The 72,089-nt window shown below is 38.1% G+C and overlaps 1 protein-coding gene and 1 pseudogene across 1 annotated transcript; both read left to right on the top strand.

Moving 5' to 3' along the window:
• Nucleotides 1-25,570: 25,570 nt before the first annotated feature.
• Nucleotides 25,571-54,312, top strand: LOC119514670 (annotated as a pseudogene).
• Nucleotides 54,313-62,240: 7,928 nt separating this feature from the next.
• On the top strand, nt 62,241-63,218 carry LOC119514669 (olfactory receptor 1D2-like). The gene has a single exon (XM_037810463.1). It carries the CDS (start codon nt 62,268-62,270, stop codon nt 63,216-63,218), a length of 951 nt encoding a protein of 316 aa, XP_037666391.1. The 5' UTR covers nt 62,241-62,267.
• The last annotated feature ends 8,871 nt before the right edge of the window (nt 63,219-72,089 follow it).

Here is a 72,089-nt window from a genome sequence, read left to right as displayed (position 1 = left end):
TGTTGATCCAGCAATTGTGCTTCTCAGTATATACCCAGAAGATCTGAAAACAGTGACATGAACAGATATCTGCATGCCAATATTCATAGCAGCATTATTCACAATTGCCAAGAGATGGAAACAACCCAAATGTCCTTCAGCAGATGAGTGGATAAACAAAACGTGGTATATATACAAGATGGAATACTATGCAGCAGCAAGAAGGAACAATGTTGTGAAACATATGACAACATGGATGAATCTTGAAGACATAATGCTGAGTGAAACAAGAAGAGAAATATTTGTATGTTACAAATATTTTTTGTATGAAACAACTATTTTGTATGAAACAAATATTTTTCGTATGAAACAAAAAGAGAAATATTTGTATGTTATCACAAATGTGAACACTGAAAAATGTAAAACAAATGGTCTACATTGTAGAATGTAGGGGACCTAGCGATAGACAACAAATAGTGAAGGGGGAATGATAATCTAATAATAACAGATAAGTTATTGTAGGTAAACTTAATGTTCTGAGAATGCTCAGGAATGACTGTGGTTTGTTAATTTTGGGGGGTATGGTAGGAACAAGTTAGCAGAAAGGTAGTTATTTTAGTTTATCTGTTTTCCTTATTCCTTTGTTGAGCTATAGTCTGTTTATTTTCTTGGGTTAGGTTAGGAACATGTTGGAAGTAATGCAGTTATTTTAGGTTATTTTTTCTTATTCCTTTGTTTTGGTTTTGTTTGAAATGTTTTTTTATTTTCCGGTTTTTCTTAATTCTTGATAAAGTTAAATTTAAAAAAATCAGTGAACTTAAAGACAAGACACTTAAATGAGTCAGAAGAAAGAAAAAAAAATATTAAAAGTGAAAATAGCCTAAGGCAGCCATGGGACACCATCAAGCCACCAATATGCACATTGAAGGAGTGCAAGAAGGATAAAACAGAATGGGGCAGAAGGAATAGTCAAAGAAATAATGAGAGTAGGTGCCTGGAACCGGACTCATTGCTGATTTCCCCTGAGCACCAGGTCTCTGGTGTACACTGCTGGGATGCTCTCTGGGCTTCCCCAGATTCACCCCTTCACCTGCATTGTGGGAGAGCCAGAGGGAGACTCAGAAGCCTGGCTCAGGGTGGGTGCCTAGACCCCTCTGCCCCCACTGTGGGCCCACACCACCAGAGCAGCAAGCTGGAAGTCCCCAGGAGGTGCACAGCAATCAGGACCCCTGGCACCCCACGATGTGATGCCCCATCAGGCAGTTCCTTCCATCAAATTGGGCTGCTGAGACATTAGATTCTTAAAGAGATCCAAAAGCTTCAGAAGAATGTAGATCTCCTGATAAGGAAGCTGCCCTTCAGCCTACTGGTAAGAGAATATGTGCTAAATTCTCTCATGGTGTGGACTTCAATTGGCAACCCAAGTCCTGTTGGCCCTACAAGAGGCAGCAGAAACATTTCTAGTTCATCTCCTTGAGGATGCCTACTGACTCTTTTTATCTGCTGGCTGCTCACTTTTCCCAGAGGATGTGCAACAGGCCAAGAGGATCCAAGGTCTTTGAGAGGGACTTGCTGAGTTCCTGCAACCAGGGTTTCTGTGTGCCTCTCCTGCTCACCCAGAGAGCAAGTGTATTTTGGAGAAAAAACACCTAGCTTCTCATCACTGGAGTTGGAGTATCTCTGTAGAAATTTCCTTTCTCCATCCTTAGTCCCTTGTTTTTGTCTTCCCTTTGTTCTTTAGAAAAAGCTGACCTGGTTTGTTTTTTAAACATTTTTTATTGTGAAATTTAATGTATATACATAATAGTGATAACTTCCAAAGTTAGCACTAGATTTAATATGTAGTTAGCAAATTTCAAAGAATATTATCAATTACAGTTCTACAATTTCAGTTATTTCCTAATTATAAAATATAAGATATATACAGAAAGGTGATAAGTTTCAAAGTACAGTTTAACAAGTAGTTATTTAGGTAATTTAAAGAATGTTATGAGTTACAGTTCCACAGTCTCAGTTCTTTTGTTATTGTGAAATATAAGATAATTACAGAAAGGTGATAACTTTCAAAATACAATCAAATAAGTAGCTATAGAGCAAATTTCAAAGAATGTTATGAGTTACAGTTCTGTCTTTTCAGTTATTTCCTTCTAGTTACTCTAATACCCTAGCAACAAAAAAAAGTTCATATAAAAATTCAGCATTCATAATCCTTTGTTAAATCCTATCTTGTTTGTTCTTACCCCTTCCTCTCATTTAATCACTTTCTTGATCTTCAGGGGTGTCTAGACAATGAGCACCCTAACTTGTTCATATTGAAAAGGGGTGTCAACATTATGGGGAAGCGGGCTGCATAGGTAATAGCCTAATAGCCTGAATCTCTGACACCAGATGATCTCATTTTGATTAAAAGTAATTTTTCTTACTTGTGAAAATTCCTTCTTAGTAAATGTATTAGTAAAATTTCAAGGATGATACCAGAGACTCTCACTAAAGCTGTGACCAGATCCATGGAGTATGAGTGCAGCCTGGAGTTGGCTGTCTCTGGGAAGTATCTGCCTCTTGCCATGCTGCTTTGCTCTTTTTTTTTTTCTTTTTTTAAGAAGAAGAAGATATTGAAGATTGCATGGCTTTCCTCTGCAACACAGGTAATATGTGAAACAATCAACAAAATTCCAAAGACCTCAGAACTATTTTCAGATAAAGAGACTCCCAGGTTGACTTAGTGTTTAAATTATTCTATGTCTGTTTTAATGATTTTAAAGACATCAGATTTGCTGGTTGATGGAGAAAAGGACATTAACTAGTTGTTTTAGACCTTTCTGTACTGCTTACAATTTTTATCATATATATAATTAATTTGATTTAAAACAGGGCAAAAAATTAAGAGATGACTACTTCAATCAATTGCATGGAAGGGTCCACATGCTTAGCAGGCAAATCTCCATCCACCAGATTAATCTTTTCTTTAGTGGTGACATCAAGTTATTGAGTGGACTGTATCTGTCAGCAAATTTATAGCTTTTCAAAAATGTTATTGAGGCTGAAATTGAAAATATTTAAGGTTTGATATTCTAGTTCCTTCCAGTAAATGCCTTTCAATGTTGTTCAGGAATTCTAACCTGCAGAATTTAACATTTTTTTCTTATTTGAAAAGCAAGATTTGTAATAATTTATCATTTGGAATTTTTGTAACTCTTTGTGGAGAGATAACAGAAATAAATTTTAATGAAAAAACTAGCTTAGAGCATACAGAGATGATATTTTTTCTGTGTGTGTTAACATTGTGTTAAGTTCAATATTGGTGTATTACATGTTTGCAAATTTAAACAAGAGAATTGAGGATGATTGTGCCTCTAAGGGAGTGAATTTGAGCAAATAAAAACCTTGCCTTATTGCAACTGGAGGCAGTTTAAAAGATTTCCAGAGAAATAAGAAGTGACTCCCAAAGATTTTAGTTTTGTACATGGTAAAAATGATTAGTGAGGAGAGACTACTAATAATAATTGTCAATCACTGAATTTGGAGACAAACTGAAGGGCAGGGGGTTCTATTGTTGAATAAACACATTATAATCGTTTAGAGAACATGTTATTTTTCCACATCAACTCATATTTATGCAGACATTGAAATAAAGCACATCTATCCATGGAATATTATTTTTAAAAAATAAATGATGACAGAGAACTTCCCAAACACAGCAAAAGATGTGAATATGTACATCCAAGAATATGTACATCAGAGAACATCAAACAGGATAAACATGAAGAAAAATACACCCTATCATATATTCATTACACTATCAAATGCAAAGGACAAAGAGAGAATTCTGAGGCTACAGAGAAAAGCAATGTGTTACATACAAGGGAGTCCCAATAAGATTGAGTTCCAGGGGTGGGGAAAGGTGACAGCATAGAGAGGTGTGGAATTTAGTTAGTCTTATAGAGCAATTAGTAAATGACCAGGAACAAGTAGTAAATAATCTGGAACAACTGTAGGGAGACATCCGTGAATGGACACACATTGTACACCAGCCTGGCATGGGTGGAGCAGCAGAAATTGTAGCATAGAATTGTAAGTAAAGCTCCACAAACCCAGAACCAGCACCACTTCCCTTGGGACAGGGAAGGCCAAGCTCAAACACTGCCATGTGAAAAAAAAAGAAACAAGTTGAAGGGAAAGTAACTCAACCAAGCTCCAATTGTGGTTTTAATTAACACATTTGGACTACTGAATACAAGCTACGAGCACAGAGCAGGAAGGGAAGCAGACTCCTTCCAGCAGGGCTGACATTAAAAAGTACATAAATAAATAAAAACAGAGACTTTTGGAGACAGCTGACCTCAGAATACTGGAAGACTGGGCTGTGTCTCAAGAAAACTGAGGGGTTGAGGACTGGCTCTGAAAAGGGGCTTTTTCTCTGCTTCCATTTTTTTTCTCTCATTCTAAGCAGCCCATTATCATCATCTATTCCATGCAGACCCAGAGCCAGAAAGACAAAAGAGGAATTCAAATGGAGAAGATAAGTCCTTTGGAGGTGTATCTTCCCTAAGTAAAGGGGGGTGGGACCAGCTCCAGTGGCTGCCCTCCCTCAAGGAACCCAGACTCTAGGGCCTGGGGGTAAACAAACCAGAAACAACTTAAGCTTGGCTTCTGATGCTCTCAGTCACTCTCAGGTCAGGGTCCACACCAAATTGAAGGGACCATGCCTCTCTACACTGGTGGGGAGCTGCAGGCTGATAAGCGCCACCTGCTTGGCTGGATAGGGAAAGCACAAAGTCTAGAGACCTCATGGGAAACTCTGTCAATCTATGACCCACCCTCAGGGAAACCTAATATTGAATACACAGCCTCCTCCTGAGACCTGAGCCCCTCTGATCTGGGAAAGTCTGAATGGGGCATTCAAAGAAACCAGTTGCCTAGAGAACAGAAAATGAAAAATCACACTAGGAAAAATGAAGATATGGCCCAGTCAAAGGAATAAATTTACACTTCAACTGAGATACAGGAATTGAAACAACTAATTATTAATCAAACAAATCTCCTAAATCAATTAAGAAAATGAATCCAAAAATCAATTCAATGAGTTGAGTGAAGATACGGCAAGAGAGATGAAAGATATAAAGAAGACATTGGGTGAACACAGGAAGAAAATGAAAGTTCGAAAAAACAATGCAGAACTTATGGGAATGAAAAACACAAGAGATGAAGGACACACTGGTGACATACAGCAGCAGACTTCAAGAGGCAGAAGAAAAGATTCATGAACTGGAGAACAGAACATCTGAAACACTACACACAAAGGAACAGATGGGGAAAAGAATGGAGAGATATGAGAGATGTCTCAGAGAACTGAGTGACAATATGAAGTGCATGAATGTATGTGTCATGGGTGTCCTGGAAGAGGAAGAGAAGGGAAAAGGGGCAGAGGTAATAACGGAGCAAATAGCCGCTGAAAATTTCCCATCTCTTATGAAACGCAAAATTACAGATCAAAGAAGCATGGCAAATTCCAAACAGAATAAATATGAATAGACTTATGCCAAGACACTTAATAATCAGATTATTAAATATCAAAGACAAAGAGAGAAGTCTGGAAGCAAAAAGAGAAAGGTAATCAATCACATACAAGGGAAGATCACTAAGATTATGTGCAGATTTCTCAGTAGAAACCATGGAGGCAAGAAGGCAGTGGTATATTTTTAAGATATTGAAAGAGGAAAAGCACAAACCAAGAATTTTATATCCAGAAAAACTGTCCTTTAAACATGACAGTGTGTTTAAAATATTCTCAGACAAACAGACAATGATACAGTTTGTGAACAAGATACCTTCTTGACAGGAAATACTAAAGGGAGCACTACAGACATATAGGAAAAGACAGGAGAGAGTGGTTTGGAACACAATGTTTGTAGATGGTAGCACAATAATGTAAGTACACTGTACAAGGATGACTACAACTATGGTTGAAAGAGAAAGGTTAGGGGCATGTAGGACACCAGAAGGAAAGATAGAAGATAAAGACTGGGACTGTGTGGCTTATTGAAACCTAGAGAGGTCAATGATTTTGATAAAATGTACAAATATGTTTTTGCATGAGGGAGAACAAACGAATGTCAACTTTGCAAGGTGTTAAAAAGGGGGTGGTATTGGGAGAAAAGCACAATCAATGTGGACTACAGTCTATAGTTAAACGTAACATTGCAATATGCTTTCTTTAATTGTAACAAGGGCAATACACCAAAGCTATCTGTAGGAGGGGGACATAAGGGAGGGTTATGGGATTCTTGGCATTAGTGTTGTCTGGCTTTTTCATGTATTTTATTTTAACTTTTCTTTTTGTCTTTTTAGTTGCCATTTTTTCTGTCTTTTACTTGTCTTTTTACTTTTTTCGCATCTTCCTCTTTCTTTGTGGCTATATTTTATCTTATATTTACTTTTGCTTTTAGATTTTATTATTCTTGTGTTTCATTTCTTTCTCTGAGAAATGAATATATGCAAGTGCTAATTATGGTGATGAATGCACAACTATGTGATGATACTGTAAACTGTGAATGATTGTATGGTACGTGAATATATCCTTATAAAATTTCAGGGAAAAAATAGAGGGAAACAAGTGCTGGAGGGAACTTGGAGAGGGAGATGTATGTATTCACTGTGGGTGAGGAAGTAGAATGGTATAGACTATCTGGAAGACAGTGTGGTGGTTCCACAAGAAGCTAGGTATGTGGATGTCACAAGGTCCTGCAACCCCAGTATGGAGTATGTGATTGGAAGATCTGAGAGCAGGGACACAAAGGGACATTTGTACACTGGTGTTTATGGCAGCAGTATTCATGATTTGTAATGGATGGAGGTCATCTAGGGGTACATTGATAAACAGAATGATGAACAGTGGTGTATGCATATGATAGAATATTGAGTGTCTACAAGAAGGAATGAAGCTGTGAGACATACAACTAGATGAATGGATCTTTGAGTACAGCATTTTGAGTGAAGCACACCAGAAATAAGAGGACAAACATAATAATGCCTCACTAATGTGGACTAACAACAATGTGTAAACTCTGAGAACTGAATTTTAGGGCACACCTTATCAGGGGAATGCTTCTTATAATGGTTCCTAGATTGTAACCTCTTGTAGCAGTCACATCTATTCCTGAGTGGTAATGGTTATCTCTAAATCCTGAGATGCTGAGCTTATTATGTATAACCTGGTTGATCTCTGGAACTTTGCGCATCGGTGTGACACATGAGGCTCAGAGCTAGAACTTGGCATCTATGAATGCCAATATTACCCCATAAGGCAACTTTTGAAAAAGCTGAACAAGATTTCAGACCTCAATTAGAGATATGAATGAAGCAGATATGGTTAGGACCAAGGCAAATCAGGCCCAAGAGTAAAGGACAATACTGATTGGGTTTTTTTGGCTTTTGGTTTTTGGTTTTTTGGGGGGTTTTTGGCTTTGTTTATTTTTTGCTTTTTTTAAATTCAATTTTATTGAGATTGTTCACATACCATACAATCATCCAAAGATCCAAAGTGCACAATCTATTGCCCACGGTACAACCATACACCTGTGCATCCATCACTGCAATTATTTTTTTTTCAATTTTTAGAACATTTTCATCATTCCAGAAAAGAAATAAAAACAAAAAATAAAAATCAAATATTCCCATACTCCTAACCAACCCCCCTCCATTATTGACTTATTGGTATAGCACATTCATTACTCTTTATGAAAGGGTGTTAAAATACTACTAACTGTAGTACGTAGTTTGCAATAGGTATATTTTCCCCATATATCCCTCTATTATTAACTTCTAGGTATAGTGTCATACATTTGTTCTAGTTCATGAAAGAGATTTCTAATGTTTGTACAATTAATCACGGACATTGTCCACTACAAGATTCATTGTTTTTAAATTCCCATCTTTTAACCTCCAGCTTTCCTTCTAGTGACCTATGTGACTCTAAACTTCCCCTTTCCACCAAATTCACACACCATTCAGAGTTGTTAGTTATTCTCACAATAATGTGCTACTGTCACCTCTGTCCATTCCCAAACACTTAAGTTCAATCTAAAACATTCCACTCATAATAAGTACTCACTCCCCATTCTTTAGCCTCATTCTATATCCTGGTAACTTATATTTCATGTGTATGAGTTTAAGTATTATACTTAGTTTCTATCAGTGAGACCATACAATATTTGTCCTTATGTGTCTGACTTATTTTACTCAATATAGTGCCCACAAGGTTTCTTCATCAACCTCGGTTTTTTTTTTTTGCTTTTTGTTAAGATGGTTTTGTTCACCCACCATACATTCTGTCCTAAGTAAGCAATCAATGGTTCCCTGTATAATCACGTTTATGCATTCACCACCATCTCCACTATCCATATAAGGACATCTCCATTTCTTCCTCAAGAAGGAGGAAGAGTCAAAGAAAGTAGAGAGACAAAAGAAAAAGAAAGAAAAAAATGACAGCTAAAAAGCAACAAAAAGAAAGATAGAAATAAATAAAATAGAGTAAAAGAGTCAGACAACATCACCAATGCCAAGAGTTCCATATCCCTCCCTTATGTCCCCCTCTTATTGGCATTTAGCTTTGGTATATTGCCTTTGTTACATTAAACGAAGCATAATACAATGTTTCTATTAACTATAGTCTCTGGTTTGCATTGATTGTATTTTCTCCCCATTACCACCCCATTTTTAACACCTTACAAGGTTGTCATTTATTTGTTCTCCCTCATATAAAAACATATCTGTAAATTTTATCACAATTGTTCAGCACTCTAGGTTTTGCTGAGTTCTACAATTCCAGTCTTTATCTTTCCTCTTTCCTTCTGGTGTCCCACATACTCCTAACCTTCCTCTTTCAACCATACTCACAATCATCTTTGTTCAGTGTACTTACATTGCTGTGCTACCATAACCTGAAATTGTGTTCCAAACCTCTAACTCCTGTGTTTTCCTATTTGTCTGCAGTGCTCCCTTTAGTATTGCCTGGAGAGCAGGTAGCTTGTTCACAAATTCTATCATTGATTGTCAGAGAATATTTTAAACTCTCCCTCATATTTGAAGGACAGTTTTGCTGGATATAAGATTCTTGGTTGGCTGTTTTTCTCTTTCATTATCTTAAATATATCACCCTACTTCCTTCTTGCCTCCATGGTTTCTACTGATAAATCCACATATAGACTTATCAAGCTTCCTCTGTATGTGATGGATCACTTTTCTCTTGCTGTTTCAAGGATTGTCTCTTTGTCTTTGATGTTTGATAATCTGACTATTAAGTGTTTTGGCATAGGTCTATTCATATCTATTCTGTTTGAGGTATGCTCCACTTCTTGGATCTGTAACTTTATGTCTTTCATAAGAGATGGGACATTTTTATTGATTATTTCCTCTTTTATTAATTCTGCCCTTTCCCTTCTCTTCTCCTTCTGGGACACCCATGACATGTATACTCATGTACTTCATGTTATCTTTCAAGTCCCTGAGATATTGCTCATATTTTTCATTCTTTTCCCTATTTGTTCTTTTGTGTGTAGGATTTCATGTGTCTTCTCCAGTTCCACTTCTGCCTCTCAAAGTCTGCTGTTGTAAGTCTCCACTGTGTTTTTCATCTCTTGTGCCTTTCATTTTCATAGATTCTGCCATTAGTTTTTTCAAACTTTCAATTTCTACCTTATGGTCACCCAGTGTTTTCTTTATATCCTTCATCTATTTTGCCATATCTTCCCTGAACTCATTGATTTGGCTTCTGAATTGATTTAGCATATTTCTTTGAAAATCTTTAATTGGTTCTTTCATTAAAGTGAAACAATATCTCAACTGTATCTTAATTGAGGTGTAAGTTTTCTACTTTGACTGGGCCATATCTTTGTTTTTCCTAGTGTAATTTGTAGTTTTCTGTTGTCTAGGTATCTGGTTTCCTCGGTTACCCTAATCAGATTTTCCCATACCAGAATGGGTTCAAGTCTCAGAATTGGGTTATATTCAGTGTCAAGTTTCCCTGAGGGTGTATCATAGAAGATTGACAGACTTCCCTTTGATGACTCTAGCCACTGTGCTTTTCCTAACCTGCCCAGCAGGTGGTGCCTGTCAGCTTGTCACTCCCAACTGGTGTAAAGAGCTGTGGCCCCTTCAGTTTTAGCTTAGGTTTTTCTGTTTTGACTGTTTTCCCCCAGCCCCTGGGGTCTGGGTTCTGAATGGAGGGCGGGCACTAGAGCTGGGCCCCACTGCCTTCCTCTTAGGGAAGATACACCTCCTAGGGAGTTATCTTCTGCATTTGAATTACTCCTTTGTCTTTCTGACCCTGTTAACTCCACCCCTGTCTGGGTCAGAGACCTGCAAACTAAAAATGGCTGAGGCTTTCTCCACTGAGCCACTCAGGTTGAGAGAGAGAAAAAGGGAAAGAAAACCCCCTTTCAGAGCCAGTCCATGGACCCCCAATTTTGCCCATTGGTCAGAGAGAGCACCTAGTCTTCTAGGCTCCCTTTCCTGGGATGCAGGCATTTTCTGGCTCTTTAAGGTCAGTCATCTCTAAAAGCCTCTGTATTTTTCCTTCTTTTTTTAATTAAACTTTTTTTTCCATCAGCCCCACCTGCACTCCATTGAGAGGAACCTCAGGGTACTTTGCTGCTTGTTAGAGATTTGTCTATCTTTGTAGCTTGTATTCAACAGTCCACATTTGTTAATTAAAACCCCAGTAGGAGCTAGGTTGAGTTATATTTGCTTGCTCTGGGAATGCTGCTTTCTCCTACAGCAAGGTCTTGCAGCTCAGCCTGCTGTGGGGAGAAGAGGTTCCCAGTGTGGTTCTGCAGTTTTTACTTACAGATTTTATGCTATGATCTCAGCCATTCCACCCAATCCAGGTTGGTGTATGATGTGTGCACCATCACAGTTGTCCCCCAGCAGTTGCTCCAGATTACTTCCTACTTGTTCCTGGATGTTTATTAGTTGCTCCAGGGGACTAAATAGATTCTACACCTCTCTATGCCACAATCTTGCCCCTCTTCTACCTGTTTTTTTTTTTTAATAATTTATTGACGCTTGTTTTATGTCCCAGCTTATGGTCCCTTCTGGAGAAAGATCCGTGATCACTAGAGAAAAATGAGTGTCCTGGTGATTTGGGATGTAAGGTTCTATATATGTCTGCTAAAATTCTCTATATCTCTTCCTCCTTTCTTTGTTTCTCTGTTGGTAGGGCTCTCTTTAGTATCTGAAGTAGGGCAGGTCTTTTATTGGCATTTGTTTGTGAAAAAATTTAAGCTCTCCCTCAAATTTGAAGAAGAGTTTTGCTGGATAAAGTATTCTTGGTTGGAAATTTTTCTCTCTCAGAATTTTAAATATGTCATGCCACTGCCTTCTCACCTCCATGGTGGCCGCTGAGTAGTCACAACTTAGTCTTATGTTGTTTCCTTTGTATGTGGTGAATTGCTTTTCTCTTGCTGCTTTCAGAACTTGCTCCTTCTCTTCAGTATTTGACAGTCTGATCAGAATATGTCTCAGAGTGGGTTTATTTGGATTTATTCTATTTGGAGTTCGCTGGGCATTTATGCTTTGTGTATTTATATTGTGTAGAATGTTTAGGTAGTTTTCCCCAACAATTTTCTGGAATACTCTTTCTAGACCTTTACCCTTCTCTTCCCCTTCTGGGACACCAATGAGTCTTAAGTTTGGATGTTTTATTTTATCTATCATATCCCTGAGATCCATTTCAATTTTTTTGATTTTTTTCACCATTCTTTCTTTTGTTCTTTCATTTTCTGTTCTGTGGAATTTTAGGACACTGAGATGTTGTTCAACTTCCTCTAATCTTGTACTGTGAATATCCATAGTCTTTTTAATTTGGCCAATAGTTACTTTTATTTCCATAAGATCTTCTTTTTTTTTATTTACACTTGCAATGTCTTCTTTATACTCTTTTAGGGTCTTCTTTATTATTGCTTATATCCTGGGCCATGGTCTTCTTGATGTCCTTTAAATCCTTTGCCATGTTTTCATTCCTCAATTGTAGTTCTTTGATTTAGTTGTGCCAGGTACTGTTTCTCTTCTGATATTTTATTTGGGTGTTTGGAGTTGGATTCTCCATATCATCTGGTTTTGTCATATGCATTAAGATTTTCTGCTGTTTTTGGCCTCTTGGCATTTGCTTTGCTTAATAGGTTTCTTTCAAGTTGTAAAAAATATATACCAATCTGATTTTTCAGAAACACAGTTTGGTGGTGTACACTTTCTCTAACTAACCAGCAGATGGCGTCTGTGAGTCACCTATACCCCTCAAATCAGTTATCAACCTTGTCCCCATGGTGTGTGGAGAAATGATTCTTGTGGGGTTCAGTTGGAGAACTCAGTTTGGGTGTGTTGCCGGAGCTGTCCGCTCTGAATGTGGGGCATGTGAATGGGTGGCCAAGAAGGAAGGGCAGCTTTAATATTTAAATACCCCAGATTCCCAGAGATTCAAGGCTGCTGCAAGAATCTAAGCCTTCATTTCAGTTCAGCCCCAGACCCTCTCTCTCACTGTCCCACAAACCACTGGACTTGGCAGAGCATCTCTGGGTTCTCCAAGCAGGTCCCCCCTCCCAGCCATGATCCTCCAGGACCTCTGCTGAGGGAATGCCATGCTACATCACCAGTCTGCACTGTCCCTCAAGGGAAGCCCTGGGCTGCTGGGCCATGCAGGGGCATTCTCAGCCTGATGCAAAGATGGCAGAACAGGGTGTCTCAACCTCCCTCCTTGTACAGTTCCTCCTTCCCAGCTCTGGGACAACTGGTGGGGCTCTGGGATGTGGGCATGGCCCCAGGCAGTTTCTCCAGCCCTCCATGGAGCCCACTGCTAGCCACGGGGCTTCTTTCTGCTTCTGTCTCTCTCCTCCGCTCACCTGGCCCCAAGGGTATCTGTAGCAGGCTATCCTCCAGGCCAGACACCAAGAGGCCAGCCCAGCCCCCTCTTGCTGTGTTTTACTGCATGGTTCCCACTATCACAACTGCAGCTGCTCCTGGGCTTTTCCCTTTTAAAAAAAAAAAAGAACCAGTCGGTCTCCAAACACCAACCCCTGTCTTCCCCACACTGCCACATGGCTGTGGGTCTTCCAGCCAGCTTACTCACTCATTTCAGAATGCAGACTCCCAGTTTCACCAAGTATACAGCCCCTGTGGTACTAGCAGACCTCGTCCAGCTGGTGCATCACTGTACCCAGTATTCTGGTTCACCTTCTGGTTTTTATCTAGTGTTTTTCATGGAGGTGATTTTTGCCCTGTCTCACCTAGCCACCATCTTAGTTTGTCTCTCTGACTGGGTTTTAAAACTACAATGTTTGTGTGAGGCCAAGGGAAGAGTTGTTTATTTTGTGCAAGACCTATATTGTCTGCAGCATACTAGACAATTTAACCTGTATGATCAGTTTGAACACCATAGATGCACAGAGCTGTGAAAGGAAAGTGGGACTTGATGAGTTTGTACAGGCTGGAGTAAAATCCCAATACATCCCAAAGTGATATGGGCAGAGAATAAAAATGTATTTTGGGGGCCCTCTGAGGAACAGGGGTGAAATACAGAGGTATTGGACTTCTCCTCCTGGGTTATTGCTGATTTTACCACAAATATTGAGGACTGCCAACTTAGTGGGCTGAGCCCTCAATCTGGGGGCTCTCTCCCATGTGAGGCTAGTTGCTGCAAGGGAGAGGCTAAGCCTACTCATAATTGTGCCTAGGAGTCCTACCCCCCCACCCCAAGAGCCTCTTTGTTGCTCAGATGTGGCCCCCTCTCTCTCTAAGCCCACTTATCAGGTGAACTCACAACCCTCCCTCTACATGACACCCAGGGGTGTAAATCCCCCTGGCAATGCAGGAAATGACTCCTAGTGACAAGCTTGGACCCAGCACTGTGGGTTTGATAGGATCTTCTTGACCAAAAAGGGGAAGAGAGATAAAACAAAATAAGGTTCCAGTGACTGAGAGATCTTAAATGGAGCTTAGAGGTCACTCTGGAAGGTATTCTTATGCATGATATCACCTTTTAGTTTTTAGTGTATTGGAATGGCTAGAGGGAAATACCTGAAGCTGTTGACCTGAAACCCAGTGACCTTGATTCTTGAAAATGATTATATAACTTTGTAGTTTGCACAGTGTGACTGTGTGATTGTGAAAACCTTGTGGCTCACACTCCCTTTATCCAGTGTATGGACAGATGAGTGGAAAAATGGGGACAAAAATTAGATGAAGAATAGGGAGGGATGGAGGAGATGGAAAGATCTAGGTGTTCATTTTTGCTTTTATTTTTATTTTGGAGTAAGGAAAAGGTTCAAAAATGATTCTGGTGATGAACACACAAATGTATGATGGTGCTGTGAATTATTGATTGTACACTGTGGATGACTTGGGGTCTGTGAATATTTCTCCATAAAACTGTATTTTTTAAGAAAAGATTGAGTTCTAGTTTCTCATCAGAAACCATGGGGTCAAGAAGGCAGTGGGTTGAGACACTTAAAGTGCTGAAGAAAAATAGCTGCCAGCCAAGAATTTTATATCCAGAAAGACTGTCTTTCAAAAATGAGGGAGAGATTAAGACATTCTTAAATAAACAAAAGCTAAGAGAGTACATCAACTCTAGACCTGCCCTATGAGCAATGCTAAAGGGAGTTCTTCAGACTGAAACAAAAGCACAATAGACACTGGTTCAAATCAGCATAAAGAAATAAACACATGCGGTAAAGGTAATCACTTGGGTAATTATAAATACCAGAATTGTATTGTTTGGTATGTAACTCCATTTCTTACTTCCTACAGGTGCTAAAATGCAAATGTATAAAAAGTAATGATAACTCTTTTTTTGGGCATGCAATGACATGTGGTGTTCTAGTTTGCTAATGCTGCCAGAATGCGAAACACCAAAGACAGATTGGCTTTTATAAAAGGGGGTTTATTTAGTTACACAGTTAGAGTGTTAAGGCCATAAAGTGTCCAAGGTAACATATCAGCAATCTGGTACCTTCACTGGAGGATGGCCAATGGTGTCTGGAAAACCTCTGTTAGCTGGGAAGGCATGTGGCTGACATCTGCTCCAAAGTTCAGCTTTCAAAATGGCTTTCTCTCAGTACATTCCTTTCTAGGCTGCAGATCCTCAAAAATGTCAATCTTAGTCGCACTTGGGATATCTGCCCTCTCTCAGCTTCTCTGAAGGAAGAGTCTGCTTTCAATGGCTGTCTTCAAACTGCCTCTCATCTACAGCTCCTGTGCTTTCTTCTCTTGGCTGTAGTTCTTCTTCAAAATGTCCCTCACAGCTGCACTGAGTTCCTTCTGTTTGCCAGCTCATTTATATGGCTCCACTGATCAAGGTCCAGCCTGAATGGGTGGGGCCATGCCTCCATGGAAATACCTCATCAGAGTTATCACCTACAGTTGGGTGGTGCACATTTCCATGCAAACAACCTAATCCAAAGTTCCAACTTAATCCCCACTAATATGTCTGCTCCACAAGATTGCAACAAAGAATATGGCTTATTCTGGGGGACATAATACATTCAAACCAGCATATGTGGTAACAAGGACAAAAAAGGGTAGGGCAAAGTATATATGCATGCTATTGAAGGTAAGTTGGTATCAAACCAAATATAATTGTTATATATTTAGGATGTTAAATTTTAACCTTATGATAACCACAAGGAAAACAGATGAAAAGCATATCCAGATAAAACTGAAAAGGCACTCAAAATGGTACAATACAAGAAAGAAAATAAATATAAATGTAGATTTTAATGGAAGTGAGGGACATAAAATGTACAAGAGTTACAAAGTCTAAATAGCATAATGGCTGAAGAAAGTGCTGTATTATCAGTAAAGACATTAAATGTAAATGGATTAAAATCACCAGTCAAAAGGCAGAGATTTGCAGAATGGATTTAAAAACATGACCCAACTCTATGTGATCTGCAAGAGACTCACCTTAAAGTCAATGACACAAGTAGGATGATGGTGAAAGGATTGAAAAAAATTATATATATATATATATATATATAATGAAAGTAGTAACTAAAAAAGAGCTGGGGTGGCTATACTAATATTGAGTACAATAGACTTTTAGTCAAAAACAGTTACAAGGGACAAAGATGGCCTTTACATACTGATAAAGTGGACAATTCAACAGGAAGATGAAATGATTATAAATATACATGCATCTAACAGCAGAGCCCCCAAAATATACAAAACAAATACTCACAGATTTGAAGGGAGAAAAGTTCTACATTAATAGTAGGAGACTATCAGGGTGGGCCTTGATCAGTGGAGCCATATAAATGAGCTGACAAACAGAAGAAACTCAGTGCAGCTGTGAGTGACATTTTGAAGAGGATCTGTTTAGAACACTAAATGCAAGAAAAACAGAACACACATTCTTCTCGAGTGCACATGGATCATTCTCCAGGATAAACCATAGGCTGGTTCACAAAACAATTGTCAATAAATTGAAAAATATTGAAATCATACAATGTATATTCTCCAACCACAACAGAATGAAGCTAGAAATCAATTACAGAGGAAGAAAGGGAAAATTCACAAATATGTGAAAATTAAACAACATACTCTTTAAAAACCAATGGAATAAAGAGGAAATCAAAAGCAAAATTAGGAAATACCTTAATGTGAATGAAAATTAAAATACAACACATGAAAACTTATGGGATGCAGTGAAGGCAGTGCTAACAGGGAAATTTATAGCTCTAAATGCTTACATTAAAAAGAAAAACTTCAAATCAGACACCTAACCCCAAACCTGGAAGAACTGGAAAAAGAAGAGCAAAGTAAACTAAAAGTGAGCAGAAGGAAGAAAATAAAGATTAGAGCAAGTTAAATGAAATAGAGAAAGGAAAAAAACAATAGAATTCACAAAACCAAAAGTTGGTTCTTTAAAAAGATCAATGAAATTGACAAAGCTTTAGCTAGACTGACAAAGAGAAAGGATACAGATAATGAAAATCATAAGTGAAAAGGGGGATATTAATACCAACGCTGCTGAAATAAAAACAACTACAAGTGGATGCAATGAACAACTCTTTGCCAATAAATTAGATAAACCAGAAGAAGAATTGACTCAAGAAGAAATACAAGATCTCAACAAACCAATTACTGGTAAAGAGATTGAGAATCAGTCATCAAAAACCTCCCAACAAAAAAAAGCCCAGGACCAGACAGCTTCAAAGGGGAATTCTATCAAACATTCCAAGAAGACTAAACTCCAATTCTGCACAAACTCTTCCAAAAAAAATTGAAGAGGAGGGAACACTCCTTAACTCATTCTGCAACATCAACATCACCTTCATATCAAAGCTAGAAAAGATACTATAAGAAAAGAAAACTACAGACCAACATCTCTAATGAATATAGATGCAAAAATCCTCCACAGAAACCAAATCTAATGGCATATTAAAAGGATTATACACTATGATCAATGGGATTTATCCCTGATGTATGCAAGGTTGGTTCAACATAAGAAAATCAATTAATGTAATACACTGCATTAACAGAATGAAGGGAAAAAAAAACATATGATCATCCCAATTGATGCAGAAAAGGCATTTGACAAAATATAGCACCCTTTCTTGATAAAAACTCTTAGAACACTTGGAATAGAAGGAAACTTCCTCAACATGATAAAGGGCATATATGAAAAGCCACAGCTAATGTCCTACTTAATAATGAAAGACTGAAAGCCTTCCCTGTAAGATCAGGAACAAGACAAGGATGCCCACTGCCACCACTATTATTCAACATTGTACTGTAATTCTTGCCAGATCAATTAGGCAAGGAAAATATCCTGTAAATCTTTTATCTTTCTTTATGCTATATCTATTCATTTTACCAGGTTGTTTATCTTTTTATTATTGAGTTGTAAGAGTTTATATTCTGTATACCAGTCCTGTGTCAAGTATATGTTTTCTAAATACTTTCTCTCAAACACTGGCTTGCCTGCTCATTAACTTGCTGTCTTTTGATGAGTCAAGGGATATCAATCTCCAGAAATTAAGAGAGATGTTAAAATCTCCAACTCCAATTGTGGATTTGTCTATTTCTTCCTTTAATTTGTCAACTTTTGCTTCATAGTCTATGAAACTGTTATTAAACTTAGACATATCAATGATTTTTATGATAAATTTACCATTTTATCATGTGAAATCCTCCCCCCTTTATCTCTGTCTTGGCATCTACTTTATCTGATATTACTATTGTCACCCCAGCCTTCTTATGTTTTCTTTGCATAAGATATATGGGACACCTTATCCATACCTTTTTATTGTGAAGTTATCCATGTCCTTACATTCAAAATGTTTTTCTTGTAGACAGCATAGTTAGGTGCTGCTTTTTTAAATCACTTCTGACATTCTCATTTTAAGAGAAGTGTTTAGTCCACCTACATTAGCAATAACTATTTTTTCCAAATTTTATTATGAAAAATTACAAACCTAAACCAATGTTGGAAGAATTTTACTGTAAGATCCCATATATTCACCACTTATATTCTACCACTAACATTTTACTATCCACCTATCATCTCTCCATTCAGTGATATTCTTTACACATTTCAAAGGACATTGCAGTATAAGTATACTTCTTCCTAAATATTTTAATATATTAACTAGAGCTTAATATTTCTTTAAAGTTTTCTTACTTTAATGTAAGATGTACATACAATAAAATGCATAAATCATAAGTGTATATTTACCAAGTTTTGACTAATGTATACACCTGTGTAAACAAAATCCTTATCAAGATATAGAATTTTACTATCACCCCAGAGAGTTTCCTTATGCCCCCTCCTAAACAATCTCCCCCACCCTCCTAGAGGCATCTACTCTGATTTTTCCACAATGGATTAGTTCTGCCTATTCTAGAATTTCATATACATATACTCCTGTGTGTAAGGTTTCTTTCATACAACCCAATGTTTGTGTGACCCATCCATTTGTTTCATGGATGAGTAGTTCATTCCTTTTTATTTTGGAATCATCCCAATGTGTAATGGAATGCTGATACTATTCCATTCCAGACAAATACCATAATTAGATGGTCCATTCTCCCACTGATGCTCATTTCGGTTGTTTTTAGTTTGGGGCTTTTATAAATAAAGCTACTTTCTTATACAACTCTTTTTGTGTACATAATTTCATTTCTTGTGGATAAATATTTAGGATTGGTTTTGCTGCATCATAGACTATGTTTAGTTTCATTAAAAACTACCAGAATTTTAAATACAGTGATTCTATCAATTTACACTGCCACCAATAATGTATGAAAGCTCCAGATGCCCATCACTGCCAACATTTGATGTTGTCAGTCATTTTAATCATATCCATTCTTATGAGTAAGTAGTGATAAGTTATTGTAGTTTCAATTTGCATTTCCTTAATGACAATTATGTTGAGCACATTTTTATATGCTTATTGAATATTCATATATCTTCTTTTATGAAGTGTCTGGTCAAATATTTTGCCAATTTTTAATTGAGTTTGTATTTGTATTAAATTGAAGGGTTTCTTTATATATTTTGGGTAATAACACTTTGTCAGTACTACAATATGAATATATGAATATTTTCTCCAAGTCTGGAGCATGTGTCTTAATTTTCTTGAAGGTATCTTTTGACCAGCAAAATCTTGATTAATTTTAATTTATCAATTATTTCTTTTACGGTTATTTGTCTGAGACCTATTTATAGGTTCAGTCACATTTATATTTGTTATGTGATCCCTGTGAATTGTCTCTTTTATCATTGTGAAATGTCCCTATTTATATCTGTTAATATTTTTGTCTTGAAGTCTATCTGATATTAATTGGGCCATTCCTGACTTCTTATGCTTACTGTTCACATAGTATTTTATTATTCATTCATTTATTTTCAGTCAGCTTCTTTTCATTTAAAGTATGTCTCTTGTAGATAGCATAATAATTGGGTCCTACTTCTTATCCATTCTAGAAATCTCTGTTATTTAATTGGATTGTTTAATCCATTGTCATTTATTGGCAATTATTAATATGGTTGGATTTTGGTCCACATCCAAAATCTGCCTTTTGGTCTACCTTTTAATTACTTGTTTTCTTTTTGTCACTTTTGTTTTTAGTTACCCTGTTCCTTCTTTCCTAAATTCTTTTAGATTATTTAAATTTTTTTTATAATCCAGTTTAATTTATATATTGTCTTTTTAGTTATTCCTCTTGGCTTTATATCTCTTTTTGTTGCCCTATGCATTCTTAATTTTTCACAGTGAACTTATATTGAATATTGTACCACTTCATGTAAAATGTACAATTCTTTCATTTATTTAGGTTTTGTTACTTATCCCTCCCACCCACCTTTGTGCTGCAGCTGTCAAAAAAATATGTATATCTATTATAAGCCACTGAAATCAATATTTTAATTTTTCTTTAAATTGACATATGTATTTGAAATAAATTAAGATAAAATAGAGCTTTTTGTATTTATCCAGATATCTACCATCTGATACTCTTCATTCCTTCCTGAAGATCCAAGTTTCTATATGGTGTTATTTCACTTCAACCTGAAGAAGTAGGTTTAGCATTTTTTATAGCATAGGCCTGGTGAAAAACAATCCTTTACTTTCCTTCTATCTGAAAATATTTTTATTTCCCCTTTATTCTTTTTTTGAATACTTAATAAGACAACCAACATTTTGCTTTAAACTTAATTTGCACTTGCTTATAATGAATTTATTCCCCAGCTGTAAGTTTCTGTTTCTTCAGTTTCTTCTGGGATATCTTTTTCTTCTGTGCAACTTCCTCTTCTGGTGTAGGAACAATTTGTTCTTTTTCAGTAAGGATCATCTCAATGTGTCAGGGGGAACTCACATATGGGTTCATCGAACCATGAGCTCTGTAAGTACATGTGGCGCATCTTGGGGGTTTTGTTCACCTGGATGTGCTCAATGACCAGAGAATCTACATCTAAACACTTAAGTTCAGCATTACTTTCTGCATTTCTAAGCATGTGCAACAAAAATTCAGCACTCTTTTTGAGCCACTGACCCTGCATCCAGCCCCACTGTTTGGCCTGGGCACACCAACCAACACTACCATTGTAATGACAGAATGGCACACACTGCTTCTGTAAAGTGACATCTTTCAGATACTTGGTGGCTTTTTGAATATGCATACCCTTGATGGCCTGAGCAGTTTCTTGGGAGTTCTCAAAGTGAACATGAAGATTTGAACCTCTTTATTTGCATGATTTTGTGGGGTCAAGTGAATATTGAACCATTTTCAGAGATCACCTCAGGCTGTATATGAGAAGTCCCCCTTATTCTTGAAGGATATCTTTACTGGATGTAGAATACCACATGTTCTAAGCATTGTTCATGTCTGGCAGACAGAATTTGACTGACACATACCTTCACTTTCTTCTTAAAAGGACCAGGTCATGTTTTTCCTTTTAAGCATTGTAGAAAAAAAATAAACTGGAGGTTTTAAACATGGAGTTATGTAGTGGCTCAATCAAAGGGAATAATGTATTTAAACAAGTGTGTTCTTGATTTTAAATATTTTTAGAATGCCCAAAAAATTGGCCACTGTTCCAAGAGACTCCAAGAATAACCCATATTTCTAGCTCACTTATATTCTGAGCTTTTTTATTTTCTGTGTACCCTAATTATATGGCCTGGGGAAGGGGAAATTATTAAGTGGCCAGTTCTACAAGAGAGAGAAGAGACTTCATTTGATGAATGCATTTCAGCTGCCTCCTCGCCCGTGGATATGTTCATGCTACATCTGCAAGGATGGGATTCAGGATGCTGACACCTGCCCTGATATGGAATTCCCAGCTTCTTTTCTCTGCTCTTCCCAGATGAAAGGATGTAAAAATAGCACTGGCATAGCCTTAACCTGGCTGAGGATTATCATCTCTAAAAGAAGAAGAGATAGCAGAGTGATTCACCCCAATGGGCCTTTTCCATGATGCTGAAGTCTTCTCTCTGCATCTCACTGAAAAGGCCCAGAAAAATCACAAGACTAAATGATGCAACCAAAACTCACTTAGCTGCTTTGCTGGTGAATGGAACTCTGAGACTCTTCTGGGACCATAGCAGAATTGTGGGCAGGTCCCTATCACCTCTGCCTCTCTCTATCACCAGTTCACAACAGGGACACAACACTGAATTCTCAATCCTCTTGGGTTTTGGGTATCTCAAATAATTAATTATATTCAATTTAATAGATCTTGAGATTGTTCCAGCCTGAAGCTCAGAATAACAGAACCCTCATTCCAAGGGTGATGATGAAATTACAAGAACACATCTCTCATGGGTTCTGATGAGGCAGGGAAAGGGCATATATTAGCAGCAAGTTCTGAAGTAAGTAGGAAAGGGATGAGATGTGGTTGCAATTAGGCTCCATCTGGTGTTCTGTTCATTCAGCTTCCAAGGATAACATGTACTGGCATGATCCTGGTCCTGGTCTGGAGCTCTTGTTTCCTTATTCTCAGGGTGACAAAAATAAGAGATTTCTCTTATACAGTGAGACAAAAGAAGAAATTGGAGCAGATGCTACAATGACAAACATCATAATCCACACATCCAGAGCATGAAGCAATTTTCCTTTTGGTTCCTTTAACAGATGTTCTTGTTACCTTTTTTCCAACCTTCTCCAGTGAGAAAGATGTATGTGAAACAGACAGAGGCCTGCCAGTGAGAGCTTCAGCTACTGGTAAGAACAGCCAGGTAAGGACCAGGAAAGGGAGATGCATGGCTCCTTTTGCTTCTTTTTTCTGCCCATCCCAACCTGTAGTCAGTTGGGAGCTCATCTCTCACACAGACTTTCTGAAAACAGTCCTGTAACAACAATGACCATACTGTGCTGCTTTGCAGCCAAAAAGGGTCAGAGACCCAGGTCCTTAGGCTTGTAGAGACAGTGAGAGCTATTGTGATAGAAAGAGAGTGGAGTACAGGAATAAACAGGGACATCTTTCCAAGTAATTCCATGATGGGCCCTGTCACCCAGCCCCCAGCCTCTGCAGGGGACACAAACATATGCCCACACATGGCATTAAGGCTTTAAACGGTTATGGCTTCAACCATACAAGCATCTCTACTATTTATGGAATCTCTATAATATAAAGAAAGGCTGCATTATATGCATTGTCTTCCATTATACATATGCTGTGAACCCACAGTTTGTTTTGGGGGGTAAGGTTTCCTTAATTAATTTTTAAAATAAGGAGTATGTTCACATGGTTCAAACTTCAACATGTGCCAAAGTTACAAATGACAATCTCTCTCTCATTCCTGTTTCTCACCACCCCCCCAATTCCCATTTCTCTAACAAGTATTGGCTTCCTGTTCACTCTCCCAGAGATTTTTAATGAACATACTCACCAATACAAATACATATTATTGGAGGGGTGGCACAATAAATGTTTATATGGGGATAGGGGGATGAGATATGTCCTCACCACTCAAGTCACCTCCACCACTTATTCCCTCTATTTTTTAACCTTATAACCTTCACATATTTCCTTCACGGATGCTTCTCTCTTCATCAGTGGAGAACATGATTTCTCTAAATTCCATTTCTGTTTTCAAACCTGAACCTGAGCCCAGAGTTAAATTCACCAAAAATTTAAAATCAATTAGCCACAGGAAATTTGTATCTTCCAGAAGAGCACTCAGCTGTATTTTTTTAAGTCATAGGAGTTAGACTTCATAACAAGTCTGGACAAAACTGACCCTATGTAAGACAAAGGATAATACATTGAAAGGGTTTTAGATGAGGTGCTGGGTATTCTTGGAGCAAGAAATGACCAAGTAACTGGGAAAGAAAGAAGGAAGGAAGGACCCTGGCCTGTGACTGGGAGAGCTAAGAAAAAGTATGGAGGGGATTAGGACTGCTGTTTCTGACCAGTGAGAGCTGTGCAAGAGACAAGATCAAGGAGAACTTCAGTGGGTGCAACTAAGGCTGTTGATTCACAGGACATGCTTAACTTTAGAGGAAAAAAAATGTAGTACCAAGGAATACTGAGTCTGTGGGTAAATTCTTCAGCCAAATTACCACTCCATTGCCAGAATTTTGCCTAGAAAAAGTTCATTTGTTTGGTCTGGCCTTTTCATGCCTCCATAACCACAATGTTTCTTACATATTCCATTAACTCAAAACTACATGGGAGATGACTAACAAAAAGGCTCATGCTGTTCCCTATGGCTGGCACTAGCTCTATCTAATCTTCCCTTCTGGTCACATGGCAGTTACTTACTGAGCACCTAGGTTGTACCAGCTCAGTGCTGTTGAAAGATTTCAAAGGTGAATAAGATAGGTGCCATTTCTGCCTGCTTTCAAGAGTGCCCACAGCACAATAGAGGAAAAAGACAAGTCCACAGGTGGTTACAATCCAGGGTGATGTATGCTGGGTTGGGTGGAGGTGTGGGAGTACAGGAACATGCAGCAGGGGCATGAACCTGTGAGTGTTGTGAGGAGGTGGCTTGGGGAAGGCTTCCTGGAAGAAGTGACATTTAAAGTAAGATTTGATGTGTAGTGTAGACTGATGAATGGGAGAATGAAGATTATTCCAGGCAGAGAAAATGGCATGGCTAAACCCCAGAGATGAGAGAGAATCTAGATCTTTTATGTAATTGAAAGTGGTTCAGCTGATTTGGAGCAGAGAGTGCCAAGAGGAGGAGGGAGGACCATGGGGGTTGGGGAAACAAGGAGGCCTCATCTGTAATAAGTGCCAGTGGTGGTCAAGGACTTTTGGGCCATGTAGAGAAGTTTAAAGTTTATCCTGAAAGTAATGGGGAACACTTGGAGGCTTTTTCAAGTGGAAGGAAAATCAGATTTGATTTTTAGGAAGCTCAATTTGCTGCTGAATGGGACTAGATAGTGGGTGAGCATGCCTGGAGGCAGGGAGAATAATTGCCAAAATCTTAGTGAGAAATCATAGTGTCCTGAATGATGAGATGCAGCTGGGATAGAGAGAAGCAGGGAAATTTGAACTATATTGAAAAAGTAAAATTCCAGAATTTGGACATCATGTGGATACAATCATTGGATGGAGAAGAGGAAGAGAAAGATGCTCAGATTTCTGACAAGACCAACTGTGTAGAGGTAGTGATATTATTTCAGTATTTAGTATGCTTTTTACCAATTCCAAATCCCCTTTTCCAGTAGCCTTGGCCTTTTGAAGTATTGGAAAACTATGCTAAAGACTTATATGACCTGTGAAATCTTAGATTTTATTAATATCACAGTTTTCCATGTGAACACCACAAGAGCCAGGCCAGCAAACAACCCCAAGCTACCCTCCAAATACAGGTACTGGATTAAAACTTACTATTATAAGTGAAAACCCTCATCTCTCTTTGCAAACAAATCTTTGATTTCCCATGGCACCAAGCACAGACCTTTGCAGATATTCAGCTGAACCAGATGAAGTTGCCATTTTTGTAGGTCCAAAACAGATATATATTGGAAATGTCATATGATCCAACCTAACACTAGATCTACATTGCGACACTGCTTTATTTTCAGAATTCACAAGTGAAGGCTTAGTAACCTCACTCAGTTAACCCAACTTTCTTCTTCCAGACAAATGGGATGGGAAAACCTGTCCAGTGCCTCAGAATACATCCTCCTTGGGTTCTCCAAGCAGCTGGATCAGCAGCATGTCCTCTTTGGGCTGTTCCTGTCCATGTACCTGGTCACGGTGGCAGGCAACCTCCTCATCATTCTGGCCATCATCTCTGATGTTCAACTCCACACCCCCATGTACTTTTTCCCGGCCAATCTCTCCCTCACTGATGCCTGCTTTGTATCCACCACTGTCCCCAAGATGCTGGCAAACATATGGATCCAGAATTAGGTCATCTCTTATGCAGGTTGTCTATCACAACTGTACTTTTTCATGTTGTTTGTGATGCTGGAGGCATTCCTCTTGGCTGTCATGGCTTATGACCGCTACGTGGCCATATGCCACCCACTCCATTACATTATGGTCATGAGCCCTGGGCTCTGCATCCTCCTCTGTCTGTCTCCTGGGTCACGAATGCCCTCCACTCCCTCCTACACACACTCCTGATGAACAGCCTGTCTTTCTGTGCAGACCACAAGATCCCTTACTTCTGTGACATCAACACCCTCCTGAGTCTATCTTGCTCAGACCCTTTCACCACTGAGATGGCAGTCTTTACCATTGGGGGGTTCACAGGCCTAGTTTGTGTGCTCAGTGTGATTATCTCTTACACATACATTTTCTCAACCATCCTGAAGAGCCCCTCAGCTCAGGGAATGTGGAAAGCCTTTTCCACCTGTAGCTCTCATCTCTCTGTTGTCTCTCTCTTCTTTGGGACTCCCTTTTGTGTTTATTTCAGTCCCCCCACCTCGATCCACTCAGCACAGAAGGGTACAGTTGCATCAGTGATGTACACAGTGGTAACCCTGATGCTGAACCCCTTTATCTATAGTTTGAGGACCCAAGATATCCAGTCTTCCCTTAAAAAGTTAATTTGGGTTAGGAAAATACATTCCCTTCAGTGGTAGTGACTTGACACCCAATGTGGGGGTCTCCACCTTTCTGCATTCACCACATTAAGCAATGAAGTACAGAAAAGGGAGAGAAATGGAAGACCTCACTTCCAGTCCCTGTGATCTGAACCTGAAAGATTTCATGTCTAAGCTATGGAACAGAATCAGAACAAGCCCATTATCAGGTCAATTTCATTAGTTTAAATTCTTATCATCATAATTTCTAAAGACATGGCCATCTAGATTTATAATATGGTAAATACTGTGCTTGAATACTTCTGAAACAACACGAAACAGTTCATGACCAAAATAAAGGAGTATTATGACCAAAATAAGGAGCTGGGCTGTTGTATGCAGCCAGAAGTAAACTCTAAGAAAGACAACCCTCCTTCCAAGATAACAGTGACCTTGATGACCTGAACTCCTGTTTCTATGACTGTAAAGCCCCATGCTGAATGACTAAGAACTGGGGCTGGGAAGATTTGGTAAATCTAGGGTCCTTAGGTAGACTCACTGCAGTGTTTTACCAGGCATCCAAGACCCAAAGGCCTCCTCCCATCTTAAATTTCACATGAAAACTCACTTTTCTCCTTGAAGCAACTTTTTCCAAGTCTTTTTCATCTTTGTAGCACCCATGCTTACCAGCTGGCACAATACCAAGCACCAGTTAACATGGGCTAAACCCCACTGGATGGTTGCAATCATAAAGTTAGGGCCAGGAAAGGATGGTTTTTATATACAGTTCATAATCTCTTGCCTGAATGACTGAAACCCCCTCCTCATTGGTCTTGGGTTCCCAGTCTTTCCCCATTCCATCCAACTCGCATACCACAATCAGATTAATCTTCAAAGAATATGGTGATGTCACCATCACCACTCTCCAGTGGCTTTATACTGCCTGCAGAATGAACTTCAAACTGTTTATCCATGTATTAAGACCCAAAATAACCAATCCATACCTTATATGGTCCACAGCTCAGACTATTCTGTATTTCCCCAAAATCAACTATTTCATAAAACATTGATTATTATTAATGGACACAAAGAAGGATTTGGGAAGCTATATCAGTAAAAATTGTGGCAAAAATCTGTACAAGGTACAGCCATAACCAGTAACTTTCTATAAGAAAATAAAATACTACTGCATGGCATTTTTCATTCTTGATGTCTTTGCTTCCTATTAGGTATTTGATTGTATGCTACAGTAACATAGGCTGTGATTGAGGCAGTGTCCATTGGAGATCAACTGTGGATAGCCAATTCACCCCCTTCCAATTTACCTTATAGTAAACCTGCACACTATCTTCTAACAATAAAATGTAGCATAGCAAAGTGGTAGGTGACATGGGCTATAGAGTTAACTGGAGCAAGTTGAAATCTTGGACTTGTCATTGTAAGATGTATGACCTTGGAAAACTACTCAATCTTTCAAAGCAAGTATAACCTACCTCATTGTGCTATTGTGAAGTTTAATTAAAATCATGTGTGCAAAGCATTGATTGTGCTCATTAAATGAGATAAACATGTAAGTATGTAAAGGGTTATTTCCTAATATATAGCATAATTTCAATAAATGTTAGCTGTTATGGTGGTAATTCTTATTAAAATGAAAGCTGAACAGCAGCAGTTAATGTTATTTCAGTCCCAGGAACTTCCAGTAAGGAATTGCCCATAGCTTACTCTATGAAACTAGAAGAGACCTTATGCTTAAAATCACTCATTTGGAGAACATTGTAGGGTTTAATGTGAGATTGTCTACTTACTAGTGAGATTCTTATGAAGAAAACATTTCAGTCTGCTTTTGAAACCACACTGCACACTTAACTTACAGTAAAAATTTACCTAAACTACAAAGGTTTACACCATTCTAAATTCCCTCCTAATTCATTGACAGACATGCATCTTTCATTGTTTAGATTAAGATGCACCAATATTTTTACTTCTACTTTTAAATTTAAATTATTTTTCACCCTTTCACATATGAATTTCCAGATACCAGCACAGTTTATGTGCTTACCATAATGGTTCTTTTTCAGGGGTGCAATATAACTTTACACCATAGTTGGCTCAAAAATTCCCATCCTGTTCTATTTGTAGAGGAATTCAAATTTTTCAACATTAAATATATCATTTCCATAACACTGCTTTTTCATGTGATTTTTTTCTCCTATGCTTAAACATTAATATATCCACTTATTATGGATAAATTAAAGTTCATATTATATATTGCCAAATTGCTATCAAAATGTAGCTCTTTCTCTGTAGCCTCACCAATACTGACTTTCACTATTTTTAACTGGCTGAATAAACATACAAAAACATAATTTCATTATTGATAAGGATGATAATTTTTCAATACGTATTGAAAACTGTAAATTATTCCTATCATCCAGAGTCCCAGAAAATTTCCTATATTACTACCCTCCAATCTAAAAACATAGAAATGTATATTTCTATATCAATTTAAAAATACAGAAGTATGTAAATGGAGCACTATGGTGACCTCATCACACATTTGAAGAAGCATTCTTAAACAATGGAAATAAGTTATTTTATCAATCACTTAAGTCATTTCCTGCTAGATAAACATGCCCACTAAAAACACTATAATTTAACATTGTATTGAAGATATTAAACCAAGCAATTAGAGGGAATGAAATTCAATATATAAAAAATGTCTAGTCATGAGGAAGTAACAGGACTTACCCTACCAATGTAAACAACTGGAAAACTGGACACAATATAAGAAACAACTATTTTCAAATACAGGGCAATAGACAGCAAGGATTGTGATACTGGGGAGAAGGGAAACAAATGAGGTGAGCTTTACCATTGCACACATTTTCTACCTGGAAGCAATTTCCAGACTGTGGCACAGGGAGGGGGAACCCAAACAGAGCCAAGAAAATTTCTTTGAGTCAAAAAGACAGCTATCAATATTCAGGAAGTTTCAGGTGGCTAGAATTTGTGGGACAGAGTTATGGAGAGGAGGGAATTATACTAAAAAAGAGTAACATTTATCAGCCTAGGGATCTCCTTGAGTTTTTGTTGAATACCAATCTGTGCATTCATCAAATGAAAATCCCATGAGGAAAGAGCAACTTCTAAAGGAAAGAAATGCTGGAGACCTGAGAGCAAGTTATTTTCAGCATTCATTCTGTATTGGGAATTGTTTGCGCTCTCCCCAGCCAAAGTGAAAAGATCTGGAATAAACAGGTCATTCAGTAGAGAAACAATTGGGCCAGGTGCCAGATTTTATACAGTGCTAAATTGGCCCTAAAATGAAGGCTATTCTATATAATAACTAAAAGAATTTTTAAAGCAGCTCCAATTCTAGAGATATATATTTTAAAAGATTTCTGAGATTCGAAACTAAGAAGACTGGTTAAACAACTGATTAATCACAACTAAAGTGAAAATCAGAGAAGTGGAAAACACAGGTGAAGACACCCAGCACACTCAAACAGAAAAAGTAAAAAATGAAGAGTTGGTAAAGAAAGATCTATTTTATCTCTATAGAATGGCAGAGGGAAAAAAAAGAGAATGAAAGGAGATATACTCCAAGATAATAGCTGTGAATCTTCTACAACAGATGAAACTATTATCCTTAGAGTTACACAGCACAACAAATCTCAAGCACAAATAAAAAGAAATGTTTATCATTAAATATCATAGGCAAAGTGCAGAACATCAAAAATAGAATATCTTTAAAATATCCAAAGAATAGAAACTAATTACTCATAGCACAGGGACATCAGGTTGATCATAGCAATAACAGTCAGAAAAAGGTGAGGAATCTATTCAAAAGCAGAAACAAAATAGCAGAATTGTATGTCAAATGAAAACTCTCTTTCAAGAATGAGTTTAAGGGAAAACACAGTGTACAATGAAGGGGAAAGGCTGACAGCACCTTAATCAATCAATCTTAGTGGCAGTACTGGTAGGTCTATTAGGTATTGTGTGGGACCTGGAATGAAGAATGATAAAGGACACAATATCAATGATGACGTGTTCTGACTGGAGTTTATCAAGCCTTTACTACATATATAAACACATAGGAAATACAGGGGTGTAAGAAACAAACCAAATGATGTCCCAAGAGGTAATCAGAAAAATCCAGAATATGGAACATTCCCCAGGAGAATTAGTAGAGTCTCTTCAACAAGTCCATGTTAATTGAAAACATAAATGAAAAAAAAAAGAAAGAAAAAAATGACTTCAAAAAGACCAAACTAATTCACTTATAATTCAACTGTCAACAATGTAAGTCCCACATTCCTTAAAGAAATACAAGAAAATCCAACATTCAGCAATGTAAAACTCACAATGTCTGGCATACAATGAAATATTATTAGACATGCAAAGAAGCAGAATGTTTAACCCATAATTAGAAGAAATACTAGTTAATAGGAACAGACCCATAAATGATATAGATGATGGAACTATTAGACAAAGGTGTTAAAATACCCTCTTATAAATATTCCTTAAGAAGAAGAATGTAGAGGGGTGGGCAAGATGGTGGCATACAGAGGTGTGGAACTTAGTCCCCTAGAGCAACTAACAAACAACCAGGAACAACTAATAAATAATATGGAACAACTGCTGGGGGACAACCGTGACTATCCACGCATCATACACCAATGTGGAAGGGGTGGAATGGCTGAGATCACAGCATAAAAGCTGAAAGTAAAAATGGCAGAACCATGCCAGGAGACCGCTCTCCCCATGGTAGGCTGAGCTGCAAGACCTCAATGTGGGAGAAAGCAACATTACTGGAGCAAGCAAATATAGCTCCAGCTAGCTCCAACTTGCGTTTTAAAAAATGTGGATTGCTGAATACAAGGTACAAGCATAGACAAACCCCTCACCAGCAGCAAAGTACCCTGAGGTCACTCCCAATGGAGAGGAGGTGGGGCTGGTGGAAAAATGTTTTTTTTTTTGAAAATACAGAGGCTTTTAGAGATGGCTGACCTGAGAGAGCCAAAAAATGCCTGCATCCCAGGAAAGGGAGCCCAGAAGACAGGGTGCTATCTCTGGCTGATGGGAGAAACTGGGGAGCCATGGACTAGCTCAGAAAAGGGGATTTCTTTCTCTTTTTCTCTCTCTCAACCTGAGTGGCTCAGCCATTTTCAGTTCACTATGCTCTGACCCAGACAGGGGTGGAGTTAACACAGTCAGAGAGACAAAGAAGCAATGCAAGTGCAGAAGATAACTACCTAGGAAGTGTACCTTCTCTAAGAGGAAAGCTGTGGGGCCCCAGCTCTAGTGCCTGCCCTCCCTTCAGAACTCAGACCCCAGGGTCTGGGGGAAAACAACTTAAGCTGAGAGTTAAGGGACCACACTTCTTTACACCACAGGGGAGCAACAAGCAGAAAGAACTCACCTGCTGGGCAGGTTACAAAATGTACAGTGGCTAGAGGCTTCTCAGGAAAGTCTGTCAATTTTCTAGGACACACCCTCAGGGAAACCTGACACAACATATAGCCCAATTCTAAGACCTGAGCCCATTCTGGTCTGGGAAAATCTGATTGGGGTAATCAAGGAAACAAGATGTCTAAACAACAGAAAACTACAAATATCACTAGAAAAAATGAAGATATGGCCCAGTCAAAGGAACAAACTTACACCTCAACTAAGATACAGTTGAGATATTGTTTCACTCTAATGAAATAATTAATTAAAAATTTTGAAACAAATATGCTAAATCAATTAAAAAACCAAGCCAAGGAGTTTAGGGAAGATATCACAGAAGAGATGAAGGATATACAGGAAAACATAAGGTACAAATCAAAAGTTTGAAAAAACAACTGGCAGAATTATGGAAATGAAAGGCACAACACAAGAATGAAAAACATAATGGAGACATACAACATCAGACTCCAAGAACGAGAAGAAAGGATTACTGAACTAGAGAACAGGACATCTGAAATGCTACACACAATAGAACAGATAGAAAAAAAATGGAAAAATATGAGCAACATCTCAGGAATTTGAAGAACAACATGAAGCACATGAATGTATGTGTCATGGGTGTCCCAGAAGGAGAAGAGAAGGGAAAAGGGACAAAAGCAAAAATAGAGGAAATAAGCAATGAAAATTTCCCACCTCTTATGAAAGACATAAAATTACAGATCCAAGAAATGCAGCATACCCCAAACAGAATATATCTGAATAGACCTATGCCAAGACACTTAATAATCAGATTATCAAACTTCAAAGACAAAGAGAGAATTCTGAAAGCAGCAAGAGAAAAGCAATCCATCACATACAAGGGAAGGCTGATAAGACTATGTGTGCATTTCTCAGTCGAAACCATAGAGGCAAGATATCTGCATGCCAATGTTCATAGCAGCAATATTCACAATTGCCAAGAGATGGAAACAACCAAAATATCCTTCAACATATGAGTGGATAAACAAAATGTGGTATGTCCACAAGACGGAATACTATGCAGCAGCAAGAAGGAACAATGTTGTGAAACATATGACAACATGGATGAATCTTGAAGACCTAATGCTGAGAGAAATAAACCAGGCACAAAAAGAGAAATATTGTATGTTACCACAAATGTGAACACTGAAATATGTAAAATAAATGGTTGATATTGTAGAATGTAGGGGATCTAGCAATAGACAGCAAATAGTGAAGGGGGAATGATAATCTGATAAGAACAGGTAAGTTATTGTAGGTAAACTTAATGTTCTGGGAATGCTCAGGAATGACTATGGTTTGTTAATTCCTGGAGGGTATTGTAGGAACAAGTAAACAGAAATGTAGTTATTTTAGGTTATTTGTTTTTCTTATTCCTTTGTTGAGTTACAGTCTATTTTCTTTGGATAGGGTAGGAACACGTTGGAAGCAATGTAGCTATTTTAGTTATTTTTTTTCTTATTCCTATGTTTTGGTTTTGTTTGAAGTGTTGCTTTTTTCAATTTTTTGATAAAGTTAAAATAACATCAAATGAGCGTGAAAAAAAGTGAACAATGGGGGAAGAGAGGAATGGAATGTTTTGGATGTTCCTTTTTATTCTAATTTTTATCTTATTTTTTGGAGTAATGAGAATGTTCAATGATTATGTTGATCAATGCACAACTATGAACAACTGATTGTACAACTTGAATGATTGCATGTTATGCATATATATCTTGATAAAAATGCAATAAAAAATAAATAAATAAAAATTCTACATCCAAAAAATACCCTCCCAGGCCATCTTAGGTGCCCAGCAAGGCTCCAATTCTTGGGTACATACTAAGATCTCTTTTCTCTACCACTATACTCATGCTGATAAGGACCATAAGAGAAAAGCCCATAGTTAAAGAGATGAGTATATGCCACAAAAAATTCATCATCCTCCACCTCACCAAAGCTCCCCAGAAAAGCTCAAGAATCCTTTTATGCATCCCTTGGCCAGTTCCCCCTTCCATTTTCAACTTCAACCTTTGCACACTTTCATTATGCAGGTAGGACACTCATATACCCCAAACTCAGATGATTACATCATCTCATGTTTCACAAGTTCTCCAATTATTTCTACAATTTTACATTTGGACATGATTATTCTTTTTCTTTAATCAATTTTGGCCACCTGGGTTTTTATATGATTGAAGGTTGGCAAAGTAAAAGAGACTGAAAGTTAATTACTTTACATGTGTTGTGCTCTGTTAATGGGTCAGCAATGTTAGGATAATTAAAAGCATATATTACACATAATTCATGGATAACATACATTTTTACTTCATAGTTTTATTTTTCCAGTTTTCACTTCCAGCAAAATTACTAATTATGTTGCTATAACTCTATGTTTACAAATTTACATGTTCCATTGATAATGATCTAAATGATTAAAAATTACATTATTATATTCAAATATGCATTTCATTAAAATATAAATTAAAGTAAATGGAAAAATTTGAGAAATTAGCATTATTTCTCATGTTTTCAAAAGTTTTTTTCTTCTAAAACATTGAAATTATGTATTAAAAGAAAATGCAAATTTTAACCATCAAATATTGATTGAAATTAAAGCTGACATTTTTTAATTTTTTAAAACTTTAATTAAATTGTATTAAATATTTTTACAAAAATTAATTAGTTTCAGTTTTATCATTCAAGGTTCATCTAGTTGCCAATACAAAGAATCAAAATCATATCCTATACATGATACATTGGTTTACATGTATAAAAATGCAAAGTAATGCAAATTACTTAATATACATGTTCTTCAGTGGCCAGGTGAACTTTTGATTTCTTTTGTTTTGTTTTTAATTCAATTTCATTAAGATATATTCACACACCATACAATCACCCACAGTGTACAATCAGTTGTTCACAGTACCATTAAATAGTTGTGCATTCATCACCACAATTTTTGAAAATTTTATTACCACATGAAAAAAGAATAAGAATAAAAATTAAAGTAAAAAAGAATACCCAAAACATCCCATACCCCTCCTTCTCTCCCTATTATTCATTTACTTTTTGTTCTCACTTGTCTACTCATCTGTCCATACACTGGATAAAGGAAGTGGGAGCCACAAGTTTTTCACAATCACATGTTTGCATAGTGTAAGCTACATAGTTATACAACCATCTTCAAGAATCAAGGCTACTGGTTTGCAGTTCAACAGTTTCTGGTATTTCCTTATAGCTATTCCAATACAGTAAAAACCAAAAACTAATATCTATATAATGCATAAGAATAACCTCCATGACTCTATTTGAAATGTCTCAGCCACTGAAACTTTATTTTGTTTAATTTCTCTTCTCTCTTTTGGTCCAAGAAGACTTTCCCCATCCCAGAATGCCAGGGCCAAGCTTATCCCTGTGAGTGGCATCCCAGGTTGCCAGAGAGATTTACACCCCTAGGAGTCATGTCCCACATAGATGGGAGGGCAGTGAGTTTACCTGAAGAGTTGGCTTAGAGAGAGAGGCCATATCTGAGGAACAAAAGAGGTTCTCTGGGGGTGATTCTTGGGCACAGATATAAGTACTCTTAGCCTCTCCTTTGCTGTAAAAAAACTTCATAAGGGCAAGCCCCAAGATTGAGGGCTTGGCCTTCTAAATTGGTAGTCCCCAATTCTTGTGAGAATATCACCTATTCTCCAGGTTGGGAAGTTTGATATTTCCACATTTTCTCCCAGTCCATTCTTATTCTCTGCCCACATTTCTCTGGGATGTAACAGGGCTTCAAGCTAACCTGTACAAACTGACCAGATCTCAATCCCTATTCAAAGTTCCATGTAATTATGGTGTTTGAATAAACTCACCACACAAGTTAAATTATATAGTGTGCTACAAAAAAATCGATTTTGCACCTAATAAACATCTCTTCCTTTGATCTCAAACAGAAGTTGAAGATTTAAAACACCGTCCATATCATCCTTTACCCTTTAGTCTGATTTACCTTAGTCCTAACCAAGTCTTTTTCATTCATATCTCTAATTGAAGTCTGATCTTTTTGTCATATTCTTTAACATTTGATGTATGGGATAATGCTGACATTCATAGTTGCTGGACTTTGGCTCAGAGTCTCAGGTGTCACACAGATACCCAAAATTCCAGTGACTGACCAGGTTATACACAAAAGAGCTCAGCACCTCAGAATTTAGAAATAGCCATTACAACTCAGGAATAGATGTAACTGTTGTAAAACCTTACAATCTAGGACCTTTACAATAAGCCTTTCTCTGATAACCTATGTTCTCAGACTCAATTCTCAGAGTCTGCACATTATAGTTAGTCCATATTAGTGAGGCATTATAATGTTTTCTTTTCATTTCTGATTTATTTCACTCAACAAACTGTCCTCAATGTCCATTCACCTAGTTGCATGCATCACGACTTCATTCCTTCTTGTAGCAGCTCAATATTCCATTGTATGTATACCACAGTTAACCATTCCATTCATCAGTCAATGTACCCTAAGTCCATCTCCATCCACTGTGAATCATGAATACTGCCACCATAAACCCCACTGTGCAAATTTCCATTTGTGTCCCTCTTTTATGTTCTTCCAAGTATATACCATGAAACAGAGTTCCAGGACCATATGGCAACCCCATAGTTAGCTTCCTGTGGAACCACCACACTGCCCTCCAGATGGGCTGCACCATTCTATTTGTGCACCAATGGTGATTAGGTACATCTATCTCTTTCTCCACATTTTCTCAAGCACTTGCATCTCTGTTTATTTTTAGAAAGTTTTAATCATACTCCATACATTCCCTCCAAAGTAAACAATCAATGGTTCCCTGTATAATTACATAGTTATGCATTCACCGCCACTATTGATATGAGGTCCTTTCCATTTCTCCCACAAAGAAAGAGGAAGAGGTGAAAAAATCAAAAAGAAAGACAGAAAAAATGAGAACTAAAAGCAACAAATGAAAATACAAAATCAAAATAAAATACAATAAAAAGGTCAGAAAACACTACCACCAAGGTTCCCATACCTCTCCCTTAAATCCCTCTCTAATAGACATTCAGCTTTGTTATATTGCCTTTGTTACAATCAATGGGAGCATATTACAATGTTACTGTTAACTATAAATTCTAGTTTGCATTGATTGTATTTTTCACCAATATCATCCCATTTTCAACACCTTGTAAAGTTGACATTTGTTTGCTCTCATTCATGTAAAAACATACTTCTATTTGTACATTTAATCACAATCATTGACCACTCTAGGTTTCACTAAGTTATATCATTCCAGTCTTTATCTGTCTTTCTCTCTGGAGTCCTACATGCCCCTAAACTTCCTCTTTCAACCATTCTCAGTCATCTTTGTTCAGTGTACTTAAAATATTGTGAGTACACTAGTATTGTGCTATCCATTTCTGGATCTATGCAATCAATCCTGTTGAACATTCCGTACTCCTTCAGGATCAATTGGCTGATATTTACCGTCTTTCTATCTCCTGGTATCTTCATTTCTACACTCTTCTCCAAACCTCTCCTGTCTTATCCTATCTGTCTGTAACACTCCCTTTAGTATTTCTTGTACAGAAGTCTCCTGTTCTGAGTGCTCTCAGTGTCTGTTTATCTGTAAATATTTTAAATTCTCCCTCATTTTTGAAGGAGACAGTTAGAACATTTTTCTAGATATAGTATTCTTGGATGGCAGTTTTTCTTTCAGTATCTTGAATATATCATACCACTGACTTCTCACCTCCATGGTTTCTACTGAGAAATCCACATTTAATCTTATTAAACTCCCCTTGTATGTGATGGATTGATTTTCTCTTGCTGCTTTCAGAATTATCTTTTTGTCTTTGACATTTGACAATCTGATTAGTAGGTGTCTTGGACTAGGTCTATTTGGATCAATTCTGTTTGGGGTATGCTACACTTCTTGGACTTGTAATTTTCTGTCTTTCAAAAGAATTGGGAAATTTTCATTGATTATTTCCTCTGTTATTCTTTCTGCCTATTTTCCCTTTTCTTCGCCTTCTGGAACACCTATACCATGAATATTCATGTGCTTTATATTGTCATTCAGTTCCCCGAGCCCCTGCTCACATTTTTCCATTCTTTTTCCTATCGGTTCTTTTGCATGTAGGATTTCAGATGCCTTGTCCTCTAGTTCAGTAATCCTTTCTTCTACCTCTTGAAGTCTGCTGTTGTATGTCTCCATTGGGTTTTTCATCTCTTCCATTGTGCCTTTCATTCATAAGTTCTGCCATTTGTTTTTCAAAGTTACAAATTCTTCCTTATGGTCACCCAGTGTCTTCTTTATATCCTTCATCTCTTTTTGTCACATTTTCTTTCAACTCATTGATTGAATTTAGAAGATTTGTTTGAATATCAACCTACAAATCTTCAGAGCATTTAGATGTAGTGGCCTTTTGTTTCAAAGACCTTGGGCAAGAGAAAAGAATTCTCCTGGGACCTGAACAACAGAAGATACAAGAGTGGTGTTTCCCATCATTTATCACACAGCATGCTTGTGATCTGTGGCGCTCTCAGAAGCAATGGTTCTCATCTGGGGGTGATTTTTCACTGCTACCTCCTCCCCCACAGCAAAGGACAATTTGAAATGTCTGGAGAAATTTCTAATTTGTCACAACTGGTGTGTTTTTTGTGGAGTGCTGTTGTCATCTGGTGGATAGAAGTCAGGGATGCTGCTAAAAATCCCACAATGCACAGAACAGCAACCACAGCAAAGAATTACCCAGGCCAAAATGTTGACAAAGCCAGAATGGAGCATGTGGCCCCAGGCAAGGGCCCTTCTGGCCCAGGTGCAAAGACAGTTCTGGCAAAGGCTGTGTCCAGTTTGCAGACCTGCTTCATTTGACCAGAACAGTGTTAACTTATTTTCATTAGTTATCCATATTCTGAATTTGGAAGACTGCCATAAAAACCCAGACATGCAGTTTATGTTGACAATCTGAGAGATATCACGATCCTGAGCCCACATTCCTATATGGCAACGGCCCCACCCCTAGCTGAGTAGCCACTGGTCCCTTCAGACATGGCACAAACCTCCAGCTCACCACAGTCCCCAGCATTTATCATCGCATGTTAGTTACTGATTTTTTCAGACTAAAGAGGAAATTAAACATTTTGTGGATTTGTGTGGATATCAAAAATGGAAAAATAAACAAAACTTTCCAAAAAGAACTGACACCAATCTTACTTAAACTCTTTCAAGACACTGAAGAACCTGGAACACTACCTAATACATTTTACAAAGCTAACATCAATCTAATACCAAAATTAGGCAAAGATGCTACAAAAAAGGAAAACTACCAGCCAATATAATGAATATAGATGCAAAAATTCTCAACAAAATACCTGCAAATCAAATCCAAAACACATTAAAAAATCAAACACCATGACCAAGTGGGGTTCATTCCAGCCATTCAAGGATGGTTCAACACAGGAAAATCAATCAATCTATTACAGCATATTAACAAATTGAAAGAGAAAAATCAAATGATCATCTCAATAGATGAAAAAAAAAGGATTTGACAAAATCCAATATCTCTTTTTGATAAAAACACTTCAAAAGGTAGGAATTGAAGGAAACTTCCTCAAGTTGATAAAAAGCATATGTGAAAAACCCACAGCCAGCATACCACTCAGTGGTGAGAGACTGTAAGCCTTCCCTCTAAGAACAAGAATGAGACAAGGATGTCCGCTGTCACCACTGTTATTCAGCTTTGTGCTAGAAGTGCTAGCCAGGGCAATCCAGCCAGAAAAAAAGAAATAAAAGGCATCCAAATTGGAAAGGAAGAAGTAAAACTGTCATTATTTGCAGATGGTATGAACTCATATCTGGAAAACTCTGAGAAATAGATCATACAGCTACTAGAGCTAATAAACAAATTTAGCAAAGTAGCAGGATACAAGATTAATGCACGTCAGTAATGTTTCACTATGCTAGAAATGAACAAAATGAAGAGATACTCAAGGAAAAGATATCATTTTCAATATCAACTAAAAAATCAAGTACCTAGGAATAAGGTTAACCAAAGATGTAAAAGACCTATACAAAGAAAACTACATAACTACTAAAAGAAATAGAAAGGGACCTTAAAAGATGCAAAAATATTCCATGTTCATGGATAGGAAGGCCAAATTTCATTAAGATGTCAATTCTACCCAAACTCATCTACAGACTCAATGCAATCCCAATCAAAATTCCAACAACCTACTTTGCAGACTTGGAAAGGCTAGTTATCAAATTTATTTGGAAAGGGAAGATGCCTCGAATTGATAAAACCACTCCAAAAAAGAAAAATGAAGTGGGAGGACTGACACTCCCTGACTTTGTAGCTTATTATAAAGCCACAGTAGTCAAAACAGCATGGTACTGGCACAAAGACAGACAAATTGATCAATGAAATTGAATTGAGAATTCAAAGATAGACTCCCAGATCTATGGCTGACTGATCTTTGATTAGGCCCCCAAAACCACTGAACTGCAACATAACAGTCTTTTCAACAAATGGGGCTGGGACAATTGGATATCCATATACAAAACAATGAAAGAGGATCCCTACCTCACACCCTACACAAAAATTGACTCAAAGATCACAATATAAAAGACAGTACCATAAAACTCCTAGAAGATAATGTGGGGAAACATCTTCAAAACCTTGTATTAGGTGGCCACTTCCTAGACCTTACACCCAAAGCACAAGCAGCAAAGCTAAAAATAGATAAATGGGAACTCCTCAAGCTTAGAAGTTTCTGTACCTCAAAGGAATTTGTCAAAAAGGTGAAGAGGCAGCCAACTCAATGGGAAAATTTTTTGGAAACCAGGTATCTGACAAAAGACTGATATCTTGCATATATAAAGAAATCCTACAACTCAATGACAACAATAAAGACAGCCAATTATAAAATAAGCAAAAGATATCAAAAGACAGCTCTCTGAAGAGGAAATACAAATGGCAAAGAAACACATAAAAAAAAGTTCAGCTTCGCTAGCTATTAGAGAGATGCAAATTAAGACCACAATGAGACACCATCTCACATCAATTAGAATGGCTGCCATTAAACAAACAGGAAACTAAAAATGCTGGAGAGGATGTGGAGAAATTGGAACTCTTATTCATTGTTGGTGGGACTGTATAATGGTTCAGCCACTCTGGAAGTCAGTGTGGCAGTTCCTTAGAAAACTAGATATAGAGTTACCCTTCGATCCAGCAATTGCATGTCTCAGTATATACCTAGAAGATCTGAAAGCAGTGACACGAACAGATATCTGCATGCCAATGTTCATAGCAGCATTATTCACAATTGCCAAGAGATGAAAACAACCCAAATGTCCTTCAACAGATGAGTGGATAAATAAAATGTGCTATATACACATGATGGAATACTACCTGGCAGTAAGAAGGAATGATGTCATGAAACATATGAGAACATGGATGAACCTCAAAGACACAATGCTGAGTGAAATAAGCCAGGCACAAAAAGAGAAATATTATATGCTACCACTAATGTGAACTTTGAAAAATGTAAAATAAATGCTTTATAATGTAGGGGAACTAGCAGTAGAGAGCAATTAATGATGGCGGAACGATAACCCAATGAGAACAGATATGCTATCGTGGGTAAATTTAACATTCTGGGAATGCCCAGGAATGACTATGATTTGTTAATTTCTGATGGGTATGGTAGGAACAAGTTCACAGAAATGTTGCTATATTAGGTTATTTTCTTGGGGTAGAGTAGGAGCATGTTGGAAGTAAAGTAGTTATCTTAGGTTAGCTGTCTTTTTCTTACTCACTTGCTATGGTGTGTTTGCAACGTTTTTTTATTGTATGTTTTTTTAAATTTTTTTGATATAGTTAATTTTTTTAAAAAAGAGTTAGCAGCAAATGCTCCTGCTGCAACAATTAGGAGAAACAACATAAAAAGTTTAAAATTCATATTTTAAAGGCACCAGAGAGCTGCAGAAGCAACAAGGACTATATAAACTAAAATTTCAGAAAGAAAAGAAATGTTCTGAGTAGAGGTGTCTTCCAACAGCTATTTTTCCCCTCGATGCTATTTGCTGAATCTAAGCATTTCTGCAAAGAAAGGGAAAGCATCAAAACTTGCAACGGTTATGTAGGGCTAGAGAGACAAACTGGAAATGTGAAGGGATTCAAACGCATGAATGGTTTTCCCTATGAGACATTTGCTGAATCTGATGGAAGTGTGGGGAGTGTGGGGAGCTAGGCTTAAGGCTTCTAAAAGGCAGAGGAAAACCTCCTGCAATCTTTCAGGACTATGAGCAAAGACTCATCAGGGGAGGAGGACTTCCTCAAACATGTGGCTGGTCTTTCCCTCAATATATTTGTCAAATTTTGAAGTTGCATGGAACAGGAGGCTAAAGAGCTTAGCTAGAAACCTCTGGAGAGAATCTCCCATTATCCTTCAGGACTGGCAAGACCAAGACTCATCAGGCTCTCAATCTAAAGCCTAGGGGAAACACACCCTAGGAACAGTGATAAACCAGGGTAAAACTAGTCTTCCTGAAACAGCAATACAACCCTAAACCTAAATCAATCTCTGATTAGACTGAGGTAGTAAATTGTTATGCACTCACCATAGATACATAAGAGAAAAAAGGAAGAACTCTCTCTGGTAGATGATGACATCATCTGGAACCTCCATAATTCTAGCACTCAGAATGTCCTAATAACAATAAAAAATTACTAGACATATTCAAAAGGAAAAATTATATGACCAATAATGAAGAGTAAAATACATATTAGCGGAATACTCAAAGATGATTCTGATGTTGGAGATGGCAAACAAGGAATTTAAAATAAAAATGATCAAAATATGAAAGACAATAGAGTAAAACATGGACAGAATGAGTGTTTTTAGAAATGAAAAACACAGTATCTGAAGTTAAGAACTCAATGAATAAGCTTAGAAGCAGATTGGACACAGCAGGATACAGGATTAATAAACTAGAAGACAGATCAATATAAAATATTCAAACTGAAGCAAAGATGGAAAAAACGGAAGAAATAAAAACAGATGAGGTCTTAAGAAATGTATTGGACATGCACAGAAATATAGCAATCATTGGAGTCTCAGAAGGAGAGGAAGAAGGAAACAGAATAGGAACAATATTTGAGAAAATAATGACCAAGGATTTTCCAAGCCAATGAAAGACACCAAACTCCAGATTGAAGGAGCTCATCAAAACCAAGATATATAAATTCAAAGAAAATCAAATCCAGACCTATCAAAGTAAAACTGCTGAAAACCAAACAAAAAGAAAAAAAATCCCTAAAAGCAGCTGGGGATGGGAAGGAAAACATTACCTTCATAAGAGCAATGATAAGATTGACAGCAAACTTTATAACAGAAATGAAGGAAGCCAAAAGACAATGCATTGACATCTTTAAATTGCTGAATTATTATCTGCCAGCCTAGAATTCTGTATACAGCAAAAACATTCTTCAAAAATAAATGAAGAGGAGGGGGAGCTAAGATGAAAGCATAGAGAGGAGTGGAAGCTTCTTAGTCTCCCTGGAACAACTAATAAACAACCAGGAACAACTAGTAAATAATCTGGAATAACTGTGGGGGGTCAAACTTGACTGTCCACTTATCATACACCAACCTGAATGGGGAAGAATGCCCAAAATCACAGCATAAAATCTGTAAGTAAAAACTGCAGACCTGAGCTGAGAGCCCCCTCCCCCACAGCAAACTGCAAAGCCTCACTGTGCTAGAAAGCAGCACTGTCTGAGCAAGCAAACATAGCTCAGCTGAACTCCAACTGGGGTTTTATTAATAAGCATGGACTGCTCAATTCAAGCTATGAATCCCCAACAAGCAGACAGAGGCTTTTGGTGACGACTGACCTTGGAGAGCTGGAGGACCTCTCTGGGAGGGAGGGGGAGCCCAGAGGACCAGGTGCTGTCTCAGCCAATGGGTGAAACAGGGTGGCTGCAGACTTCGACCTGAAGGTGGGATTTCTGTACCTTTCTTGGCACAGAGGAGAAAGCCTCAGCCGTTTTCAGTTCCCAGCACCCTGACCCAGACAAGGGTGGAGATCGCACAGGCATGAGAGACTATCTGAATGTAAACGAACTCTCACCAGGGGCTGTATCTTCCCTAAGAAGAGAAAGATGGGACCAAGCTCTACTACCCACCTTCCATTCAGAACCAGACCCCAGAACCTGGGGGAAAACAGCCACAGGCCATACCACCTTACAACAGTCTGGAGCTACAGGCTGACAGGTGCTACCTGCTGGGCAGAAAAGCACAGTGACTTGAGGCTTCAAAGGGTGTATCAATTAAAGACACCCTCAGGGAAAAGGATACTATTGCCTCCTTCTAGACCTGAGCCCATTCTGGTCTGGGAAGACCTGATTGGGGTAACCAAGGAAACCAGATGCCAAGACAACAGAAAAATACAACCTACACTAAGAAAAACAAAGTTATGGCCCAGTCAGAGGAACAAACTTACACTTCACCTGAGATACAGAAATTTAAACAATACTAAATCAATTCAAAAAGTTTAAGGACGATATGGCAAAAGAAATGAAGCATATAATGAAACACTGGGTGAACAAAAGGTAGAAATCAAACATTCAAAAAACAACTGGCAGGATCTATGGAAATGAAAGGCACAACTCAAGAGATGAAAGACTCAGTGGAGACAACATCAGATCTCAAGAGGCAGAATAAAACACTCAGGAACTGGAGAACAAGACACCTGAAAAGCATACACACAAAAGAACAGGTAGAGAAAAGAATGGAAAAATATGAGCAACATCTCCAGGAACTGAATGACTACCCAAAACTCAGGAATGTATGTGTCATGGGTGTCTCAGAAGAAGAAGAGAAGTGAAAAGGGGCAGAAGCAATAATAGAGGAAATAATCAATGAAAATTCATATGAAAGACATAAAATTATGGATCCAAGAAGTGCAGTGTACCCCAAACAGAATAGCTCTGAATAGGCCTATGCCAAGACACTTAATAATCAGATTATCAAATGTCAAAGATAAAGAGAGAATCCTGAAAGCAGCAAGAGAAAAGCAGTCCATCACATGCAAAGGAAGATTGATAAGATTACGTGCGGATTTCTCAATAGAAACTGTGGAGGCAAGAAGGAAGTGGGGTGACATATTTAAGATACTGAAAGAGAAAAACCATCAACCAAGTATCCTATATCTGGCAAAACTGTCCTTCAAATATGAGGGAGAGCTTAAAATATTCTCTGACAAACAGACAATGACAGTTTGTGAACAAGATACCTGCTCTGTGGGAAACACTAAAGGGAACACTACAGACCAGAAGGAAAAGACAGTAATGAGGGGTTTGGGAAACAATTTTGGGAGATAGTAGCACAGCAATGTAAGTAAGCTGAACAAAGATGGCAATGAGTTTGGTTGAAAGAGGAAGGTTAGGACCATGTGGGACACCAGAAGGAAAGAGAAAACATAGAGACTGGGACTGAATAACTCAGTGAAACCTAGGGTGCTCAACGAATGTGATAAAAGGTAAAATTTGAGTTCTAGTTTGCTAATGCTACTGGAATGCAAAACACCAGAAATGGATTGGCTTTTATAAAGGGGGTTTATTTGGTTACACAGTTACAGTCTTAAAGGCCATAAAGTATCCAATGTAAGGCATCAACAATCTGGAGGATGGCCAATGGTGTCCAGAAAACCTCTGTTAGCTGGGAAGGCATGTGGCTGGTGTCTGCTCCAAAGTTCTGGTTTCAAAATGGCTTTCTCCCAGGACATTCCTCTCTAGGCTGCAGTTCCTCAAAAATGTCACTCTTAGTTGCACTTGGGGTATTCCTCCTCTCTCAGTTTCTCTGGAGCAAGAGACTGCTTTCAACAGCTGTCTTCAAACTGTATGTCATCTGCAGCTCCTGTGCTTTCTTCAAAGTGTCCTTCTTGGCTGTAGCAGCTTTCTCCTTTTGTCTGATCTTATACAGTGCTCCAGTAACTTAATTTTGACCCACCCTGAATGGGCAGGCCAACATCTTCATAGAAATTATCCAATCAGAGTCATCACCCACAGTTGGGTGGGGCACATCTCCATGGAAACAATCAAAGAATTTCAATCTAATTAACACTGATAGGTCTGCCCACACAAGATTACATCAAAGATAATGGCGTTTGGGGGACATAATACATTCAAACTGGCACAATTTGCTTTACATGAGGTAGAACAGATGAATGTCAACATTGCAAGGTGTTAAAAATAGGGTGGGATTGGGTGGAAAATACAATCAATGCAAATGAGACTATAATTAACAGAAACACTGTATTATGTTTCCTTTAATATAACAAAGGCAATATACCACAGCTAAATGCATATGGGGGAGACATGGGGGAAGAGTATGGGACTCTTGGCATTGGTGATGAGTCTGACTCTTTATTCTACTTTAGTTTAATGCTGTCTTTACTTCTGGTGCTTCCTAGATGTTATGTTTTGTCTCTCTCCCTCTCTCTTTCTCTCTCTCTCTCTCTCTTTCTCTCTCTCTCTCATCTCTCTGCCTTCTTTGATTCTTCCTCCTTCTTTGTGGAAGAAAAGGAGATACTCTTATATAGATAGTGGCGATTGTGGTGAATATATAAATATGTGACTATACAGGGAACCATCAATTGTTTACTTAGGATGGAATGCATGGTGTGTGAACAAAACCATCTTAACAAAAACGGGTTGAAGAAGAAACCTTGAGGACACTACATTGAGTGAAATAAGACAGACACATAAGGACAAATATTGCATGGTCTCACTGATGTGAACTAATTATAATATGTAAACTCATAGGCATGAAATATAAGTTACAAGGATATAGAACGAGACTAAAGAATAGGGAGTGGTTGCTTATTATGAGCAGAATGTGCAACTAGGGTGAACCTAAACATTTTGAAATGGACAGAGATAATGGTAGCACATTGTGAGAATAACTAACAGTCCTGAATGGTCTGTGAATGTGGTGGGAAGGGTAAGGTCAGAGTCACATATGTCACCAGAAGAAAAGTTGGAGGTTAAAAGATGGAAATGTATAAAACAGTGAACCTTGAGGTGGACAATGTCCATGATTAACTATACAAATATTAGAAATCTCTCTCATGAACTAGAACAAATGTATGACACAATAACTAGAAGTTATTAAGAGAGGGGCATATAGGAAAAAAAATACACCTATTGCAAACTATATACTACAGTTAGTAGTATTTTAACATTCTTTCATCAACAGTAACAAATGTACTATACCAATACTATGAATCTATAATGGATGGGGATGGTTAGGGGTATGGGAAGATTTGAGTTTTCTTCTTTTATCTCTGTTCCTTTTCTGGAGTAATGAAAATGTTCTAAAAATTGAATAAAAAATTGTGGTGATGGTTGCACAACTGTATGATGGCACTGTGGGCAACTGATTGTACACTTTGGATCTATAAATAAATAAATATATATTAGTTAATTAATGGAATTTTTAGACAGACAAAACCAGTGGAATTTGTCACTGCAGGTCTCCCCTCCGCAAAAAATCTGTAGGCAAAATGAAAATAATCCCAGGCAGAAACATGGAAATGCAGGAGGGAGTAAAAAGCACCAGAAATAATAAATATAAGTTGAACATTGTCTCAACAAAACAAAAACTGTAATATCTTGTGAAGTTCAAATTATGTGTGGAAATAAATTTCATGGCAGTAATAATGTAAAGGAAAGAGTACAGTAAACGGTGGTTAAATGTTCTAAGGTTCTAGCAGGATCATGGTAAAAATGATCATTTCTACTAGACTGTAATAGGCAAAGGATGCATGTTGAAATATTCTAGAAAAATCACTAAAAATTGTTAACAATATATAACTAAAATTATTTATAAGAGAAAATTAGATAATAGAAAATATTTGATTAATTCTAAAGAAGACAAGAAGGAAGGAAAAGGGAACATTAAAACAGATGGGTGGGTCAAAATATAAAACTAATAGAAGATGGTAGATATAAATTCAAACATATTGGCAATGACATTTAATTTAAAAGGTTAAATATTCCAAATAAAAGATGAAAATTTTCTAACAGGATAAAAATAACCATATGCTGCTTACAAAGACACACTTTAAATATATGGACTCAGAGAGGTTAAAGGATGGAAAACAATATACCATGCAGACAATAATAAAGAGAAAATGCAGATTTTTGAAAAGCAAGAAGTATTACTAGAGATAAAGACAGGTATTTCATAATTATAAAGGGGTCATTCTATCAGGATTATATCACCATTCTAAATCTACATAAACCCAACAAGATAGCTTGAAAATATATAATGTAAAAATTGACAGAACTTGAAGTAAAATAAACAAATGCACAATAATAGTGGGAAACTTTAATTCACCTCTTTCAATAGCTGATAGAACAAGTAGATGAAAAGATTAGTGAGTATATAGCAAATCTGAATTACACAATTAACAAAATTGACCTAAATGATATATTCGGGATACTATTCGCAACAATGACAAAACCTATATTCTTTTTCAATGTCACAAAGGACATTTATCAAAGTCAGCCATATGCTAGGCCATTAAGAAAACATCAGCAAATCTAAGAAGATTGAAATAATTCAGAAGATATTCTCTGACCATAATGGAATTAAGTTAGGAATCAATAACAAAGAAATAACAGAATGAGCCCAACTATCATGAATTTGAATAATACAATTGTAAATAACCCAGGGGTCAAAGAAAAAATGAAAATGAATATTAGAAAATATGTTCAAAATGGAATTATAATGAAGATAAAACATCAAAACTTATAGAATGCAGCTAAAGCAGCACTTAGAAGAAAACACATAAACTTAAATGAATAAAAAGAAAATAAGAAAGCTTACATCTCGGGAAACTAGAAATAGAAAAAGAACAAAAGTAATCACTTTTTCATTAATAAAAGAAAAGAACTCTTAGAAGCCAGAATTAGAAAAGAACATTCTTAATCTGATAAAAGATATGTAAAAAAAATTTGGAGGATGGGTTGGCAAACATTTTCTTTAATGGGTAAGATAGAAAATATTTTAGGCTTCAAGGTCTCTGCCACAATTACTCAAATCTGTCATTGTAATACAAAAGCAGCCATAAACAATACATAAAGAAATGGGCCTGGCTGTGTTCCAATACAATACAACCAGATGGTCAATAGATTTGACTCAGGGGCTACAGTTTGCTGACCCCTTATATAGAGCTAACATTATATACAATGATGAAATATTTAAAGCTTTCCTCCATGATCAGGAATGAAATAAGGAACATTTTTCAACACTTCTATTCAAAATCATACTGGAAGTTGTAGCGAATACAATAAGGCAAGAAAAGAAATAAAAGACATAAGGATTGGAGAGAAAGGAAAATCTCAATAGTCATAAATCACCTGATTGTAAATATAGGAAATGCAAAACAATGCACAAATCAATGGAATGAATAAGTGTCTCTAGCAAGATCACCAGATACAAGGTCAATAGCTGAAAATCAACTGTATTTCCATATATGAAGCAAACAAGTAGAAAACAAAATCTTTAAAATGATCCCATTTACACAGCATTTAAAAAGTATCAAATACATAAGTATAAATATAGCAAAAGAAGTACTCTGAACACTATAAACATTAAGATAATTTAAAGACCAAGAAAATGGAGAAATATGCCACATGCATGATTTAGAAGGCTCAATACTGTAAAGATGCCTATTCTCCAAATTAATCTATAGTTTTAATGCAATTTAAATCAAAGTCTGAGCAGATCTTTTTGAGGAAATTGTTAAGCCTATTCTAAAATTTATATGGAAATACAGAGCCACGAATAGGCAAAGAAATACTAAAGAAGAAGAACAAAATACTTAAACCAGAAATAGGAAGATATAGTAATGAATGCAGGGGTGTATTGATGCATGGATAGACAAACTGACAAACTGACATAACAAACAGTCCAGAAACAGATCACAAATGATTAATATCCCCTAACTAATGATAAAGATTTACATAACAGTGCTGTGGGGAAAGGATGGTCTTTTGAATAAATGGCACTAGTTCAGCTGGACATTTGTACTTGGGGGGAAGGGTGTATTGAATCTTGACCTCTTCTTCACCTGATATAAAAAAAATCAATTCTAGATTTATATAGATCTAAATATGAAAAGCAAAATAATAAATTCTTTAGAGGAAAATGCTGGCAAAGTGTAGAGGCAAACACTGGCAAAGATTTAGCAAAGATTTCTTAAGATACAAAAATCACCAACCATCATACCTCCTCACACCAGTCAAGAATTATAGGCTAACAGTCATCATCTGCTGGGCAGAAAAGCACAGTGACTTGAGACATCAAAGGGTGGAGCAATTTTCTAAGACACACCTGCAGGGAAACTAGATACTGAATATTTCTTCCCTCTGGGACCTGAGCCTGTTCTGGTCTGGGAAAACCTGATTTGGATAACCAAGGAAACCATGCTTAGACAACAGAAAATTACAACCTACACTAAGAAAAACAAAGTTATGGCCCAGTCAAAGGAACAAATGTACACTTCAACTGAGATACAGGAATTTAAACAATTAATGCTAAATCAATTCAAAAAGTTTAGAGAAGATATTACAAAAGAGATAGAGGCTGTAAAGGAAACACTGGGCATATATACGGCAGAAATCAAAAGTTCAAAAAACAACTAGTAGAATCTATGGAAATGAAAGGCACAACACACAAGATGAAAGACAAAATGGAAACATACAACAGCAGATCTCAAGAGGCAGAAGAAAACACTCAGGAACTGGAGAACAAAACACCTGAAAGCCTACACACAAAGGAGCAGATGGAGAAAAGAATGAAAAAATATGAGCAACGTCTCTGGGAACTCAAGGATGAAACAAAGTACAATAATGTACGTATCATTGGTGTCCCAGAAGGAGAAGAGAAGGGAAAGGGGGAAGAAGCAATAATAGAGGAAATAATTAATGAAAATTTCCCATCTCTTATGAAAGACATAAAATTACAGTTCCAAGAAGCACAGCATACGCCAAACAGAAGAGATCTGAATAGGCCTACACCAAGACACTTAATAATCAGATTATCAAATGTCAAAGAGAAAGAGAGAATCCTGAAAGCAGCAAGAGAAAAGCAATCCATTACATACAAAGGAAGCTTAATAAGACTATGTGCAGATCTCTCAGCAGAAACCATGGAGGCAAGAAGGAAGTGGTGTGATATATTTAAGATAATGAAAGAGAAAAACCGCCAACCAAGAATCCTATATCCAGCAAAGCTGTCCTTGAAATATGAGGGAGAGCTCAAAATATTTTCTGACAAACAGACAATGAGAGACTTTGTGAACAAGACACCCGCCCAACAGGAAATACTAAAGGGAGCACTACAGGGTGATAGAAGACAGGAGTGTGTGGTTTGGAACACAATTTGGGGAGATGGTAGCACAACAATAGAAAATCCCATGGAATTTTGGAACTGTAACTGAGAAGGATGAGCTGGAATTTGAACTGAAAAAGATAGCCTAGCCTGTAGTTGGGTGCCTGGACTGTAAGCTGTAAAGTTTGAGAATTGTCAGAAGCTGCGTTTATTGTTATGTGGACTGGAGAAGCACAGGAAACCTGTTTGGAGACAGAAAATGAGAGAGAGAAGAGAAGGAAGAAGGTAGGGTGAAGAGTAGGGGGAAGGAAGGAAGGAAAGGAGGGAAGGATGGAGGGAGGGAGGGAGAGAGAGATGAAGGGAGGGAAGAAGGAAGGGAGAGACATGAAGTAGGCAGAAAGGAGTAGAAAGGAGAGGTAGAGAGAGAGAATCCTGATGATGCTCAAGTTTTCCAATCCATTTGCTTTTAAGTTCTATAAGACACTCTAGTTTTCTGAAAATAAATCCTCCTTTTGTCTAAAAAAAAAAAAATCACTAACCATAAAATGAAAATTGATAGATTGGACCATTTTAAAATTAAAATCTTCTGTTGCTCAAGAGCCACCATCCACTGAACAAAAACCCATATTCTTACTACATACATGTGACAAAAGACTCATCGCTGCAATGCACAACATTACAAGTCAACATGAAAAAGATGGATAGCCCAGCCAAAAAATGAGCAAAAGACTGGAGTCTCTGCATGCCCATATCTCCTGGTTCTAGCTTTGGGATCTTATTTCTTTGCGTGTCTGCTTATCTTTGGTTTTATGCTGGATGCCATATTTGAAAAACCTATTAAGAGAAATAATGTGAGGTCTAGCATAATGTTATTTTCCTCCAACTATGATTTTCGATAGCTTATGCGACATAGTCTGCTTTATTTCTGGCTTGCTTGTACTCCTAGGACACCTTTTAGGATTGCTTGGTTTATTCCTTGAAAACAGAATCATTTCCCAAGACCCCTGCTTCTAGATATTAACACTGAAGCAATTACCCATGATCATCTCAAGAAGCTGTCTTGGGATTGTTTCCCCAAGGCCTCCCCAAAACTGATAAATAGGCCTGTGGCGGGGTAGGCTCAGCTCGTTCCTTGGTGAATCTGATGCTCACAGGCCCCTGGCCTCACTGGGCACCCACACCCTTATGTTCTGTCTCCTCTTTTGCAGGAAGTGAAGAACAGGCACCAATTCCCCTGCTTCCTCTCTTCTCTATTCCAGCCACAAGTCCCAAAGCCCTCCCGAGAGGGTACAATGTCTTAGGCTGTTTTCATCAGATGGTGGAAAAAGGAAGAACCAGTGAACTCAGACCAGCACAGGGCAGCTGGGTAAGGTCTACAAGTCCCAGGCTCTCACCTCCTCTCTCCTCCCTTTCTTACCTTCCCTTGCCTAATTTTCTCTCTCACAAACATACATTCTTTGGACAGTTTTCATAGACTCTAACCCTTTTGTGTTTGAAGGTAATACAACTCCTCCAACCTTCCTAGCACTCTGTAGTTTTTCAAGTGATGTCAGGTGCCCTGTTGCATGTCATTCTCACAACCTGCAGGAAAGGCTTTCTTGGTGAGATGAGGATGCCCAGCAGGGTGTGTGGTCTATTCAAGGTCACAGAGCTAGGGTGCCAGAGGAGGTACTAAAACCCATTTCCAATGCCAAGTCGGGAGCCCTTTACATGCTGCCCCACCCTCTTAGCCCTTTGTCCACCCAGCCCTGCAGCAGCAGGTTTGTCTGTAAGACTGTCTGACCATACAAGGGTTTGTAATGCACTAAATTAGACTCAGAGCAGTGTTTCCCACGGTCCAGGACCATAATTACCAGGGTTTTGCTGAAAAGGCTCTGGTCATCAGACCAGGGATACTGAACTAGTGTTTCAAGAGAGAGAGTCAGAAAAACAGCTTTTTGTATAAACAAGTATCTCAGGTGATTCTGATGCACATTTAAATATGGGAGGGTGCTTATCCATTTCTTTGGGTATCTTCTGCCTTCCCTGGCTCTGTTACCTGCCTCGTACCCTCCTTCCTGTCAAGCAGATGTCCCAGACAGCCTGTTGAAGGAAGTAGTTTCTGATGGGGTCTAAGGAGATGGGCAACCTCTGTCTCCATGGCAGAAACAGAGGTGGTGGCCAGGTGAGCTCAGGTTGGGATCCCTGCAGGGAGTCAGGTGGTATTTCTGTTTCTTCCTGAGGTCACTCTTGGAGTACTGGGTGATCTCTGGGATGAGCCCATCAGTCCCCCACCCTCGATCCCACTCGTTGTTTCTCTAAGAGGCAAGCAGCTTCCCTTTTGCTGGCTTCCTTCCTCCCAGTGCCAGGCTAACACAAAGCAAATACCCAGCCTGGAATTCCTGGTCAAAGTCTCATCTCTGTCACCAAATCATTCCATGACTTTGGGCAGGGCTCTTAGGCTCAAAGCCTCACGTAAGTAGTGTCAGGATTGGTGTTGATCCACAGGAGAACTATATAGGTAAGAAATAACAGATGCAAAGATAAGAAAGTCTCCAGAGCATGTGTTAAGGGACACTCCTGTATTCATTCAAATGCCAAAGGAACACTACACAATCACTCTATCTTTTGGAATCTTAGTGTTAACCATCACCTACTTCCACTAACACTTGAATCTGCTCTGAAATAACCACTCAGCCCATGGGATCATGCATCAGTTTGGATGCCTTCCAAGTTGGGGAGCTCACTTCTTCACTGGCCCTCTTCCCTGACACAGCATTTAGTCCCCTGACAGCCAGCTCATCTCTAACTCTCTTTTTATTCCCAGGCTCCTGACCTGAATAATCTATATCCCTTTGTATGGAAACCCCATAATAATACGTTCCCACATTCTTCTGTCTCCCCTGTAGACAGCACCAAGGGACCAGCAACAAGTCGACATCCACCTTGACATCCTGGACCATTCCCTGAAGACACAGGGTGAACTGAGGCCGCTCCTGTGAGTTGGGGGCAAGCCAGACCCCCAGATAGAGGTGAGATTGGAGTGCCTGATCCTTCTCTAGCCCTGATAGCAGGTTTTCCTACCTGAGGGGATTGTGAGAAGGTCAGACGTTTGAGGAAATGGTTAATAGGACTCCCTTTGTGATCCCTATAACAGCACCTCCTCCTCAGGGCTTTATGGCTGTTTCTCTTCCACTGAACCTCCGATGATGTGGGCTTTGTGTTTCTCATTTGACATGTGGCAGAGTAGGTAGGGCATGGACTTTGCAGGCAGAGAGGGACTTCAAATCCTGGCTCCATCGTTTAAGGGCAATTCTGGGACACATTAACCTTCTAAGTCTCAGTTGCCTCATCTATAAAACAGGTTAAGAAAACCATGTAGTGCAGTGGTGCAAGCTAAATATAAGATTTGTATATGTATATAATGCACTTAACACATTGTCCGAGCAAGTGCTTGGTAAAGGGTAGCAGTTTGCTAAAAAAAAAGTTGTATTAAGCTGGAGCTTGGACCCAAACTTTTGACTCAAAATCTCCTTCCATATCACATCGAAGGTGAATAATCTGGAAATTAAGCTCTGTAAATGGGGGTATTGAATCCCCTCATTGGCTTAATGATGCTGGGTCTGCCCCTTCCCCAACCTTGGAGCTCCAAATCCCTTCACTCTCTCAGGTTGCTCATATTTCCCACATCTCCATTTGCTTATCCTGCTGCCACTGCACCTTCATCATATTCCAGATGGAATTTTCTGTCCAGGCTTCACCCCTCCCTGGAACACTGGCTGTATTTTTATCTGTCTCTAATTTATTTAGGCTCCTTTGCCATTCATTCGTCTCCAATGCACAGAATGCCTAATATTCTAAATAGTTCGATTCAACCCTCACTTATTGATCCCCACAGTGTACCTGGCATTGCATGAGGTCTGGGGGATGCAGTCAAGAAAGTGATATTGTCCCTGCTCTTGAGGATCTCACAGTCCTGCAGGGAAGACAGACATGAATGCAAAACATGGGAAGGGGCCACCAGAAAAGAATAGAGAATCAGAAAGCAATGCAGAGGTGGGGGTTACCTCCAGGGTGGGGGAGACACCACCAGGAGAGGATGCCCAGGCGGGATCAATGATGGATCTTACCAGACTCATATTGGATGGACAGGTTGGAGCAAGGGCATGTGGTGGAAATGAATGGCTGGTGCAAGGATGAGGAAGGCATTTTGTGGCATTCTAGAAAAATGCAAGAAGCAAGCTCAGGGGAGTGGGAGAGGCTCCTGCGGAGGAGGCATCCAGAGCTGTCAGCTCCTGGCCACAAACTTGTCTTTGTTCTGGAGGAAATGGGGAGCCCAACTGATAGAGGAAGCAAGCAATCAGAATTTAATTTAGAGAACATTCCTGAAGGCAATGAGGATGCCACTTCCATGCATTTCCTCACACCAGCCTCACAATGTCACTAAGGGGCTGACCCTACTAGTATTCAGTAAGCAGAATCTGTAATTTTTCTATTTTACTATGTAAGAATAAATCACATTTTAATTTAACAATTATCATAAACACACACATATATGGGACACATTACTTTATAATGGCTTCATTGTGTACCATTAATTATATGGATTGTGCCTTTATAATTCTAATGATGGTTACTTAAGTAGTTTTTTTTTTTTACTGTTTCTGACAAGGTTCTGAGAAACATCTTATACATATATATCTATTTTTTTATCTGATAATGGTTTTAAGATAAAAACCTAAAACTAGGTTTCTCAAAGGGCTCTGTCCCATTCTCCCTTAAAAAAGTCCATATTACATCCCAATCTGATTCTTTGAAAATGAAAAGACAGATTACTATACCAGTCACTTGAACAGACTCAGTAGTTTAAGAAGGATATCACTCCAAATAATCAGATGAATGATCCCCTTAGCAGAAGACTTTCTATCTGGAAAAGGAGAAAACTTTACAAAATTAATTCATAATCTCAACAGCAAATAGAATGTCAAGTTGCTCTCTGGAAAGCTGTTACTTTCATTGGTATATAAAACTGCACGTTCATTCCATCCAATGATAAATAGTGAAGCTGTGTGTTTTTTTTCATGTGTCTGTTGACTTTGATCTTCTTTTGTGAATTGCATATTCATGTCTGTTTCTATTTTTCTATGGGGGGTTGGTAATTTATTATTGGTTTACAACAGCTCTTTCTGTATTTAGCACAATAACCATTTTTCCTCAAACTTTTTTGTTTGTATTTTGTTGTAGTATCATGGTGTTTTGGTGATGGAAGAATTTCATTTTTAAGTGAGTAAAACATGGCCTATTTTTTCATCATGTTTCTGCCTTTGATGCTGTTCTTGTGAAGACTGTCTCCATATCAAGATTAAATATTTTTAATGAAACAATGTAATAGAAGAAAATTTAGGTATATTTGTTTCCCTCTTTTGCATTTCAAAGTGATCCAAGAAGTATAAAAAGTTGTTTTAGAAATGTAAAAACCCCTCTGGAAAACAGGAACAGGTGATATCACAGGTTAGGAACTTCGAGGAATTTCTGGATGGCATGGAGCAGTGGGGCTGGATTGAGGGACAAGCTAAAAAGGGCCAAAGAGCCAGTGGACTCAGCCAAAGGGAGAAGGTGGGTGATTATCCTCGATAGGGTCCTGGAAAACCAGCAAGTGAGAAACATCAGGGACTGGGCACAGAGCAAGAGGAAACTGGCTGCAGCTGTCCTCCCTTCACTCCCTTTCGTGAAGACAAGGGGGAGCTGAGAAATGATGGAGCAGACAGAGAGCAGGTGCAGTGCCCGGGAGAGCATCTGCCACACCAGCACAGAGGGAGGGAGGGGACGCAGGTATGGGGTCACAGGTTCTCCTTTACTCTTATCTTGTCATTTGTCACCGTTACCTCTTTATTCTTTTCCTTTGTGTTCTGGTGGACTTGCAGACATGATATTCCAAAAACTGATTCTGTTTTCTGCACTACTGAAACTTCTCTTTACTTCTCCATCATATTTTTAAGTTCAGTGATCTTATTTTTCACCCAAAAGCAACCTTTCTTTTTTTTAAACATATTTGTACCTTTTATTACAATCATTGATCACCCTAGGTTTCGCTGAGTTACACAGTCCCAGTCTTTATCCTTTGTCTTTTGTTCTGGTGTCCCACATGGTCCTAATCTTCCTCTTTCAACCATACTCACAGTCATCTTTGTTCAGTGTACTTACTTTGTCCTGCTGCTCTCTCCAAAATTGTTTCACAAACCTCACACTCCTGTCTTTTCCTCTCTGTCTGCAGTGCTTCCTTTAGTGTTTCCTGTAGAGCAGGTATCTTGTTCACAAACTCTGTCATTATATGTCAGACAATATTTTAAGCTCTCCCTCATATTTGAAGGACAGTTTTCCCAGATATAGGATTCTTGGTTGGTGGCTTTTCTCTTTCAGTATCTTAAATATATCACCCCACTTCCTTCTTGCCTCCATGGTTTCTAACTGAGAAATCCACACATAGTCTTATCAAGCTTCTTTTGTGTGTGATGAATTGCTTTTCTCTTGCTGCTTTCAAGATTCTCTCTTTATCTTTGAAGTTTGATATTGTATAGACCTATTCAGATCTATTCTGTTTGGGGTGTGCTGCTCTTCTTGGATCCATAATATTATGTCTTTCATAAGAGATGGGAAATGTTCATTGATTATTTCCTCTATTATTGCTTCTGCCCCTTTTCCCTTCTCTTCTCCTTCTGGGACACCAATGACATATAAATTCTTGCTTTTCCTTTTGCCCTTAAGGTCCCAGAGACATTGCTCATAATTTTCCATTCTTTTCTCTATCTGTTCTTTTGTGTGTTGACTTTCAGGTGCCTTGTTCTCCAGTTCCTGAGTGTTTTCTTCTGCCTTCTGAGATCTGCTGTTGTATGTCTCCCTTATGTCTTTCATCTCTTGTGTTGTGCCTTTCATTTCCATAGATTCTGCCAGCTATTTCTTTGAAGTTTCAATTTCTACCTTATGTTCGCCCAGTGTTTTCATTATATGCTTCATCTCTTTTGTCATATCTTCCTGAAACTTTTTGAATTACTTTAGTATTAGTTGTTTAAATTCCTGTATCTCAGTTGAAGTGTAAGTTTATTCCTTTGACTGGGCCATAACTTCATTTTTCTTACTGTAGGTTGTAGTTTTCTGTTGTCTAGGCATCTGATTTCCTTGGTTACCCCAATCAGGTTTTCCCAGAGCAGAACGGGCTCAGGTCTTAGAAGGAAGCAATAGTATCATGTCTCCCTGGGGGCGTGTCTTAGAATATTGGTACACCCTGTGAAGACTCAAGTCACTGAGCTTTTCTGCCCAGCAGGTGACACCTGTCAGCCTGTAGCTCCAGACTGGTGTAAGGTGCTGTGGCCTGTGGCTGTTTTCCCCCAGGTTCTGGGGTCTGGTTCTGAATGGAAGGTGGGTAGTAGAGCTGGCACCTTCTTCCTCTTAGGGAAAATACATCCCTTAGGGTGAGGTCATTTACATTTGAATAGTCTCTCTGCCTGTGCTATCTCCACCCTTGACTGGGTCGGAGTGCGCTATCTCCACGCTTGTCTGGGTGGGAACTGAAAACGGCTGAGGCTTTCTCCACTGACCTGAAAAAGGTACAGAAAGCTCCATTCAGGGCCAGTCCGCAGCCACCCTCTGGCTCTCCAAGGTCGGTCACCACAAAAAGCTCTGTCTGTTTGTTGGGGATTTGTAGCTTGTATTGAGCAGTACATGTTTGTTAATTAAAACCCCAGGTGGAGCTCAGCTATGCTATATTCACTCGCTCAGACAGAGCTGCTTTCTAGCACTGAGAGGCTTTGCAGTTCAAGATCATGGCAGGGAGGGGGCTCCCAGCTTCAATCCGCAGTTCTTACTTACAGATTTTATGCAACGATCTCGGGTATTCCTCCCAATTCAGGTTGGTGTATGATGAGTGGACAGTCACGTTTGCTCTCCCCTGCAGTTATTCCAGATTGTTTACTAGTTGTTCCTGGTTGTTTATTAGTTGTTCCAGGAGGACAAACTAGCTTCCACTCCTCTCTGTGCTGCCGCCTTCTTCCATGTCAAAAACAACCTTATTGATTGATGATCTGTATCTTTAGAAAGATGCAATATTCCCTTGCCATTGAGATCAAGAATTAATTTTGAAAGTTTTCTCCTTTTCCACAAAGAAAGTTTTCTGCTCAAGGGATCATTCGTGTGATTATTTGGAGTGGTAGCCTTCTTAAACTATGGGGTCTGTTCAACCGACTGGTGTTTTAATCAGTTTCTTCATTTTCAAAGACTCAGTTTGGGATGTAATATGGGCTTTTTATGGAAGGATGAGGCAGAGTTCCCAAAATGAAATGTTAAATATGTATCCAGTATAGTTATAGTATAAATTCCAAGGGATGAAAGAGAAATAAAATAATGAAAGAATGAAGGAAAATTCTCTTAACTGAGGGGAGACATAATTTTTAGATTAAAAAAGATACCCTAAATCAGATATATCAATGAAGAGAGAAAAACCACTAAAGAGAACTTGGGAAATTTTTAATGTTATGATTAAAGAAAAAAAAGTCATGCAGGCAGAAAAATAAAGTTATTCACCAAGAGAGAAAAAACAGGTAATAAATGTGAATATTGACTTGAAAAATTTCCCCAACACATTGTTGAGTGAATTTAAAAAAATAAATGGAAGAAGAAAAATGGCAGAATCTGGAATGGTTCCTATTTTCTTAAATTTAAATTTTTCTGTATTGCTTGAGTTATTCACACTATATTTTTTTGTTGTTGTTTTGATCCTACATTACAACATAGTAATAGATTACAATATAGTAAAAGCTATTTTTAATTGGAAAAAGAAAATCATGGAATATATTTAATTATAGCTGAAGCCACTGAAGAAATTTTACTAAATTTGATATAGTAGAAACTGAGAATAAATGAATACAATTTTAATAGGGAAATTAATGCAAACCAAGTTATTTCAAAAAGTGAATAAGGATGGCACATGCAAAAAAGAAACCGTGCACCAACCCCATTTATAAATAGGATGCCATATAATAATACACCAGGAATGTAAGTATGGTTCAATATTAGGAAAGTTATTAATGTAATATATCTTGATAAGAACTGAAAGAGAATTTAGAACAGCTGTACCTGATTTTTAAAATGTAAATGGAAGAAGAGTTGCTTCACAGATACACCCTTTTCTGCTAAAAACTCTTTAAGGCTCTTGACTGCACTTGGAATAAAATGTTAAAACCTTAACAAGGTTCTGCATGAACTGACCCCTGCTTGCCAGCAAAACCTCACATCTCACTAATTTCTATCATGGCTCATATTCAGTTTCTTACACACAACAAACCTTCCCCACTGCAGAGCCTTTGCATATGCAAGCTCTCTTTCTGCAGTGCTCTTTGCCCAGCACCTCACAAGATTGGCTTTTTTGTCCTTCATGTCTCAGCTAAAAGGATACCAACTTGTGAACAATGGTTCTCTCCATATGGTGGAATTAAATATAATCTATTTATATTTTCTTTTTTGATTTTTGAATATTTAAAATTTTTATTCCACATACACTAGGTTTTCAAAAAGAAAAGGACATAAGACATAATCTTTAGTATACTTGAAATGTCTTTAGTAAGATACAAACTGTTTAACTTTTTTCCTCCAAATAATTTGGCAGTTGTCCCAGTGCCATTTATTGAACATTACAACCTTTATCTACCAATTTTAAGTACTACCATAATCATCCCACACTAAATCTGACATGTACATGGGTCTGTATCTGAAGCTTCATCCAGTTCTATTGATCTGTTCTTGCACCAGTGCCTCACTGGTTTAGAGTCTTTAGTGTTTGGCAGAGCAAGGATCTCCTTTTTTATTATTCTTTTTTCTTACATTTTCCTAACTAATTTTCATGGTTATTTTTAGATGACATTAAGAATAACTTTTGTTTTCCAAAATTCTTGTTCAGGTTTTGGCTTCATTCATATAGCGTAAATTTTAGATTAATTCAGGAGAAAATGCGTCTTTGCAATATTTAATCTTGCTATCCAGAATCTTGATATGTCTATCCATTTATTACATTTTTATTTTATGCCCCTCTGGAGTTAGAAGGTCTTGCTAACCTCTTAATGCATAGATTAGACTTGGGAATGAGGAAGGAATTGTTTGACATTATATTTTAATCAGTCTATTGTTCACATATGGTAATAATAGGCAATATTTATCGAGTGCTCACTGCATGACAAAGCTTTGTGTTAAGCACTTGATTACCTGATTTTATTCTCTTCCCAGTACATTTTCCACATAAACAAAGCAAGTCTGAATAAGCACAGGTAAGCTGCCTGAGGTTTCACAGCTGGAAAGTGGTAGAACACAGATTTGAAACCAAGTGTTCTGACAGAACAGTCCTAAGTAACACTGCAATATGGCTTACTTGGAAGATGTTGTTTTAGGTCCATTTATTTTGTAATTGGCCACTTTACTGACTTTTCTTTTTATTTCTAATAGCATTTTAGTTAGTTCCCTTAAATTTTCCAGATAGATCATCATAGGAGCAAGTAATGATCATTTTTTCTTCTCCTTTCCAATACTTTTACTTTTCCCCCATGTCCAGTTGTACAATATCCACTTCTTAGAATACATACACTAGATTGAAATATAATTTAAAAATCTGTACAATCTCATAACATGTAATGTGTAATCTTTAGACACTTCAAGTGTATTTTAAGATGATAGGATTTAAAAGAAGACACAGTCATTAATCCTATAATATTGAATATGCCAGATTAGAAGTTGCTGGAATGATAACATTGCATAAAGAACTTCCATGTTATAATTCTTGTGTTTGTTATAACTTTTGTTGCTTATATGAAAAATTATGAAATTTTGTCCAAGATTTTTTCCTAAGAAAGTTGATTTTGCTTATACAAATGTTCTTATTCAATTGAAGACATTTAGTAAATATCTGTTGGTGTGAATGTTTCAGACTCGTGGTGAAATGGATGGGGGAAACTGGACTGGGGCCTCTGAATTCCAGCTCCTGGGGCTCTCAGAGAATCCCAAGCAGCAGCAGATCCTGTTTTGGATGTTCCTGTCCATGTACCTGGTCACAGTGGTGGGCAATGTGCTCATCATCCTGGCCATAGGCTTTGACTCCCGCATGCACACTCCCATGTACTTCTTCCTGGCCAACCTCTCCTTCACTGATCTCTTCTTTGTCACCAACACAATCCCCAAGATGCTGGTGAATCTTCAGGCCCAGAACAAAGCCATTTCCTATGCAGGGTGCCTGACGCAGCTGTATTTCCTTGTCTCTTTGGTGGCCCTGGACAACCTCATCCTGGCCGCCATGGCGTATGACCGCTATGTGGCCATCTGCCGCCCCCTCCACTACACCACAACCATGTGTCCTGGGCTCTGTGTCCTGCTCCTGGCCTTGTGTTGGTTTTTCTCTATCCTCTATGGCCTTATCCATACCCTCCTCATGACAAGGGTGACCTTCTGTGGGTCCCGGAAGATCCACTACATCTTCTGTGAGATGTACATCCTGCTGAGGCTCGCATGTTCCAACACTCAGATCAACCATCTAATGATGATCACCACGGGCTCCTTCATCTTCCTCATCCCCTTTGGGTTCATGATTGTGTCCTATGTCTGGATTGTCAGAGCCATCCTCCGAATACCCTCAGCCTCTAAGAAGTACAAAGCCTTCTCCACCTGTGCCTCCCATCTGGCTGTGGTCTCCCTCTTCTATGGGACACTTTGCATGGTGTATCTGCAGCCTCTCCACACCTACTCCATGAAGGACTCTGTGGCCACAGTGATGTACGCTGTGGTGACCCCCATGATGAACCCTTTCATCTACAGCCTGAGGAATAAGGACATGCATGGGGCCCTGGGAAGGCTCCTCCTTGGGAAAGCCTTGTAGAGGTTGACTTAAGGGTAATTTTGGAAAGAGGGCACTAAAGTGGAGACTGAGAATTTCCCCCATTAGCAAGACATTAGCCTGGGGGATGTGCAAGACTGATTAGAACACAGATCCAGCTCAGACTGAGCTTATAGATCTGTGGTGAAGAAATACATGTATGTGTAACCCAATGTCCCAGAGACCTCACCAGCATTAGCAATAAGGCCACCAGAAATTTAAAGGATCTTATCCTTATCAAAACCTACCCAGTTTTGGCTTAGGAGGGGTCTTTCATGTTCTCTGGCACATGTCCACTCATGTTCCAGAACTCTGGTCCTCTCTAAGAAGACTGCTATCTACAAGCCATTTGGAGAAGGCATCTTGCACTACCCTTCCTGCACATGCCCAAGGTGAGGATTCCCTTTCCTGATGCCCTGCTGCACTCCCACTGCTTCCATGCTGACCCCCAATCCCTGGGAACACCTCCCATGTTTGAGCAGAAATTATAAGAAAACTGATCTCTTTTGCTCTGGATCTTTTGTTTTGTTTTGTTTTTACCCCTTAGGCCTGTAAGCAACACTGCCTCTCTTGCCTTTTTCCCACATTCCTTCTCTCTATAGGAAGTCAGTCTTTCTCCTCTGGAAACCCATCCTATGCTTCATTTCTGTGACTCCTCACCTCTTATCTCTCCCTCATGCAACAACTCCTTCCTTCATTCAAAGCAAATCTCTCAAATCAACACATGCTCATGAAAAGGGGTGGTGTGGAGGCAGTAGAAGGGAGGAGGTGATGGTGAGACATAATCTCTACTTGGATTCAACCAGCCTTGTAACAATGCAATGGATAGAAACTGAGTAGTTTGAAGGAGTGAGTAGTCCTTTGTGGCTTGATATAGACTTTGAAAAAGAAGGAGAGTTGCATTGATTTGATGTTCATTCAGTCATTGACTAATTCATTCAATTAATAATGACTGAACACCTACTTGGGGCTTCAAAATGGGTTACAAAAAGCAATAAGGAGCTTACAGTCTACTGGGGGAAGTAGAGAATAACCATACTAAATGTACATGGACCTAACTCATCAATTAAAAGGTAATATTTAACAGATTGATTAAAAATAAACTACAGATATATGCTATTTTAAAACACACATTGAAAGCATAAGGATACGCAAAGCTTAAAAGCGTATTGGGAATATACACAGGCTTATTGGGAAAATACTAATCAAAAGAGTGTAGCTATGTTAACATTACATAAAAATACAAGGCTAAAAGCTTTATTATTAAAGGCAGTGTTCCTACCTGAGGCAAATTTGAAATTTACCATGACACTCTATGAAGCAAATGAAGTTTAAGCTTCTTACCCCTCTATTGCAGGGGTCTCTTCCAAGACCCTCATATAAGTTTTTATTTGTAATTTGTATTATTTTTCTCATACAGGACCATCAAATTCTATAACTTCAGGCCCCAAATCCTTGCATATGTCTAGTCATTACTTAAGTCACTAAGATAAAGCAATTTTAAGCATGTACAGACCTAAAAAAGTAGTCTCAAAACAGATGAAGTGAATTTGGGATAAATATAGGAGATATTCTTAGGATCACCATCAGGAAAGAAAATTTGGGCAGGCCTCTCTTGATTATTGATAGGTTGGGTGGACAGAAGATTGGTGAAAGTGTGGAAGATCTAAACAGCATGGCTAACAGGCTAAATCTGGATTTATGTGGTGTTCTGCATCTAACAATTGGAAATTAAATGTTTTTCTTGGGTGCACATGGAACATTTTCTGAATTTAATCATGTACTGCTTCTTAAAGAATGCCTCAACAAAATTCAAGGAATAAATAGGCCAATTTGATTGGTCTGGAAGTTAATGTTAAAAACAATGAAAAGAGAACCACCAAATGATTGAGCACTAGAAATTACACTGCTGGGATACTTAAGGTTAGAAAGGAAATCAAAAGGGAAATTTGAAAATATATAAAACTGAGTGATAATAAGATACCAAATGTCAAAACTTGTAGGACATGACAAGCGTGGTGCTTTGTCTTACATGATTATATTAGGAAAAGAGAAAGCTTCTTGTGTACTGAGTTAAGTATCTATCTTAGGATTCTGGAAAAAATGAACAATGAAATGAGCCCAGGGATCATAGAAGGAAGGAGATAAAGAAATTGGGAGTGGTAATCAATGAAATATAAAACAAAATATAATAGAAAACAAAAATACCAAAGGTGAGTTCTTTTGGGGGGAGAGGGGGTGTTCATTCCATTTTATTTATTTTTTAATTAGAGAAGTTGAGGGTATACAGAAAAATCATGCATAAATTACAGGATTCCCATATACCACCCTATTATTAATATCTTGCATTTGTTACAATCTATGGTATGGTACATTTGTTAAAATCTGTGAAAGCACATTTTTATAATTGCCCTATTAACTATAGTCCATGGTTTAATTTAGGGTTCACTGCTTGGGTTGAACAGTTCCAAGCATTTTTTTTTTATTTTATTCTGGTACCATATATACAACCTAACATTTCCCCTTTTAACCACATTCAGATATATATTTCAGTGCTGTCAGTGTTGTGCTACCATTACCATCATCCACCGCTAAAACTTCCCCATCACCCCAAATAGAAACTCTGTTCATTTTGAGCCTTAACTCCCTATTCCCTACTCCATCCTGTCTCTGGTAGCCTATATTCTAGATTCTGACTCTATGAGTTTGCTTATTCTGATTATTTAATAACAAAATAGAACTTCTGGAAGGTTGATCAAGGGAAGAAGAAAGAAGGAATAAAAAGAAGGATAAAACTAAAGATAATATCAAGATTAGAACAATTTAAAAAAGAATGTTATGAACATCTATATGCCATCAATTTTGAACATTTGGGCAAAATGAATGAAACCCAAGAAAAATTTGACTTGCCAGAGCTGGTTGAAGAAGAAACGGAAAAACTGAATTGTCTTATAACTATTAGAAGAATTAAAGCAGCAGTTAAAGATATTCCCCCAAAAAATCAAATCCAATGGTTTTACAGACAAGTTTTAGCAAGTTATGGGTCATTCAGTTTTTTACAAATTCCTCCAGAGAACAAAAAAACAAATAATACTTTTATTAAATCAATAGCACCTGGAACCAAAGGAGAAAAAGAATGCAAAAAGGGAGAAGGACAGGAGTTAATTTCACTTAAGAATATAGATACAAGAGTCCTCAACAAATGCCAGCAAATTGAACCACAAAGGGTATTTTAAAAATAATAAAAATACACAAAGGGGGAGATGTAAGATGGCAGCATAGAGAGGAATGGAAACCAAGTAGTCCCCCTGGAACAACTAAAAAAAAACAGAAACAACTAGTAAATAAGCCAGAGTGACTGCAGGGGGACAAACATGACCATCCACTCATACACCAACCTGAATTGGGAGGAATGCCTGAGATCACAGCACAAAATCTTTAAGTAAAAACTGTGGATCCAGACCTCGAGAAGATGGCAGTTAGGAGAGACAGGGCTAAGAAGCACCTCTGTGAAAAATACCAGATAAAGGCCAGAGGGTCATCCAGAACACTGGTTCCAGTGATGCACCAGCTGAACAGGGTCTGCTGGATCCTCAGGGACCATGCACTTGGAGAGGCTGGGAGTCTGCATTCTGGGGCAAGTGAGCAAGCCTGCTGAATGTCCGGCAGCCATGCTGTGGTGTGGGGAAGCTGTGGGTTGGCATTTGGAGGTGGACTAGTTCTTTTTAAAAGCCCAAAAGTGGCTGTGGATATGGCAGGAGGTACCACACAGGGAAGTGTGGCAGAAACAGCATCTCTACAACCTGTGGGTATGCCTCAGTATCTGGGGTGGATGACACCTTTCATGCACCTGCTGCTAAATGTCTCAGAGTGAGGCAGGCAGGGGGTAGCCAAAAGGGGAGAGAAACCACACCCCTTGCAGTCATCTTCCTGGTGGGCTGGGAACGCTCCTTCCCAGTGCCGGTGCCACAGCCCAGAGCTGCACCAGGAAATCTAGCATGATGGGAAGTGTTTCCAGCAATGAATGCACATGCTACAGTGTCTGGCATGGACAGTGGCTTTTTGTGCACCCACAGCTGGTTTCACAGAGCTGGGGGGGGGGTGGAGCAGTGTGGAAGGGGAGAGACTGGCATGCCCCATTCAGCCATCTTTCAGTAGGCTAGGAACACCCCTACATGGTCCAGTGGCCCAGAACTTCCCTTGAGAGATGGCGCACACTTGTGATGTAGCACAGCCTTCCTTCAGCAGAGGCCCTGGGAGGGCACAGCTTGGAAGAGGGACCCACTTGGAAATCCCGGGACCATAGGCCAATACCAAGGTCTTGTGAGTTAGCGGCAGACACAATCTGTGGCGAGACTGAAATGAAGATTTATTCTTGCAACAGCTTTAAATCTCCAAGAACACTGGGAGGTTTGATTTTTAAAGCCACCCTCACTCCCTAACTACTCAGAGATGCACCCCTCATTCAGGGTGGACAGCACCAACAACACACCCAAATTTAGTGCACCAATTGAACCCCACAAGAATCAGATCCCCACACACCACAAAGATAAAGCTGGGGAGAACTGACTTGAGGGGAATAGGTGACTCACGGATGCCATCTGCTGGTTAAAGTATACACCACCAAGCTGCAGTTCTGAGAAATTTGAGATCAAGTAAAGCAAATGCCAAGGGACCAAAAACAACAGAAAATCTTATAGCATGTGATAAAACCAGATGATATGGAGAACCAGACGCAAAAACCCAAATCAAAAGATCAGAAGACACAGTACTAGGTGCAAATAAGCAAAGAACTACAGACAGGCAATGAAAGCATGTCACAGGATATAAAAGACATGAAGAAGAGCATGGCACAGAATATAAAGGACATAAAGAAGACCCTAGAAGAGCATAAAGAAGAAATCGCAAGAGTAAATAAAAAAATAGAAGACCTTATGGAAATTAAAGAAACTGTTAACCAAATCAAAAAGACTCTGGATACACATAATGCAAGATTAGAGGAACTTGAACAACAACTTAGCCTCCTTGAGGACCACAGAACAGAAAATGAAAGAACAAAATAAAGAATGGGGAAAAAGTCAAAAAAATCAAAATGGAACTCAGGGATATGATAAATAAAATAAAACATCCAAATTTAAGACTCATTGGTGTCCCAGAAGTGGAAGAGAAGGGTAAAGGTCTAGAAAGCGTATTCAAAGAAATTGTTGGGGAAAACTTCCCAAACCTTCTACAGAATATAAATACACAAAGCATAAATGCCCAGCAAACTCCAAATAGAACAAATCCAAATAAACCCATTCCAAGAAATATTCTGATCATACTGTCAAATACTGAAGAGAACGAGCAAGTTCTGAAAGCAGCAATAGAAAAGCAATTCACCACATACAAAGGAAACAACATAAGACTAAGTAGTGACTACTCAGCAGCCACCATGGAGGGGAGAAGGCAGTGGCATGACATATTTAAAATTCTGAGAGAGAAAAATTTCCAACCAAGAATACTTTATCCAGCAAAACTCTCCTTCAAATTTGATGGAGAGCTTAAATTTTTCACAGACAAACAAATGTTGACAGATTTTGCTAATAAATGACCTGCCCTACTTCAGATACTAAAGGGAGCCCTACTGGCAGAGAAAGAAAGGAGAGAGAGATATAGAGAATTTCAACAGACATATATAGAATATTACATCCCAGCTCACCGGGACACACATTCTTCTCTAGTGATCACAGATCTTTCTCCAGAATGGACCATATGCTGGAACATAAAAACAAGCCTCAATAAATAAAAAAAAAAAAAATGAATTTGTTCAAAGCACATTCTCTGACCACAATGGTATACAAATAGAAATCAATAACCAGCAGAGGCCTGGAGAATTCACAAACATCTGGAGGGTAAAAATGAGGGGGAGATGAAAATATTTCTGGATAATCAAAGGCTGAGGGGCTTCATCACCAGTAGATCAGTCCTATAAGAAATGCTAAAGGGAGTTGAGCAAGCTGAAAAGAAGGGACACTAAACAATTGACTGAAAGTACATGAGGAAATAAAGATTTCCAGTAAAGATCACATGGCAAATATAAATACCAATACTACTGTATTCTTTTATTTGTAACTCCACTATTTACTTCCTACAGGATCTAAAATACATAAACTGTAATGATAAATCAGTGGTTTTGGACTCAATGTAAAATATGTAAGTTTTGACAAGAACTACATACAGGTAGGGGAATGATGGCGTATAGGAACATAGTTTATGTGTCATATTGAAGTTAAGTTGGTATCAAAGAGAAACAAGATTGTTATAGATTAAAGATGTTAAATTTAAGCCACATGGTAAACACAAAAAAGTATCAGAGAACATGACCATAGAGATGAAAAGTAGAGTATGGGTTAAGAGAAGTGGGGGAAGGGGCAATGGGGAGTTAAGAAATGAGTGTAGGGTTTCCATTTGTGGTGAAGGGAAATTTCTAGAAATGGATGGTGGGAAGGTGATAGCATTGCAACATTCTAGATGTGATTAATCCCACTAACTGAATGCTAGGGAGGGTGTGGAATGGAAAGATTTAGGCTGTATATATATTTCCACCATTGAAAAAAAAAAGACAGCCTAAATAGAAGACAATTAAAATGCCAAGGATGATCTTGGATGGGATCTGAGGATGGAGGAGAGGAGGCTCAAAGGGACACAGATGGGACATAAGAAAAAAAAGGAAATATAGAATGCAAGCTTTGTATCAATGTATCAATTTCTCGAACCTCTTAGCTGCACTTAATGGAATTGCATAAAAGAATGTTCTTGTCCATGGGAAAGGTATATGTGAATTATATTGTTCAAAGATATGTGTAGCTTGCTCTCATATATCCAGAGGACAGAGCAATAGATGATGGATGTTAGGGAGGGAGGGAGGGAGGGAAAGAGGGAGGGAAAGAAAGAAATGGTGTGACAGGATGTTAAAGGTGGTGGATCGGGGTATCGGGGGAAGGGGTTGGGATATGCTGGAGTTCTATGTATGGGGTTTGTACTGTTTTTGCTCCTGTTCCTGTAAGTTTGAATTTATTTCAAAATAAAATTTATTAAATTAAAAAAAAAGATCAGAGGAGACACAGTATTGGAGCAATTAATCAAAGAACTAAAGACAAACAACAAGACCACAGCACAAGATATAAAGGACATGAAGAAGAGTATGGCAAAGTATATAAAGGACATCAAGAAGAGCCTAGAAGAGCATAAAGAAGAAATTGCAAGAGTAAATAAAAAAAATAGATGATCTTATGGAAATAAAAGAAACTGCTGATGAAATTAAAAAGATTCTGAATACTCATAGTACAAGTCTAGAGGAAACTAAACAACGAATCAGTGACCTGGAGTACAACAAAATGGAAAATCACAGAACAAAAGAAAGAATGGGAAAAAATTGAAAAATTTGAAATGGACCTCAGGATATGATAGATAAAATAAAATGTCCAAATGTAAGACTCATTGGTGTCCCAGAATGGGAAGAGAAGAGTAAAGGTCTAGAAAACGTATTCAAAGAAATTGTTGGGGAAAACTTCCCAAACCTCCTACACAACATAAATACACAAAGCATAAATGGCCAGTGAACTTTAAATAGAATAAATTCAAATAAGCCCACTCCAAGACATATTCTGATCAGACTTTCAAATACTGAAGAGAAGGAGCAAGTTCTGAAAGCAGCAAGAGAAAAGCAATTCACCACTTACAAAGGAAAAAACTGTAAGACTAAGTAGTGACTACTGTGCAGCCACCATGGAGACAAGAAGGCAGTGGCACAACATATTTAAAATTCTGAGAGAGAAAAATTGCCTAGAGAGAATTCTTTATCCAGCAAAACTCTCCTTCAAATTTGAGGGAAAGCTTAAATTTTTCAAAGACAAACAGATGCTGAGAGATTTTGCTAATAAAAGACCTGCCCTAGTTGAGATAATAAAGGGACCCCTACCAACAGAGAAAAAAGGAAAGGAGAGATGTGGAGAAAAGTTCCATAATATTAGATGAAGATGCATTTTTAAGCCATATAGTGACCACTGAATATGTTTGTCTTTAGTATCATCAGAGTCATCATAAGATACAACCGTATATTAAATTATTTTAATTCCATATTTCAGATAGGAATAAACAGACATTGCAGAATGGTGACATTATGAAGGAGAAAACATACTTGGTATCACATCCTATTCCACGCTACCATTTCTTTCACTCTATTTCAAATGGATAACTCAGGTTTATGGTATGGCATTCTTTCTGAAACACTAGAAGTCAGAAGATGGAGATACTTGCCTCACTTTTCTGACTTGCTGATTGTAAATGTGGTCATCTCACTTAGCTTGTAAGATGACTCTTAGTTTCCCAAGTGATAAAACAGGAATTAAACTAAGAATAGTTAAAAACTATTAAATTTAAGTCTGAAAATACAGACTTCTTTTGAAAATCCAAAGGAATACTCTTACACTTTTTGATACTATTGAAAAATGTGTATTTTCAATTATGTTTTATTGGTTGGTGTAGATGAGATGCCATTGTCTGGAGATAGGCATGGGACATATAGAGCAAAGGCATATAGAGAGCAGTGTTGGTGAAAATGTCTATTTATATAGGGTGAGACATCTGTTACCGTAGTCATTGAACCACTAAATTTAAGTGGCAATTATTAACTTCTATTTCATACACTGAAACAAAAGAACATTACTTGTGAACCCAAGATTTGCTATTTATTGCATAGTTAATGGAAAATACTGAACCATTTTTGCTCCTGAGTTCAGATAGAGGGTTTGGCAAAAAAAAAAAAAAAAAAAAAAAAATCTATTTATTCTCTGATCCCTAAGCTTGTATAGTTTACAGTGAGAGTTTCTATCA

The sequence above is a fragment of the Choloepus didactylus genome, chromosome 18, assembly GCF_015220235.1.
Source record: "Choloepus didactylus isolate mChoDid1 chromosome 18, mChoDid1.pri, whole genome shotgun sequence".
Lineage (NCBI taxonomy): Eukaryota > Metazoa > Chordata > Mammalia > Pilosa > Megalonychidae > Choloepus > Choloepus didactylus.
The sequence above is the reverse complement of the archived record's forward strand: the minus strand, read 5'-3'. Positions and strand labels throughout refer to the sequence as shown.

Excerpts from the sequence above, each read along its gene's own strand:
- LOC119514669 (XM_037810463.1), top strand. The coding sequence starts at position 62,268 with ATGTTTCAGACTCGTGGTGAAATGGATGGGGGAAACTGGACTGGGGCC.